Source organism: Cyanistes caeruleus, chromosome 4, assembly GCF_971803275.1.
Source record: "Cyanistes caeruleus chromosome 4, bCyaCae1.hap1.1, whole genome shotgun sequence".
Classification (NCBI taxonomy): Eukaryota; Metazoa; Chordata; class Aves; order Passeriformes; family Paridae; genus Cyanistes; species Cyanistes caeruleus.
In genome coordinates, this window is record NC_141704.1 from 56,292,679 (window position 1) to 56,364,767 (window position 72,089).

The 72,089-nt window shown below is 38.5% G+C and overlaps 1 protein-coding gene across 1 annotated transcript; it reads right to left on the reverse strand.

Moving 5' to 3' along the window:
• Positions 1 to 5,944: 5,944 nt before the first annotated feature.
• On the reverse strand, positions 5,945 to 46,163 carry SYT10 (synaptotagmin 10). Its single transcript, XM_086884892.1, has 7 exons — positions 45,624 to 46,163; positions 33,409 to 33,766; positions 26,685 to 27,249; positions 15,193 to 15,313; positions 14,673 to 14,844; positions 13,053 to 13,182; positions 5,945 to 11,971 (listed from the first exon to the last, which is right to left on the reverse strand). Exons 1-7 carry the CDS (start codon positions 45,772 to 45,774, stop codon positions 11,900 to 11,902), a joined length of 1,569 nt encoding a protein of 522 aa, XP_086741018.1. The 5' UTR covers positions 45,775 to 46,163; the 3' UTR covers positions 5,945 to 11,899.
• Between the last annotated feature and the right edge of the window lie 25,926 nt (positions 46,164 to 72,089).

Below are 72,089 nucleotides of genomic sequence, written 5' to 3' on the forward strand. Positions count from 1 at the left end.
TCCAACTGATACTGAACACTTTAAGCTTAGTTTTCTTCTTTAAACAGTCCTTGTAAGTGCCAGCAAAGTTCTGACATGCTTGAACCTGTCTACCCTGGATCATCATTGCTTCATAAGGTGTTGTCATTGACACCAATTGGGTTTAAAGGTAAATCCTATTCTAGTCTGGTTATTCTTTTCCATTTAATGGTGGTAAAGTTCCTGTCTGTTTGATCTATGGGATTGTGCAACTAGAAACAAGGAATATGGAAACCAGTCTTGAGTCTCCAGTGAAATACTTCAATATTCTTAAATACTTTAATAATATTAAATTGAATAGTTAATCCATTATTTAAAACATGGTCTAATGACTTTGAAGATTACAGTAAACAATATCATAGCAGGAAATGGAAGATAATGTGAAAAGAATTACACAAAGTAATAATGGAGCAGCTTGATTTAATTGTTTTCACTCAAAGGCATTCCATCTTGAACCTTGCAAATCTGGTGGCAAAAATATCCTTTGCTTCTTCAGGGTGTAGAATTTTAAAGAACCAGTTTCATGAGAAGAAAACCCCTTGGGTATAGACAGGGCTGCTCAAGTTGGGGCCATTCTAATCTGCTGATCTTTATTTACCATTGAAAAGTTTGCTTTCGTAAGAATGACAGAAAAAAGTGAATAATTTTAATCACTTTATTTCTTGTTCAAAATACATATGAAACAATTAGAATAAAATTATTTCAAATGAATTCTTTTATTTTTCTTATCTTTTTTAAATATAAAATTATCACAAACTGTACACTTAATAACATCTTTTGAGGTTTCATTGTTACATATTTTTTTTCATAACTGACAAATAGATTCACACTTTCTAGAGAATACATTGTAAAAATACTGAAATGTGTTACAGCTCTCAAAGGCTAGTGCAAAAAAAAACATTTACTATCAGTAGTACAATTTATGTTGTCAAGTTTCACAAATGGCCATTTAGCGCATACAAAAAGCCAGTAACACAAGTTCAAAAGGTTTTGTTTTCTTGTCTCTGTAATGCAGAAGCCAAGGATATTGACTTGAACAATGTCTAGGTATCAAATCACAGACTTCATTTAAAAAGTCACATAATGAACACTGAATAAAGGGTACTAAAACAGTCAGGTATTTAATATTAGATCTTGGTCAGCCAACACCACATAGCAAGAAGAGACAAAATCTTAGAAGAACTCTGCAGTTCTTTGTAAGCTACATAGACTTGGCAACATTTCTGATCTAATCATAAAGATTATTTTAAAGGTAGGGAGTTCTGTTAGAGTTTGGGCCAGTTAGGGCCTAATCCAGAACTCTCACTGTCACAGCAGAGATGCTTATCCTGACAGGCATTGTGTTGGGTGATTTCTTTTAAGAGATCAAGATATTAAGTGCTTAAATATTAAGAGGGTTTTTTTAGCTGTCAATATTTCCTGTGGCCAGGAACTCCATTTTAACTTCCTACCTTTTGAAGCATCTGGAGAATGCCTTCCCCACAAACAAGCATATACTAGGAAAACATGATGTTCTGTGCTGAAGCAAAGATGTGGCTAAAGATTTCTCTTCCCCTCCTGCTTCAGTTTTCACGAGGAGTGCACTGAAGCCCGTCAGCTTGAATGCAGCATGGACCACAAGCTGATGGAAAGGAAGGAGAAGCTTTTTGGGACTCCCCTTGTGGTGGCTGGAGGAGCATCTGGGTGTTTCAGAGGAGCCAGTGCTGCTGTCCTGCTGCCCGAGGTGCTGGGCAGAGCAGGGCAAGGAGGAGATGCCTTCTGCCTTTGCCCCCTCCCATCCCAGCCAGCAGGGCTATAATGGCATGGAGGGAGCTGAGATTAACAAGCCATAGTTAGCACAATATTTCACACCGTTTGCTGAACAAACAGCCTCGTGATCTCCCCGAGAAGGTGGAGAAAGCACAAGTCAGAAGTGCATCTCCAAATCAGGATGCCAGTTTGCCAGCTTCTAGGATATAAAACTATATCCTGTCCTTAGACGTGTGCATTCAAGTCCAACATATCCTAAAAACCTAAACAGAGAGGCATAGAAAGTCCTACACTTGGAAGAAAGGGAAACAAGGAACAATACTAAATATATATCTATGCTTTTGCCTTCTATTGAGAAATAGTTTTCTATTTGTTTAACAAAATTAAATTTTGTTCAATATTTTTTCCATAGAAATATAGACTGAAAAGAAGTTCTTTATATCTGCATGTGCAACAGGCCTATCTAAAAACTTCATATGAAAGGTTTAGTCTATACACACGCCCACTGAGCTTCAAAACACAATGGCATTTTGTGGAAACCTGCAGGCCACCATTAAAAAGAAAAATCTGTAAAAATAAATCACCTCCATGTCTCACTACATGCACCAGACATTTTTATTTACCAAGTCAGGCAGCTGAGGCTTATCTTTCCTACCAGTACTAGTAAAATCAGCATTTGCAATAGTAGTTCATGCCCTAGAGATGAGCTGAAGACTTGTAATATAGTCTGAGCTGTCAGAAAGTGACAAAAATCCGTTGTGGATGTAAGGAAAATCATTCTACTTGCCTTGAGACTGGGCTGATTTCATAAGATGCTATGACACATCCTCACGTGTAACCTGATGCGGAGTGAACCAAAATCAATCGCAGCGGTCCTGATGGATTTCAAGGCTGGGCTGGCCAAGTAACGAGTGCTGTGCTTTCAGAGGAAATTATGTATTCAAAAGACCTACAGAGTGATTTTGCTGGATACATTTAATGGTCTATTGTAATAATATTAAGAAAATATTTTCATTTTAATTAATACAAGAACAATTATCGTATAAAATGATTGACCTAAAAGAAAGCTCCTTTTGAAAGCATGCTAGAATTCTTGTATATTTGAAATAAGGGGATGAATAGATTTTTTAGCAGTGCAAAATATATAAATAAATGTGTATTGTTAATACTTACACCTTAAGAGGCTGAATTGAATCAGTTTTATTGTGCTATGTTATTTCAATAACTATTAAAACTACATTAGATATATTTGCTGTTTTGTGTTTTTCTTGAGATTATCCCAAAAAGAGAATATTCTAATTCTATCCAGGAAAAGTCCCATAAAAAGCAAAATGTATTTTTGTCAGCATATTTATATTTTTCTGCCACATATATTTTATGCTGAAAGCCTTTCTTGCTATTTTTTTTGCATCAATATTATTTTCAGTGCATGAGTAGATTGGTACTTTAGTACCACTTTTTGTCCTGCTAGAGATTAAATTAGAAAATTCTGTCTTGAGAAAAAGTCAGCTTTTAACAACATTACATGGGAAAAAAAGGAAAAGCCTCTAAAAGCCATGTGGGTATTGTTTGAATGAAACCTCTTTTCTCAGCACAGGTTGCTCATCTTTAAGCCCTCTTTGGGTAGAACTGCTCTTTGACTTCATAGTCTGCCCTGGGCCTGGAGGGCAGGCAGAATCAGAGCCAGGATTTTGGGGTTAATCCTCAGAGCTTCTCTGAAACCTGGCTCTGACCTACAGTTGTTTGTCTGCTACTGGCAAGTAGCTAAAGTGCAATAGTGCCAGGCTCCCTTTCAGAGGAATACAGAAAAGGTCCAGCTGTGCAGATTTTGGCTGCTGGCTATGATAAAGCTATACTTTCTCATCACTGATTTAGATTCCCTAGCCCAAAGCTACCTTTGTGGACTAAGAACTGAAAAAGTTGTAGGTTTAAATAAATGAGTCAGTTTCTTGTGCTAGGAGGATAATTAAGATCATTAAACACTTATAATACATGAAGCTTGAAAGGAACAGATTAAGAGTGTGACATGCTCTTTGGAGAGTCCACAAAATCTCCTTTCTCATTTTCTGTGGTAGCCCAATCTCCATTTACATGAAGAGGAAAGATCCACCCATCCACACATACTCATTTGACAAAAAATAATTACAGCTGGCAATTCTCTGTCTTGTTCAGCTATGCAGTCATTTCCCTCATAACTATTATTACACAATTAAGCTTCAGAAAACCGTGGTGAGGGAATTAATGGTCCTCTATTGATCACTCTGGTTTTTAATAAGAGGCAGCCACTCCCAGGGTGAAACATTCACAGTACACCCACTACTATGTGACAATCTGGGACAAAGGAAGGAGAATTCATTATTCAGCTGAACCTCCATGAATAGGAAGAACAGAAGGAGCTGGGATTTGGCTGAAGCCTGTTCCAGGACCCTATTCATACACAAAGACCTGGGGGATATTAAGGGAGAAATACACCATAATTATGGCTGCAGATTTTTTGAGTCATCAGAGAATTAGCACCTGCAGCAGCCCAATGACAAGTCCACCATTTTGTGGTGTTGAGGCTTGACTTGAGAACAAAACCAGTCCCTGGCATACCACAGCAGCATTTCCAGAGGTGTTTCCTCTGGTAATTCAAGCACTCTTTGTCAGAATCTTTGATCATGTGAAGACGTGACATTATATAAAAATGTTTTTGCACCTATTGGAGATCTTCAAAGCTATGTCAGGTGCAAATAAAGAGGAGGCCACCACAGCATCTAGAGAGGAATGTGTCTGAGTACATGAGGGAAATGTCCTTTTTTTGCCTCATTTGTGCTGCAAGAAAAGGACTGGGGGATAGGATGTGACATAAGCAACTACTGGTGCTCTTTGCACTGTGAATCCTCTGAGAACAGGATCTGTGGGTCAGAGGGTTGTTTTTGTTTTAGGAACAGACTCAGGTTCTGACATTGGCTCCCACTGCTCTAGTGAGCTTGCAATGGCCATACAAGATATGCAGTAGAAGAATCATAACAAGAATCCCTTTCTATTTGGAAGCATTTGTTACTCATATGTTTTTTCCTATTGAAAAGACTATTCAATCCCTCTTTATATTTTCCACTTTTCCTTTTAACAGGGATTTATTTTATTTTATTTTATTTTATTTTATTTTATTTTATTTTATTTTATTTTATTTTATTTTATTTTATTTTATTTTATTTTATTTTATTTTATTTTATTTTATTTTATTTTATTTTATTTTTTTAAATTTTATTATTTTTATTTTCTAGAGGGCTCTTTTTATACTTTATAGGCCTTTCCCCTCCTTTCTCGTCTCCTGTTATGGCTCAGATGTCATGAGATATTTTAAATATCTTCTTTTTCAGTCCACTTCTGATCCTATTATCAGTCTCATCTCATAACATATTAAAAAAAAACTGGACTCTTTTCTCTCTCCTCTTGCAGACTACTTCTATGGAAATGTATCTGCTTCACAAAAACATCCAACAGCCTACAATTTCTCCTGAAATTAACCTAGAAAGTATCCCAAAAAACCAGATTCCTTTTTGTCAGTGCTATTCTTGAGTGCCTAAGATTCCTGTCTGTGATGCTGACAAGCATTTCTTGGAATATTTCTGATATTTGAAATCAGACAGGGCAGGCAACTAGGAATTCTATAGCTGCAGGAAAATATTGCTTCATAATCAGAAACACAGTTCTTCCTTTTTAAACTAAAGAGGTCCCAGGATATGAAGTCTTAAATCTATGCCATTATTCTACACAGGAAAACAACTTTAAGCAAGTTCTAGAGCTCTATTTATTGTACAGAAAGCTTTTACTTCCTGCTTTTGTCTAAATTTTATTTTATTTTCCTCATGAATGGATGTATGGATAGATTTACTTTGGGGTCTTGAATTTTTAAGGTATGAAAATATTGCACACTGTTTAAATGCAATCTCTCAAAAACACTTATATGCTTGTATTTTGAAGGAGAGGAAAATTGTATAAAAGGTAGGTTGCTTCCATGGAAACATGTTTCTGGCACTCTTTTCTAATCAATGACTTTGTGAACCCTGAAGTTATGATGAAATAGCTCTGCCCTCATCCTTTCCTTGGTCTGCCTTCAGTTCTTTTTTTTGTGTCAGGCTTCCTGACTTCACCTCTCCAGGGTAGAGGCAGGATTTCACGATTCTTTAAATTTTGCTGGGCTTTGGGACACTGTGTCTGTAGTTACTGTGCCAACACAGGCAGTCTGAATGGATTTGCAACTTTTCTTTTAGGGAGTCTGAGAATACTCCACTTCATTAAAAATAGAATGGTATTTAAATATTTAATCATAAATAGGAAAACTTAAATATTTCAAATAAATGGAATTTAAAATAACACTCTACATGCATATTTGTCCTGCCTCAAGCTTTCCCATCCATTCATGGGAGAGCAACCAAACCCATTTTCTCTGAAAACTACAGAGCCTGCATCCCCAGCCTGCTCAGACATACATCTTGTCTGCTCTGAATCAGATCTCTTGATCTTTCCTCAGCCTTTTTTCCTGTGCCTGCTTGGGCTTTGCCGTTTTTGATGAGATGCATTTTTCAGACTGGCCATAGCATCAGCAGACTCTCCCAGGCCACCAAGATGGACATTAACATTTTATACAGCTCACCTGCTCCTGAGAGACACTCCCCTGTCAAACATTTTCTGACCATTTTTCCTTGAAGTAGATTTATTGAACTCACCTAGTTCTGGACCGATAGTCGACTCAACATGTTGTATTCATAAATTATTACAGAGCAGCTCCACTTTCATCACAGCAGCTCTGTGACTTCCTGCAGATCCAACTTCCCAAACATACTGCCTTGATTTATTTTTCAGGGAGTCATAATTTCTTTTGCACAGGAGGGAGCTTTGGTGTTCTGGCAACCTGTATGACCTGTATTTATATGTGTTAGATATATTTTGACAATGTTGGCACTGAGGATCTTCAGTAGCATCCATGTGGCTCAGCAACACAGGCTTAGCCACAGAGTGCTGTAAGAAATGTCCTCCCTTGGATCAGCAGGGCACAAAACTTGTCCTTAGTGCCAGCAAAACGAATAGTCCTTATGATGGCAGAGTGCCAAATCAGTTTTTCCTGTTCTGCAAACTAAATGTGCTTTCTGCCCTTCCAGGGGACTGAGCCCCATGTAACACAGGAATGGCAGTCTACACTAGGGTGGAAAAAAATTCACATGGCAATAGCAGAGGCATGGTTCTCTCTGAGCCTGTAAAGGTTTCCCAGCAACAGCAACATTGTAGAGGTGCTATCAGATAAAACATAAAATCACAGCCCTGAGCACTTGCTATCATCAAGCGTCACTTAGCACTCAGCACAAGACTGAAGGTGTTAGTTCCATTTTCCTGACCAGATTCCCTTGTGAAATTCAAATCCCACCTGCAGCTTCACTTTCTCTTAGATTTTTAGCTCCTGGTTTCATGCATGCTGTTAAAAAACTACCATTTTCTAGGGTTAAGGAAAAGCAAAATTGTGCAGGAGATATTTATTCATCCAGATGAGTAAACGAAAGACACTTTTAGAAGTTAAGGTATTATTTGCCTTGGAAAAGGCAAATGGCTGTAATCAGCACCCCAATTAACTCCTGTGCTTAATTCTGATGCTTCTTCAGGAACGTGCTTCTTTTGTCCTGTTTTACAGCAGAGAAAGAAAGGACAAGTGGTAAAACTATTGGAATTATTATCAGTTTCAGGAGGAAGGTTTCCATTTCACATCATTTGCCGTTGCAAGGAGAAGCCTTGTGTCTACTGCCACATTTTCCTTCATTTTCCCTAACTCTGTGGTCTGCTCTGTGCCATAATTTAGCTGTTTTCAGAGAGCTCAGTTTAGTCTGGCAAGCCTCAGAAGCTAAATGAATCTCCAGTTAAACCGAGTCTCTGGTGTGGTGTGAACGAGAGAGAAAATGTCCCATCAAAACATGCATTAATATTTCTGATATATATGGTATGTTTTATCCATATTTTTGGATGGTCTGACACATACTACATGAGCTTTTTCCAGAAGTCACCTCACTGTTTGATTAACATGTATGTCATATTTTAACATCTACCGAATTTTCAAGCATGTTCATTCATAGAAATAATATCATGTGAACTTTTCAGGTCAAGAAACTGTCACTCAGTACAGATTTGTCAAGTGTTTATGGTGAACTGAAACGTATTTCTGATTAGGTGTGGGTGTTCTGTTGTAACAGAAGTGCTAAATAATAGTGATTGTACATCCAGCAAGTGCAAGTTCTTGTATGTGCAAACCTAGGTTTTTGCATGCTTGAACAAGGTGATTTTCAAACTTGACAGGCACATTTATGGATTTCTGAAAAATTTTACATTTTCAGGAGAAGAACTCTATTACTGAGTTCTGAAATACCCTTCTTTTAAGTGTTTGCTCACTCAAAAAATACAGTCAAATGATTTTAGATGTATAAAGCCTGTTAAATTAATGGAGTATAATAAAAAGTTAGTACATATAAAAGTTTATAAAAAAGAGTAGCAAAATAATCTTGGAACTATACTATCATGTGTATGTTGTACATCATCATGTTAAAAAAAAATTAAAAGGATTGCATTGAATCCAATTAAAAAGCTGAGAAAGAGGAGAGAAGGATGGATCAAATGAGTCTTTTAACTAAACTTTTCCTTAATATTGCTCCAAAAATGCATCCACAGAAAGAAATTAGGTAAGTAATTGCTTTTTCCCTTGAAAAAAACCAACCCAAAGAAAACATTTATTGTTGGCTCAATAATTTCTTAAAAAATATTGGAAGTGGTGGTGATTCTTTAAGAAAAAATGTATAATTTTGTTACTTAAATATAAGAAGCCTAAAGAATTACATTTATTGAAGAAGAAATTTTGCAGAGGAAGTTGCTGGCCACTTTATCCCTTACCAATATTCATATTCCTAAGCCCAGCACAGACAAAAGATGGTGAGGAAAGAGAAGGTTTCTTGCTGGGAGGGTGAGGAGAAGGGCCATGTCTGCAGGACTGTAAAATGCTGTGATCCAAAGCTGGGGACATGGAATGCAGTACATGACTTAAATCTTAGTGAGCTTGTGCTCACCTGTGCAGTGTGAAAGTACAAAAAAAGCCAGGCCGTGCAAATACAGTTCTTATTAAGTACTGGTGCTGTTTCCAGCAAACAGCTTCAATAAAAATATTCAAAAATAACTCAGGCCTTTAGGAAAGGAGGCTTTTCTAACTGTTGTATAAGTAATACAGTATATTTTAAACCAGCCTTTTGCCACATTTGATTTTTCCCAAATTAGGGTAATGCATGAGATGTGGATAAGCAGAAAAAAAAATCAGGATGGGAGCAAGGAACTTGCAACTTCTCCAAATTTCCAAACCAAAATATTTAAAAATAATAATTTAATAAAGATATACATTGAGCAACATATTCCGTGACTTAAACTGTGCTAACTTTTTCCTTGGTGCTTCTGTGATGCCACTGAGAGCAACTTGTGAACCAGGCTCTAAAGCCAATGGATGGGTTATACTAAGTACATATCCTGTCTTTTGAGATAGTTAAGGAAACAATGGGGAAAAAATAATCTTTTTCACTAATTCTATTAATCACTGCTAAGGGAGTAAATAGAATTTCTTAGGGCATGATTTTTAGAATTAGATGTCCAGATGATTTTGCAGCCTGATTTCTCCTAGATGCAGAGCACCTATCAGTCAAGTTTAGACACAGAAGTCATTCACTATTGTTATTAACAATACCAAAAATAACACAACAGGGGGGCACAAACCAAGCCTTTGGTATCTGACAACAATTAAAATTTAAGAAAATGAGTCTTGAAATACCTTACTACCTATGATGAGACATACAGGATACTCATAGAGAACAGTAAAATAGGTAAAAATACGTTGCTCATTGCTGAACACTTATGCTACATTTGATCATGAATTTGTTCACTTTTTGGATATTAGGTGCAAAAAAGTGCAAAGAATATTTAGTTAACTGTTACAGTACCACATTACAAAAATTATTTTCTAGGCCACAAAGGCCACTGTTGATATAATTCATATTAAGTAAATGCATACATAAAATATTTTTTCAATCTCCATATATATATATATATATGTATGTTTCTATATCAGCCTTGCAGAATAATGTTGAAAATGATCTAGGCCACAGAATTTTGTTAGGATAACAATGATGGGAGGGAAAAAAAGCCTCACAGAGGAGAGTTTGTTCTCCTATTAAAAAAATTATTCATCCAGAGCAAATGGAGGAATGAAATTCTGCAAGGCTGCTCTGTATTTGTGGTGATGAAAATACAATCTTAAGCAGGGAGGATCAGTGTTCAGCATTACCAATCCTCTCTGAGAGAAACCATTTCTGCCTCGAGGCCATGAATAACAACCTGAAACAGGCATTCAAACACTTGGGCTGGAACATTTTCTTTTTTCCCTTTTTTCTTTCTTTTTTTTTTTTCCTTCTTTATTTGTTAAGACTGTCTGAGAGATTGTTTTTTATATTTATTTGCTTGCTTGCTGTGTTCATAGGCACAGGAGGCAAGGTATAAAAGCTGCCTCCTTTTGTGACTTAGATACACCTGTAATGTTAAGACCAGTCCTGCTAGATTTTCTGGAGCAGTTAAGACACTGCAAGGTATTTTTGTCTGTCTTAGAGATTAGTCAGTGGCATGGAGGGACTGGATCCTCAGGAACATATTCTCTGTCAGCCAGGCTAAACCAACTCAAAATGGTTCTTCAGAAGTTTGCCAAAATGACCTTTTCCCTTCACATCCAGATTAATTCTCAACATTTCTGTCATTAATCATTAATCAATATTCCTTTGGTGCTTTTCTCCTGAATGATACTTCTGTAAAAATTCTGCTTTGGAAAACACTGTCTCCTCAGTTTTCTTTATATATATTGCAAAGCTACAAAAAGTGCCAACACCCAACTTCTTCCTAATTACAGTCCAGCTTTCAAAACCTCAGACCCAATCATGTCAAAAAGAAAGGAAAAAGGAAAAAAGAAAGTAACTATCTGATTTATCTGATTGAGGTAAACTGCAGTGCTTAGAGATAAATCCACAAAGTAATATGTAGTTCTCTTCTGGTTTTTAAAATATCTGACTACAGCCAATAGATTTTTGCATTTGTTGTCATTTTGTATTCTAATAAATGAGTTTACTTGCTTGTAAAACACATTTCAATTTCTTTCTCCATAGACTGACAGAAAACACATCTCAAATTCATATTTAGCATATATGTCTAGAGGCATCCAGCCAGCAACCAGAAACTAAATTTCATGTGTGCTGTGCACTCAGTCAAAATAACTTCAAAGAAATCTAAGTCTGTCACATTAAATCAAGAATCACAAAAACGTTGTGGGTAACTGAAATATCTGGTCAATTTTGTGAAGAGATAAATCACATTAAATCAATTCCTTTACTTCTGAGTATTCTGTCCTCTGCAGTTTGGCTGTTTGTAGAGATGCAGCTGTCATTGTGAGTGCTGGGGGGGTTATAGCTGCATAGATCCAGTTCTCATACCTGTTTCATAAGGGCTGGACTAAAACCCACTGAAGTCAGTAGATCCTCCTCTTTGGCTCCAGTGGGCCTTAAATCAGCCCTTCCTCCCTGCCCAAGGAATGAACTGATTTTCCAGATACTCAAAACATGACAACAGTTGGGTTTTTTAATGCAACATTAGTTTGAAGTGTGATCTTGCGAAGTCATAGAGGATTTAGTGCAATTTAGAAGGAATTTACTACATGAACTGTACCTAACTGTTTGCTCTTTTTCAAGAGAATTAGCTGCTAAAAGCTGCAGTAGTTTTGAATTGATTAAGGGATCTTTTTTCAGATTTGTTTGCCTATGAAAATGTACAGGCCCCATCAAAACACTGCTTGAATATGACACTGGACATATGCCAGAGGTAAAATAGATGAATGAATTTGCACGAGGAAGGGTTATATTTGACTCGAGTCAACTTCATTCACACATTAACAAATCTTAGAATAGGAAAGATGGATTTTGATAAAAAAATATGGATACAGTTCATCTGCAGAAGCCAAACCTTCTGTTCATGTAGATGTGAGTTACAAGGGAGCCTTGGGCACTGACCACGATGAATCCATTCTCACTCCCTAGGGCGTAAGCGGTGGTTTGGGTGAGGAGCAGGATCCCTGGCTATCGAAACTGGTCGCTCGGCCAGGTAGCTGCAAGAAAAGTGTTATTTTTACAGATGTCTTTGTATCTGGCTGTGCATCATTCTCATTTCAGAGGATGGGAGACTCTCTCAAAAAAGAATCCAGATCACATCTAGACCCTTTCTAATCTCTGGATCAAAGTTCTCTGGTGTCAAAGTCTCCAGCAGAACTAATAATGGAAAGAAAATTTCTGAAATGACTCTAAAAATGCCTCTGACTTTTTTCACAGCCGTGGGTTTATTTCACCAACAGGGGTGGTGCCTCTGTCTCCTAATGTACATGAACCACACAGAGCCATGAACCTCTAAAAGACACTTTTCTGCTGCCTTGACTCAGTTTCCTTGCTCCCACACTCTTCTTGGTGTTTTACTGGAACCTTGATATTATGCTTTTGCTACCTGCCACAGGACATGTAGTACAGCGATATGCTATACAGAGTGGGGAAATCAAATGGCCTCAGGCAGAAACTAATTTTTCTACAGAGATTGCTTTTGTGTTGGGCTAAACTGTGCCCCTGCTGCTTCCTAAGGCTTCAATATGTGTCTTTCTGAGTCCAGAGCCGCGAGGATTTTGTGTACAGAACACCAGCAATGTGTGACCACAGCAGATCGCAGAGGGAGTCCAAGCCCAGGGACTTGTAGACATAATCACCCCCTACATTTGAAAAAGCTTCCAGTAAGCATCTGTTGAATAACTCTGGAGGGAGCTGCTGGTATGTTGCCACAATTTAGCCTAATTTGCAGGCCAGTTCCAGATTAATGTTTTAGCAACAGCAGCTTGTGCTAAAGATTTTTGAATAGGAAATAATTGCTTTTGAAATTTTTGCAAATGATCTCCTCTAAGTAGCTGTAAGCTCTTTATCTTAACCTCTGGAAATTTTAAATGTCTAAATGTAATCTTACAATGCCTTCAGAGTGTCATGGAAACTGTTGGAAAGGGTCTTTTAAGTGTATGCAAATAGATTTAGGCTGTGCTAATGATTTTCTAACTGATCTATAGGTACTGCACCGATTTTCATGATTCTCAGAAGTCCGTAAATGTGAGGGACAAAAACATTCAGTATCAAAGAGAAAATTTTGCTACTTTTTACCTCTACTAATGGGTGCCAGTGAGTTATTGGTTTACGTGGGTAAGCCAACATTTCATTCCAATGATCTCTTCCAAGGCCTTCGGCATCAATTCCTGTCCGGCATACTCCAATGACCTCATTGTGCCCTACTCTGAGAATTGTAGAAAGGGAAAGAATTGATTTTTAATAAAAAATTGTTTTAATAACATCTGGTATACAATTCTGTTTACTGGTTTGGTGTGGCACAGAATACAGGACCCAAGTTTTCACATCATTTATTATAGATATTAGTTTTGATGGTAGTATAGTAATATTAAACTCTGTAATGGTAACATCAAAAACCTCCAGCTACTACCAGAGTGCTTCTAGCAGCTATAAAAAAAGCAATGAAAACATAATCCTTGCCATTAAAAGGTTACAACCCAAAAGCCACAAGGACAGAAAAGGATCTTAATACACAAATTTATCTGAAGGAAAACATGTTTGAATTTTGTGGGAGAGGAAGGTGAAGAAAAATGGTGGGGAATACATTTCCTGCTGCAAATGCTTCAGACATAATTTCATAAACTATTTCTCAGCTCTAGCTGCTGTGATCTTTGGAAGTTCAGTAAAAAATGTGAAAGGCAAGAGTCTTAGCTGTAATAGGCCATACCTTAATATTTTGTGCTCCTCACAGTGCCATAAACTGGTTGAGGAACACCAGAAAGTGTATTTTTCTGTACCTTGACTCTGTGTACCTTAGAATAATGCTTTCCAATTTCCCCTTAGCAAGTGTTGGGAAAGGAGGAGCTCAGGGGGGACTGAAAGTGTGCAAGCTGCTGTGCTCCTTCCCTGCTAATGGCACTGTGCTGCCACTCTCACGTCTGACCGAGAATGTCTTCCTGGCAGAACTTGGAGAACAACCAGAAATCTGATGGCAAGGGAAAACAGTCTGAAGGGTGATGTTACTAAATTGGACTTTCGCTGTTTATTTGTCCAGCGATCTCAAGAGCTCATCACTAATAGCACTTGAATGAAGCAGACTTGGCTCAGGCAGGATTCTGTCAGTCACTGTCTTGATCAACCTGCAGTCCTTGAGCCACTCTTAGCAAGAGTCTCTTCCTGTCAATTCTCAGTGATGCTGTAGATAATTAGCATTGGACATGTTATCAGTGAGGGCTGAACCCAAAGGTTACATATTGAAAGGTTATTTTACTGAATCAACCCAAGAACTAATTATGACTTAATTCAGTAATGTAATTAGCATTTAATTCCTTTTTAGTGATTGAAATTTTCTTTAGTTTCAAATATCTGCTATTTAAATAAAAATTAGAGGTGTGAGGGACTTTTTTAAGCTAGAAGACATACCTGATTTATAAAGTTTGTACACAGTCCAGCCCGCAGAAATGGACAGGAATGTGTATCAGGGCTAGTGGCCTGAAAGAAAATTGAGCCATATTTCTTCCTCATCTCAGTTATTTATGATACAGATAAAATGCCATGTGCTCTAAAAGGTGTGGAAGCCTCAAACCTCTTCAGGACAAGGCTCCAAGGCTTTATCTTTTGTGATGCTGAAGTTGCTTGTAAGCTCAAGGAGGCAGAAAGCAGTGGCTTGCAGTGATCAGGAATTGTCTCAGTGGTCAGCAAGTGAACTGTGCTTACCTGTCATAATCCATCACTGCAATGGAGAGGCTGACCTGGTCCACGTTCTCTGGAGGGATATCAAAGATGATGGCCTCGTTATAAATGGGATTCAGCGTGTTCTTCTTTGTGGTTGTTTTCCGCTTTTTCAGTCTCCGTCCCTCGCACATCAGTGACACTTTGACATAAGGATCTGAGTAACAGATATTCAGTTCATGCATTAGGACCCAAAGCCCTTCAAATGTGCAGCACAGAAACATTGTTTGTGGTAGGAATGTTATATTGCTAAGGTAAAAAGTTGCAAAGATTTGAGTGACCCTGGCAAACACTGCTTTCATCATGTTGTAAATGCAAAGGAAAGGTACGGGTTCTCCAGACAGCCTGGCTGCCAGACCATAGATAGGCAGTCCTTTTAAATGGGTCTGTAGCCATTCTCCTGCTACTTCCATCCCACAGCCATGTTAGACACACAAATCCCAAGATGTTAATCATCCCCTTCCTGAACAGACTCTGCCTTGTTGTTTAAAAAAAGTAGATTCACCTGATGCACCAGTTATATCCATTGCTTTGAGATTTCGACATTTGATGACTGTCAAAGTCATTCTCCCAGCAGTAGGCAAATAACAAAGGGAAAACATGATCTCACCCAAATCTATGCTTTCCTGAAAAAGAAAAGCAATTATTAGAAACCTGATCATACTACCAAAATTCAGTTCAGATGATGCAAAACTTATATTTTTTCCAAAATGGAAAGAGGCTTCCTTTGCAGCCCCAGATGCTTCTGAAGAGGTCACAAGCAATTTTCAAAAATTATTTTCATAAAGTACAGGAGGAGTAACAACAAAACTACATTTTAGGGAAAAGATCTTCAATAACTAAACCGAGAAATTAAAACAAAACCAGAGACAAAGCTATCTGGATTCCTTGTCTTTTTGTGTTGAATTCACACAAACAAAAAGGTGCTGAAAGTAGAATGTCAAGCTCTGCTCTTGAAAAAACTCATGCTCCATCAGCCCCAATAGAAAAATATCTGATGATTTCTTCTGATCTGAAGAAATATAATGAGATCAGTCACATTTACATGATCTTTAGACATTGGAATTTATGTAGGAGAATAACTTCTTCACAGGTATGTGTATAAAAAGTTAATCCTGTCTAAGTGCTTCAAAAAGAAGAACATGCTTGTGGAAGTTGCTCTCTTTACTGCTCGCAATGTGCTTTGAGACATTGCTCTGTTTCAGAAGAAAAGCAAAGTAAAGGAATAGAACATACAGCTTTCCTGGCTCAACAACAATATTTTGGAGGATAATATACTCAAAATGATAGATAGGTTCTACATGAATGTTAATAATCCTCACAAAGAGACAGGTTCTATATCGAGACCATGTGCTAAGTACTCATCCAATAGGATGTTTACATACAGTTTAGATGCTACAACACTTGAGAGATGTAACCTAAGAAAGTTTCTAACAGTTCTTATTTTTTTCTTTTCTCAGTTATACAATGATCTCAACATTGCAAAAGTTTAGGTTTTGAGATGTTTTTTATGTTCTAAAATGTTCCTGTTCTTAATTTTAAATACACCTTTGCTACCTCCCCACCCCCCCAAAAATTGAAGAACTTAGGATATGAGTTTATAAGGGGCATGTAAGGAAGACACTCTGTAAAGCAGCCACTCTCAAGCATGCTCATGTGATCTCAAAGGACTTTTTTTTTTTTTACTTATACTAAAAAACTTATTTTTGACATGTCAGCTTCAATATTCTATCTGTCAAACCTACAGTTAAGGTGAGAGTAAAAATTCACTTGAGAGCCACTGGATTTGTGGTACAGCTGTTCTAGTATTAGAAGGCAAGCATAATATATTTTTAAATGAAACATATTAAAATAATGATTGCCATGTAGATGATAAATACATTGTTTACAGTTAGACAAGACAGTGTTTCTTGTTCACATTCTTCAGTTGCTTATGTGAACAGTTTTATTGACTTCCTTCAGGCTAATACTCTGTCTAAATTGAAACAAGTATTTCACATCTTTCTTGAGTAAAGATGGACTTAATCACATGCTTTGGGGTGTGGGATTTTTTTGTATTTTGTCTTGTTATTGTTTTTTTTTTCTCCTTGCATTGCAGGCTAGATTGAAGAATACAGTTTTGCATTAGCTTTAAAGTCTCTGTTGCAGTGGTAATAAAATATTGACTTTTGTATAGGTTAGTCAATTCACATGTTCAGTCATTTTGGTGGGATTTTGTTTTGACAATTACTAGTTTGATTAGAATGTAAATGTGCACTGTGGGCAAATTTCATGCTTGTCAGAATTTCAGATTTCTCAGAATTTCAAAATGATTGAGCTCATTCAGTTCATACAGGACAATATAGAGCTATTTGACCTCTCCCTTTCTTTGCCACAAAGAGTGCAGAATTTTGTGCCACAAAGTAAATTACCAAACTCAATTTTCTATTTCAGAAAACAAATAAAAACTTTAACAAATGAATGGTAATTATCTCCACTAATTTGTTACAGCAGTAAGTGACGTTTTATATTTTACAGTTCTGACATATCTGAACACTGTTTCAAGCAGAGCATCTCTTACTGGCATTACTCACTGAGTTAAGAGTCTGATGGTTATTTCTCATATCCATGTATCAAACAGATCTCACTCTTGTGTTTGAGAAGAAAACAGAGTTCCCTGAGTTTCAGTGCTTCAGAGTTACCTAAGGTACCTATGTTGAGAAAGGCAATGAAGATGGGTTGCATCATGAAACACCATGGGTAGCTCATAAAATGATCTCATTTTTTCTTCTTCAGAGAGATGGCTTGTGTAGGTGAATAGAGAAAAAATAATTTTTGAACATGGGAGCAAGAACTTGTGTGTTCTATTATTTCTCTTTGAAGAGAAATTGGGTATACACACAAAGGTTTGTGTGAGCTCAGCTGATAAAGCAGAATACAGACAGGACTATGTACTATGACTTAAACAGTTTAAAAGTAGCATTGCTCAAAATGCTTGCCAATCTCACTCTGTTGTTACTCTTCAGCACATTTTTGAGGGGCAGAGAAAAGCAGTTTCTTCTCTGAGTATCTGCCGAGATTGGTGATCTTCCTTCACACAAGTGTGAATGTGTGAAGTTCCGAACATTCTTTAGAAGAATTAAGATTAAAATTATACCTATATATTATAGTGTAAGAAACTATGTACTGCATAAAATGTCTGAGATATCTCCATTTTCAAACACATATTTTTTTGTTAATTTGAGCACTAGATATCCATAAATTTGGGGCTGAAAAAAAAGATTCAGACCTAGATTATAAATATAGTAACACTTTGTTTGGTTTGGTTTTTTTAAACTCATCATGACAGTCTTTGTTAATCACATTGAATAAGATGAGCAACATTTCTAAATTCCCTGGATCCTTAGACATTATCAATTTTAGTTGAGATTTAAATATAGGATTCAATTTAATTTAGAATCCCAGTGCTATGGAAAATTCATGTTTTTCTCACTTATAATACACTAGCTAATCAAGTTGACACAAATAATCTGACAGGAACTCTTCAGCAGAAGCAAACCTGAAGAAACCAAGGCAGAAACTGCCCCCAGCAATCACATCTGCACTACAGTGCACCTCAAACAAAACACAACTCACAAGACACAATCCTGTGGTTGTCATTTGTGCATATTTTTAAACAACCCTCAGATTGCCGTACATGAATCACATATTTTCCAAAAACTGCGCATGACTTAGATAACTCCCATGACACTTCATCTCTTTCATAGACCTATTTTGAGATTTTCTTCTTCTTCTTGAACTAAATTTGGGTTCCAATTAACAGCTAGCTTTATGGATGCTTGTAATGATTGCCTCCCACTGGCTTCCAATAACAGTTGCAGAAAAACCAGCATCGAGCACAGCTGCACTTATGCAAATGGAAGCATTTGTTGACACCTCATGTCTTTCCTTCACTTATTTCTCTTCTGTATCCACCAGCCATCACACAGAGCTAAGGACCTGAAACAGTGACCAGCACTTTCCCAGCTTCAGTTACTTCCATAGCTACCATTTTACCTCTATCCCATCCATTTTCTGGAATGGTGGGTCTAGAACAAAATAAAACAAAGAAAACAGTGGTCTCGTAGGCACATATCAGTTATTCTGATGAACTCTGTGGGTTTTGAGCTACAGAATGCAGATTTTTTTTACAATAGCATAATTCTCTTCCCACATTAGTAACCACGTGAATGAATGTGCTAATAATATTTTCACATTACTTCCATTAAGGATGGATCCATTAGGATCTGTTCACATTCTCTGCTTTGTGGGCTCTTGGGAAATTACTCCAGGAGTTGGCACAGTCAGAAATAAAAAGTTCCTTGTGCTGTTCTATTTGTTTCCATACCCAATGGACACCAGTGCTCTCATTTTCACACATATGCCTGTAAAAATTGCATCATTTCTACAGAGGCTGTGGAAAAAAAAGGGATGGGACACAAGGAGAAGTTTGGAGAACTTGTAGGGGAACATCAATAAAACTGATTGAGGTTTTTGAACTGCTATTGCTGGAAAAAGCTCTTCTGACACTTACTCCAACTAATTTTCTCAGTTGTTTCCACCAAACTTGTAACTAGAAACCTTCACAAGTTCAATGGGGAAGATCCTTCTAGATTCAGGGTGGTTTCTACTCACATATCAACCACCATAACTCTGAAACTGAACAGGAAAACTGTTTATTGCCTATACTAGTCTAGTAGTCTAATAACTTTCAAAGTCTCCCTCCTCTATGCCAACATCTTAACTGACTTCCTATGACAGCAGGAGTAAAGAGCTCATAGGAACCTGATATGTGAAAAAACCTGTCCTTTCTGAGTCACAAGTGAACTTTAGACCATTTTTTCACTGATGTTTGTTTCATTTTTTTTTCCACTGCTTTTCCAAGTTTTGAAATTAAAGCAAAATCTTTAAACAGCAACTTGCTATGTATCTTACAATGATCTATGTAAATGTTACTGGAACAGGAAAATGTACATGCTTTTATTGTTACTAGCCTTCATTCATTTCCATGGTTAAAATAATAAGTATCTTCATAATGAATAGTCCAGCAGAAATTAAATTCCCTCCAAAGTTATTTATTTATAGTTTATTTATCATTCAGATTATCATAATCCACAGTAACAATTTCAGTTCTTAATATCAATTTTAATATCTGGCACTACTTTCCTATTAATTGTAATTGGAATGACGTTCTAAGGACCGCATGTAGGAGTAGCATAACAAAAATACTAACAGCAGCATGAATTCCATTTGAACTTGATTTCTAAACAAATTATTTGCAATAATATGCAAATTCATATTTGCATATTTGATATATATATATATATCACTTTTCCTGATATATTTTTAGCAAGTGGCTGTAATAAATAATAATAATAATAATAATAATAATAATAATAATAATAATAATAATAATAATAATAATAATAATAATAATAATAATAGCTTTCTAGCTACCTAAGGAAATATTCAGGCATTTGCTTTTTTAGACTTTTAGCTGTTTCCTTTAGTAACACTGAAAACTGTTTTTCTATATAGTATGCAAATTTAAAGAAAAATGCGTTGGCAGAGCTAGACCTTTGGATTACTTGAATATTTCAGGAAGATAATTCCCCCACAGCACAGATTTTCTCTGTTTAGAAACATATTATATATATTTCTCCTTTCCAATAAAAACTACTGACATTACGCTTCAAGAATCAGGGATAAAATATAACAATGGGTGTTGGGAGTTGGATGGAGAGAGAAAGAAAATCTATTCCCTGAGAAAATTAGTTAAGAATGTATTAAGGTATTTCTGGTTTTGAGGCACATATCAAGACTTAAAAGAGTGATGGTAAAGAACAGGACAGAAATCTACCAGTCTGTTTTCTCATTTATGCATTTAGAATCCAATGGTACCCTTGCTATCACAGAAATTATTAAAAGTTCCGTGAGGCTCAAACTGGAGAGCTAATTCTACCACCTCCCGAGGGGATTTTCCTTTGGAAACCTTGTCCCCACCGCTAATATTTATTTTTGTCTTCTGTTATTCTTTGCATATCAAACCCAGCTCTTTCCTTCCTCTCAGCACCGGTTCCTGATTGAGCTGTTGCCCTGGGAAATGAATCAATTAAGTTTGTGTTTGTTCTTGCCTCTGTGGAAGACAGTATGGAAGCGATGGGGCCTGGTGCTCTATAATGACTTTGACTTCTGCTTGCAGAAGGCTAATGCCTGTCTGAGCCTGTCACCCTGATTGCTCTGGGTAAGCTCTGCTGCAGATTGCAGCCCTGGTGGCAGAGGGAGGGCTCCTTGAGACTGCAGAATGCCCTCAGTTGTGCCCTGGAATGCTCCTGGGTGCTCCTTGTGCTGCTCCCTCCGTACAGAACCACCTGTCTTGTGAACCAGGGGGTTGTTACATCTTGCCAGGCAGCAAGGAAGCCCTTTCCTGCCTCAGAACAGCTGAGAACAGAGGTGCTTCTGTGAACCGACTGTGACAGGAGAATGAACCAAAGTGTATATGGCCTCCCAGAGAAAGATGCTTTTCTGAAGCTGCAGTGCAATGTCTGCAAAGAGACTGCAGTGAGAAAGTCAGAGAGCTCTCAGGGCACAGCAGGTCAGACAAGTCATGCACCTGCAGCTGCCACAGCACTGTCTGGATGCAGAGGTATTAAAATCCCTTGAGGAAACCATGCCCTTCATTCACCTAATACTTATTACTTTTAGGGTAGAGTGAAAGTAGCAGTTTGCCTCTAGAAAATCAAAAAATTCAAATAATTTTTTGTTTCAAATGAAGAGAAACATTAAATAATAATGTTAATGTTAATGTTAATGTTAATGTTAATGTTAATGTTAATGTTAATGTTAATGATAGTGATAGTAATAATAATAATAATAATAATAATAATAATAATAGTAGTAGAAAACTTTCCTGCTTTCAGTAACTGGACAGAAATTCACCCTTTCTCCCTTGTCTTTTCTAGTTATCAAACGGACCTAAAGCAGTTCCAAACATAAATTGTCCAAGATGTTTCCTCTAAAGAATGATGATGCAGAGTATTCTCTCACCTGCTCAGCAGGAGCACTGGTCACATGGATCCCTTTTATCACTGGCCCTGAGCAGAAATGACAAGTGCCAGCAGTTCTTGGCTTAGGAGGGGCTGTTCCCATTACAGAGATGATAAATGTTCCTACACTGACAAGCCCTGAGTCTTTCACACTTGTTTAAATTTCTGTTGAACCTTTCAGGTGCATTTCCAGAAACTTTCATAAATCTCAGTGCATTCTGATGAAGATGGGTAGCTGTAGGGCTTAGCCCACTACATTGCTGATGATAAAACTTTTCCTCACAGTGCTGCTCTTTGAACACTCAGAGAAACAGGACAATCCTTAAAATGTGGCCTCAGGGCTGGGCTACAAAAGACATCTCTGTCAGCTCTCTGCCACAGTTGCCTTACTGAGGGAGAGGTCTAAGGCTTTGTCCACCTACAAAACAGGGGAACTGGAGAAAACAAAGCAAACATGGGTGAAATTCAGAGGTGGGTTCATTCTTGTTTGATGAGGAAATTGGAAGAATCTATTTCTATAACAGAGGCCAGCAGGCAGCAGAATTACCTGTTATTTCCTACTCTGGCAAGTGTTTGATATAAATGAACTGAGACAAATGTTACTGTCCTACTTATTTTAAATAGATATATTTAAGCACTTCTGTCTTTCCCAGTGACACTATTAATTGTATTCCAATTGCCATCATGCACCACAGACATAGCATGAAGACTACATCCTTACAAAATCTGCTTTTGCATTCCACTTCACAAATGAGCAAACTGCAGCACTGAAAGGCCTCGTGTTGGGGAGCTAAATAATAATCAAGTTCCATCTGTCTACATGAGATAATTCTAGAGGCTACAAGTACATGACAGTTTGATGACTAAGATCCCCAAGAGACTACCACTGTTGGAAATGGAAATGGCTTTCCTCTAAATTCTGAGCTTTAATTTTTTTCCCCCCAGTTGCATAGTTTCCTATAATTGGTTACTCTAACAGACTTCACAGGATACCTTCAGAAAAAAAAATAAAAAAAAAAAATCTCTGACAGTCACTTGCCAATTTTTGTAGGCAGCAACATTAGAGGAAGTTTCCAAAGCAGGTGATAACTTTTAAAATACTTTTAAAAGTATTATAGGAACTTAATAAATGTTTACATGCAGAAATTGTGGGATCACCAGCAGTGGACTTCTTGAGTAGAAAATTTTAACACACTGAATATTAGAAGTGCTTGTTAGCAATTAAAAAAAAAAAGAGATTTTTTTTTTTAAAGTATGCAGTGTATTTTGATAGTAACAAAACCTAGAAATATATGAAAAACTTACAAGCACTTGACAGAAACAGAAATCTCATGTGTTGATTAAACAATCCATTTGATATTATTTGTTTGCCTTTAATGTTATGAATTAATTTTCTCAAGTGTAGTGAAAATTACAGTGTTCCAATATACTGAACAACCTTCACAGGTAGTCTAAAGCTGCCTCTTGATTTTTTTCTTTTATTGTTCATTTAATTAATCAGGTGAACAGAAGCAAATGATGGATTATTAATTGAAAATTCAATCACTTGTACAAGCAAAATTCGGGAATATATCAGATATGTAAGATACTTTTCCTACACTACTGATTTTGCTCTAAATTTACGTTAATAGTCTAACATTAAGAAATGAATATACTTTAGCACTTAAAACACGTACATCTTACATGTTATAAAACATGGTATGTTTTCAACATCATATATAACAGAGAGACAATGGCATGAATGCAAAAATAGAGGTAAAAATACAAATTAAAAATGTGAATAAATATCTTCATCTGAAAACAATGAGAATAAAAATGAGAGTGTGTGTGTGTGTGCCAATCCTGCACTTCCATAGAATAATTTCAAATGATTAGTAGGAGCAAAGAAAGTGTATTAAAACTGTAGATTCACACAGAGTTGTTTGGTTTAGAGCCAAAAGGGCTCAGTGCAACAATCCAATCTGATTTTCCCAGACTATATTTCCTGTACCAAATAAAAATTCTATATGCAAGCAACTATTTTAAAATTTTAATTATATTTGTGCAAGCAAATATTTTAAAAGTTATGTTAACTGCTGACAAAGAGTTGTTGCATAACAAAGATTGTCCTGATCTCCTGTGGCAATTTCCTTCACAGGCAAAAACTGCAATCCATTTTCTTGGTAAATCTCTCTAGTGATGTTTAAGACTGCAAAGTTTGGTGCCACAAGAATAGATTCTTTTCACTCTGGTAATAGGAATTGTTTTTACCCTCCTTTTAACTTCTGAGTAGAAAATTCTTGACTGTGGAAGAGGTAAAAGATTCACAGCTGAGGAGAGGCTGCTTCCACTGTTTCAAGTTTTGGACTAATTCTTTGATCTATCACTTCTACCGTTTTCCACATTTGTCATTTAACAACAACCCAAGCAGACCATTGGGTGTAGGAACCATGTCTGAGCAGAGATAAAAAAACTTCCCAGAGCATACAGCAAAATAGAGAGAAGGTGAAGAAGTAAAAAGCATGAGAGAAATGTATTTGCAGAATAGCATCTTGGCTCCTGGGCTCTACTGGGTGGGTAGGGCCTTTTCCACTCACACAGCCTGCCTGATTTACAAAGATTCTTTACCAACACCAAAGCATTCTTACTCTGATTAGAATTATTTTCCACCAATTCTAGAACCAGCTGGATCTTTAATTTTCAAGGCTTATCCAAGTTCAGTTGACTCTGGCCAACATTAGTCATTTAAATGCGAGTTAGTGTCTTTGGTAGATTTTATATATAAAATATATAAAATATAATATATTTTATAATAATATAATATATAAAATATATCTGTATATTTTATATCTGTTTAAGACAGTATGTCCTCACTGATTGACATCTCACACAGTGTTTATTCCTGTGGAGGTCTGGCTCTCTCAATTTACAGTTTCTGAAATGACAGAACTAGAAGCCTGTATTACTACTGCATAAAATAGTTTAAGTAAAACATAAGGCAGCACACTGCACATATAGTTACTGGACATCTTCTAGGAAGGCTTCATTTTTCCAGGAAAAAAAATCAATTGCCAGTTTCTTACATAATTTTCTGAGAACAGGGTAAGGCTTGTGAAAGCTGATGAGGTTACCCAGCACTAGAAGACATCTCAATTTTATGTGGCTATTGTTATTGATGGTTGAAGTGGAGACAACCTTTTCATACACATGCAGTACTTTAAGCTATACTGACTGAAAGGCTGAAATCCAAAAACCTCATGCTTTCTCTTCAGCTTGACACAGATGAAAACACCAGCAGAGTGAGTTAGGCACAAAAACTGCATGCACTAACCCTTAGTGAGGAAGAAACTTGAACTGAGATCCAATACCAAGATTAGCAACCATTTTCATCCATATGTGTATTAGTATCAACTCCAAATGCATAATCTGGTACGACATTTCAATCTGCTCAAAACCGGTGATGAACAGTCCAGATATTCTTATTTGTTGAAACTGTTCTAGTTATCAGTTAAAGATCTCATAGATACACCTGCTCCAAGTGACCAGTGAGCTTTTAAGTAATTACTAAAGTATTAAACACAATATCAAAGCTAGAAGAAATTTTTAAAAATTGTTATTTGCACTATTATCCAAAGACCTTAAACAAAGGTTCAAATTTAAGCTTGAGAACACAATTCCTAAATTTACCTGAAATATAAGCTTGAACAAACTAAGCATACACAGATTAAGATTTCTGGAGGTGTGCTGAAGTCTGTTAGGAGCAGTTTTGTAGGCCCAGCAAAATAAATAAAATAAATAGCTGCTGTTGTGAATTCACATTTGAAAACTGCCTCCACTACTCTACACTCTGGTATTTCTCCTTTCTCAGGGATCACAGTGCTTATGCTCAAATCGGTGAGGCCATATCGGTGCTCCTTGTGCTTCTAACCATGCAGACCTAGACCTGTCTGTCCAGCAGGTATGAGCATCATTAAAGCATTTGATGAAAAAGGCATGGGAAGTCTCTGGCTGCAGAGCAGGGATGGTGAGAAGCTTCTGTCACTTATGTGTAGTACCGGTCTGTCCTCTGTTCATCCCCATGTGGAAATCCGGCCTTTGCTGAAACCCTGGGATGAGTCACACTGTTTGGGTACACCCACAGAACCAGGGATGGGAAAACTTCTATATAAATAGCATGTTAGTCAAAAAGAAACTGAAACCAAATCCAAAACCAAAACAAACACCCTACACCTCACTATTTTAACTGGTTTTTTTTTCCCCTTTCAAATCCCAGCCAGGGAGGATGAGTTTGGAAGTCAAGGCTAATAAAGCAATATCTGGAGACTGCTGTTCTCTGGTAGCCTGCCATTCATCCTGTCAGCCATGCACAGACCTCCTCTTCTTGCTTGCAACAATAAACTCATTAATTTCTATTGCCTAATTCTTCTTGCTTGTGCCTCTTGAGTTTTTGTGGCAACCTGCAGCAATGCACATACAGCTTTTGGGGGCCCTAAGCACAATGCAGTCAGCAAAGAACATTTTACACTTCAAGCAATTTTAGCCTCCTTTCCTTACCAAGATTTCTAACCTATGAATATTTCCTAACAAGAGCAGGATAGGATTGGCGCTTTTTCTTAATAGGTGGTCATTTTGCAGGACAAAGTATTTTGCTAACAGGAAAATGTTATTAGTTCTGGCTAAGCAATGACTTTCATGATGTAGCATTTAATTAATAAATGTAATTTATATACACACAGTGAGCCATAAAGATGACAGTATGCTCCCAGAAGATTTTTTGGTAATTAAATTTTATATCTTCCCAAGTATTATTCTCTGTGCTCAAAGGAAAATATTGACATCTCCTCTTTTTATGTATTTTTTATTTTGGACTCTGCTGATAAACAGGGTACACTGCCAAAAACTACAAAAGAGAAATGAAAATATGATGTTAATACTTTTGTAACACATTACTTACTGTGGTGGCACAGTGGATGTCTTTCCATACATTGGCTTCCCTGGAGAGATCTGAGACTTCAAAAAGGTTATCAAGAATAACTTCCCCAATCATGTCATGTCTAGAAAATCGGTCAAAATCATAAACACTGAAATGCAATTTCCTGTTGCTGAGTTGATCATAGGCTACAGGAAACTGAAAGGTTTCATCAAAGACAGGATTTAATGTCTTTCTGTGAACTCGTGTCTGAAACTTCTTTTTCCTATCTGGAAGCAGATAAATCTTAACGTAGGGGTCGGATGTTCCTGTGAAATCTTTAGCAGGCAGATCTAAGGCTTTGACAATTGTGACAGCCAGAAGTTCATTCTCATAATCATACCGGAGAGTGAAGTTAAGTTTTCCACATGTTTTCACATCTTCTTGCTGCCCATCAGAATCCACAGACTTCTGTTTGTAGAGTTCTGGTTTTATTCTCCCAATGCTGGTTGTGGTCTCTCCCCTTTGCAAAACTGGGTCTGTCCCCATGTTAAAATCAACACTGGACACTTGCATCTGTCTTGGCAAATGCCTCCTGAAAGAATTGTGCCTGCACACACACACACACACACAGACACATAGAGACACACAGAGACACATAAAACAAGCCATGGTTATCTCTGGGAAAAGACCATGTCTCAAAAGAAAACATAAGAAAAAATTAGTGAGGGCTCCTGTCTTTAAAAGAATTAAAAAATAATTATCTCCACACCCCCTTCAGTGTTTTGCAAGTCTTAAAGCACCCTTGAGAGGAAATGACAATTCAGAATTAATCTCTTGGCCTAGGGGACACCTACTGTACCAAAAATAAATATATTTATAACTTAGCTTTCAGACTATGCTGCTGAAACTGAATTCATGTTCTTTCACAGAACAAGTTGACAGTTCCAACCTCGCATGATTCCACTTTGCTAGGGCTGGAGTAAAGTATGGTTAAACAGAAAAAAAAAAAAAAAGCACTTGCAGAATTTTCATCAGTACTCTCCAGTTTTTGGAGGCATTCCATGGTGGTTTTCCAATTAATAATTTACCAGCCTTCACATTGATGACAGTGAAAGGCGCCTGAAAGAGAAATGCAGAGTTGTGCCTGGAGGTTTTTAGCATAGAGCTTTGCCATCCTACCACATTTTATATACACCTGCCTGGTAGCTGCTACACTGAGGCAGGCTGCCTTCTCCAAGAGCACTGGGAATATTTTGTTGTGCCTGCAATGGGTTTCAGAGTTTTGCCAACCATTTTGTGCCATTGCTTCATTGCTTTTTTTCCCCCTCCTTTTGTTCTCATGGTCTCCTGTGCTGTGTATTAGAAAGCTGATTCCTGTGCCACTAGCAAGAAACAGTATGTTAAATTCCTTGCAATTCTGAATAATACAATGTTGCATAAACATATATATTTATGGGCTTATCTTGGCTCATGAATCCAAATGGCAATTTAGTGCCATTCTTACTAAGAGTGAAATCAAACCCCTGGAGTGCCATACAACCTTAGTGTTGTAAAAAAAAATAAAATAAAGCTTCACAGCATTTATCAGCAGCAGATGCCATTATAACTACACTATCCAGTTTATTTTTTAGGCATTTTTACATTTCCTTGGTACTTCCCTACCCCAACAATCTGTGCTGCAGAAGCTCACCACCTCCTCCTGTGAGCACACTTAGTTACCATTAAAGAACAATGCAATTGTCAGAATTTCCTCTGCTTTTTGCAATCAATTGCTTATTAATGCCACACGTAGTCTTGCCTTATTGCTTGGTTTCCCTGTGGTGTTGTGTTCTGAAAACAAGAGGTGTCACAGCTGTGTGTTTCTTTCTTTAAAACAGAAATTCAAACTGTCCATTTGAAAGCAACCAGGACTCATTTCATAGATATTATTTGTATTTTTGCTGTAAGTGAAGAGGTTGCAGAAGGCACGAAGCACAAAACTGCCACAGTTCAGCTGAGCAGAGATGCAAGAGGATAATCTGCAGCTATTCAATAATAGACAAGAATGTTACCCCTTTCAGCTCTTTCAGTCCTGCTAGGTGCAGGGAGCAGTCCTAGCTCAACACAAAAACAGGGCAGGGAGAGCTTCATAGCCCAGACTTGAAGTAACTGAAAAAAATCCAGGTGTTTGGATCTCAAATTTAGATAACAATACGTCCCTCTTGTAACATATGTATTAATTAATACGGTAATATATGTAATAACACATCACTTTGCCTCTTTTTCTCTACAGATGGGCAAGTTGAAAGATTTTCTTCCCTCTTAAACATCAAAACTCCCTGAATTCATAGTGTCTAATGTCCACATTGGAATGGAGTGAGGAATGAAAAGGCCCTGACTGGTCAGAAAAGTAGAATATTGTCCGTGGGGAGTTTCACAGCTGTTCTGGTGCTTTTGCCTTCCGAGAAGCACAACCTCATGGCCATGCCAGAACATGGGGAAGGAGCTGAACTCCACCCAAAATGTAGCACATTCCTGGACAGACAGCAGTTTAAGGACTATCTTTTTAGTATCTTTGACTCAAAATGAGGTCCAGGAAGACCTGTGTTACTGCTACTTCGGTCAGTGCTAAGGAAACCTGTGCAGGGAGGCCTTCCTGGGTGCCCCTCACACCTGCAGCTGCGCTATTGAGGTGATCACAGAGTCATAGAATAGTCTGAGTTGGAAAGGACCTGGAAGATCACCCAGTTCCAGTCCCTCTGCCATGGGGGTATCGTGTTCAAACCCTGTTGTACATAAGCAGTAGCTAAAACTGCCTTTGCAGGAGGAACAGTGAAGCTGGTTGTATGACATCAGTTTGAGCAGATACAGGTGCATGGCAAATTCTCTTTTCTTCAACTTCCCTTGCGTTTATGACAATCTGAGTTAATGCATGCAAAAGCAATATTGAAGACCCCAAATCTATGATTTCTAAGGTACCAGCTTTGAAATTTTCAGACTTCATGCATTTCAGATCCTCTGCTGAATTGTTGTGAGATGTCACAAAGTAAAAGAATGCATTTGTATGGTTGTTCCCTGTGGGAATCAGCAGCACTTTTGCTCTAGTAAGCCAAAGTCCTAATTACACAGTGCCTAGTATCTGTTCTGAGTCACAGCATTTCACCAAGACAGCTAATTGGTCTGTTAATTATTAAGGTGTTTCATTGTTGTCATGGCAACATATTTATCTTTGTTCTGCAGTAACAAAGAGATTAATGACTGTGATAATGAAATACAAGGATGTAAGAAAACCAGGTTGTTAAAATGTGGCAGAGCTACCAACATGTGCAAATCCATGTACTTCAGCCTCCACTGACTCTTACATGACATGCTCCACTCCTATAGTAGACCTGCCTTCTGTAACAGAGCAAATGCATTTTGAGTGATAGCAAATCTGTATGTAAATCTAATATAAAACTGTATTTTCAGGGGCATAATGACACTATGAAGCTGATTTCAAACTCAGTAAGACAGACACATCTGTGACAAAAGGGAGGGATAGGATGCTGATTCATGAAATGACTTGAGATTTATGAGAGGTGACTCAGGTCTAGCTTTCCTAGATAGCATTAGAGCAATCTTTTGGTCCAAATCCAGAAAAGGGCATGATCACTGGTGGTATTTAGACAGAACTTCTCTCTTCTCTTTGCAAACACTAAAATCAACAGATATATTTGTTCTTCTTTAACCTTAACCAACCCAAGCACTTCTTTTGCCTTTGTGTCCCTTGGGAACTGACTGGCTCAACATGTTCCGCTCCAGCTGATGCTAAAGAGCAAAAAGCATGTTCTTGGAAAATACAGGTGAGTGTTTGAAGACTGGATTTTCATAGAAGCAATGAACTATATTGCAAAATATTATCACAGAGTATGGGAAAGGATGGTTCTCAATAACACAGCAAAAAATATTTGCAAATGAGCACTACTGCTGCAGTTCTGCTGTAGTGTACTGGTTAATTGATGTCAAGGACTAAAGAGCTTTTAACAAATGGGTCTTTTCATATTATCAGGGACTATGAAAAATATGTAGTTATAACTAAACAGAAGAGTATCATTTCCCCAGACTAACATGTCTCAGTGTTAAATGTACAGTCTAAAAAATGTGATCAGGCACATTTGAATGTTGCTCTGATTGGCTTATTAAAATCCTCATGCTTCAATTACAATGACTTAATATGATTTAACTTATTTTATTAAGAGCTGATAGCTTTATGAACCCATTGTAGAACTGGTTACAACCCTTAAATTGCCCCAGCTCAGGTGAGAGCAGCGTACAGGAAACAATCCAGACAGCAAGCATTTCTCTCAGATCCTTTGTCAAAGGAATCCTTTTAGAAGAGGGTTCATCTGCATCCCTCAGGACTCCTGAGGGCAACAAAGCAGTGCTGCATTGAAGATGGTGGAAGAGAAGTTACACTTCCTCTGCATCTGCCATTGGCTGCTTTTTACTTAGGGTCCCCAATCAAGGGCACCAGAGTCAGGTTTTAGTCATTTTGCTGGTACATTGTTGCCAGCTGGGGCAACACACAGTAAGGAATAATTCAGAAAATTGGTTTAAATGTTGTCATACATGATATTCTTGGCAGCAGCAACTAATATGGGCTGTTCAGTTAAGACTCCCTTAAGGAAGGCAGGATGTAGATAAAATGTGTTTACAAACAGAAAGATCACCATTTCTGGGTAATTTTTAAGGCACATGTCATTCTAAACATGTTTTGTTAAAGGATGCAGAATTTTTCACTCAACTCTAAAAGAAAGTGATGTTTCCAAACACCCTGCTACTCAATGAGTATGTATATAATGCATATATATATATATATATATATATGTATATATATGCATATATAAATATGCTGAGAGAAGTGACAGACTGTTGCTGTAGTGGGACTGTGAGTTACTCAAAGCACAGGAACTATCCCTTTCAGAGGAGATTTAACCCTGATAATCTTGAGAAGATAAAAAGAAACCTCCTTTACGAGGTTGCACAAAGACTGGTATTGGTAGGCGGTTTTTCTTTTGTAAAACTGTCCTTGGCTTAACAAATATTTTGTATTAATTTAGATCCCAGTCCAAATCACTCTAGAGACCTGTGAGAATATTTTCACTGCCTGAAGTAGATCTGGAGCATATCCCTGGAACTTCTTTCTTCCCCTATAGTACCACTGGGGCTATTCAAGTCCATTTGCCAGCCAGCCATTTCTTCTGTCTGTTCAGGAGGTCAGACAGTCTGAATACTTGGATTTGATGGGTAAAACTCTTTCAGTTAATATCTTTTTAGGTAGCAGTGAGCTGGGTAATGGGTTTGTCATGCTAAACTGTACCAATATTTGCTCCCCTGTGTTTAGTTTGAACAGTTACAAGTTCAGAATTATCTAAGCTTTGTGGCAATGTTGCTCAGTGTGGTTTGGATGCTGTGCTCCTGTTCTGAGCAGATGGATACAGTAGCAGGAACCAGGCAGAGCCAGGGTAATGTGGCTTAAAGCCAGCTGGACAGCCTCATAATTCAGGAGATGCTTCGGCTGCTCAAGTCAGTCAGACCTCCTCTGGCTGGAGTGCTCTCATTTTGTGAGCTTCCTGTGGCTTCCTGTTGGCTGTTTCATGAGGTTGGAATAGCTGAGCAAAAGCACTTGAGCACTCACTGCCACAACGAGTGCATTGAGCTGGCCAAACATTGTCTTTAGGGCTCCCAGGAGGCCAGCAAGGTATGTGCCTGCTCAGTGTAAAGCATGTGTCTTCTCCTTCTTTTGTCTCTGATTATTGCAAATGTGACCCTTTTTGTTTGTTTGTTTGTTTCTTTGGGTTTAGTGGGTTTTTTAATTTGGTTGGTTTGGGGATTTTATTTTTTTTGGTGGTATGTGTTTCCTTAGCAAATGGCATTTTGACAAAAACCTACATCCTACACAGTATCTGTACTGTAATTTATGGCATTACACAATACGTCAGGTGCCTCTTTTAACCTTAATTTTCCCAATCTTTGCTTATAAAACAATCTCCTTTTTATCTTAGGATTTGATCTTTGCAGTTCATTGTTTGTTCCTATGCATTAAATTTGCTGACAGTGTTTGAAGAAAATCCCATTTGAATCTATAGGTATCTGCATGTCTTCACAGCTTTACAATATAAAGTGGCATCTAATGCAAAATTAAAGTTTGTGTCCTCCACTTTAATACTAAAGAAACCACTAAGGAATGCTGCATGCTTGTCATTTATTTGTAGACCTATATGGAATCTGTACAGCTTTAAGATCAGTCCACAAGGATCTGTATTTTTAGACTGGAATTTTAATTCCTTCGTAATCAGCAAACCATGCCTTAGAGAAATGTGCCATCGACAATGAACCTATCATTTATTTGGTTGAGAGGGAAACTTTCATCTGCAAAAACAACTGATATATCTATAAAAAACATCTCTGTGAAAATCTAGACTTGCAGTTCTTCAAAAAAAACCACTGAACTATGTTTTCTTGTAATCAAAAACCAAAAAGGAAAAGCTTAAAGTAGCAACATCTATCTTTTCAAAGTAGTAGAAGATGTAGATTTCCCTTCCATATGTTAAAATGGTTATGTAACTGAAATGTTTTAGAATATTCTGTCCAAAGAACAACGTGGCTTCACACTCACAAGACTGATGTTTCACCCATAACTGCTAAGAAACCTGTGAATAATCCAGGATCCTGGAAATTTTCAGCAGCATTCCTGCTCTACTTGTTCCTGGGAGAGGTGCCACAAGTGTGAGTGCCTTTGACTTACCGTGATGAGGATGTGGGCTCAGTGATCTGCCTCTGCATCCGAGCATGTCTGATCAGGTGCTCTTTCAGTGCATTCTGGACCTCTGCTGGTATGTCAGGTGAAGTGTGGCTGATTTTCATAGCAGCTTCAAGTACCTTGGTGGTAGCTTTCCCATCTTCTTTCACTTCCTTTTTCTCGCTGTTCTCCAAAACCTCCGTAGGAGCGCTGGAGTTGCTCTGCGGGACATTACTGGCGCTGGAGGTGAGAGGTTTGCTCCTCCAGCAGGGCCAACAGAGCTTCCAAAAGACAAAAAGTGAGACCACCAGCAAGGCGAGCCCGCAGAAGCTGACGACAACTGCCAAGAGACTGACTGAGACGTCTGCAAGGAATTAGAAACAAAAATCATCATGACAGACAAACATGTAGAGAAAAAAAATAATTAAAATTGGCAAGGAGATAGAAGCATTTTTATTATTATGTTTGTGTGTAGAGCCTTAAAATCCTATTTAAAGTTCTGAGTTTTTTCTTCTTTTTTCTTCTTTTTGATAGCTAATCCTGTATCTTTAAGATGTTATTATTTTCTAATATCTGCTTCACAAACATTCCTTTAATTATTCAGACCAAGGGCCAGTATGTATACCACATACTCAGACATCCTTCTCAGGAAATTTCCTTCTCAGGAAGTAAGGAAACAATCCCCAAGAAATCCCAGCCACTGTTGGCTGAGGGCTTTGAGGTCAGTAGGTGAAAGAAATATTGACCTACTTTGCTAAAGCAAAGTTATTTTAATCAAACAACAAATATCCTCCCAGAGACTTAAAGCAAAAACATGAGAATTCTGTTCCCAAATCTAGATTTCCAATTTTGAAAACAAGCACCTATATTGACAGCCTTCTCCTTACTGGTAATGTACACATCCCTTTACTTACTGACTTCAGGTGGAGGATGCAGCTCTGAAAACATCAACAACTTTAATTTCAGTCAAAGGTTGTTGATGCTTTGTTCTTTAGAACACATATTTAGAATATCAAGAACACATCGATGAAGAAGTTAAGCCACAGTCAACACTTTCTATCAGTACACATGAAGACAGATTAGATCTAAACTGCTAGGCTGATGCACAAATTTCTTCAAGATTTGCCAAATTCCTGACTCTGTGTGCCAGCTGCTTCAGAAACATTTTAAAACCTAACTTTCAGGCGTAAATAGGAACAAGATAAAGTCTGTCATAAATAAGAGATTTCTGTGGTTAAATTGTCAGCTCTGCACCAAGACTGTGTCAGACTAAGATAGCACAGATATAACAGTATCTAAAATTCTGCTGTGAAAATGCAGCTGGCTTCAGAGAGCACAGTGAAATGCCCTGAGCTGTACGGAGATCATGCTGTACGCTGAGCTACTCCTGCTGCCCTGTATTTGACTTTTGCTGCCAAAACTGCTTAGAATATCCAATAGCCTGGCCAAAGATAGGAGAACAGATTTTATACCAACAAAATTCCGTGGACACACTTGTCTTTTAGGAGATGGTGGATCACCAGGACTGCCAGTTGATTCCTAATTAGGAGTTTTATTCTATGTGACATGCTTCCATTTGATTTTTCCAGTATCCTGCAATATTATAGCCAAAAAAATCCCTTTCCTTTTCAAAACAGCCTTTTATGTGTCTTAAAATTATTCACAAAACCCTGCTTAAATATCCCTCAAGCCATGGCTGCTGCTCTTTGTTACAACAAGTCTTGACAGTTTAACAGCTAATACTTTGTATCCATAACTCCAGGCTACAAGCTACTTAACTGAATCATTGGAAAAGTGCAAAGAGAGTTTGAGCATATTTTTATAGATTTTCACATGAGCAAAAAGGTATGGATTAGCTCCATGAAACAGTATGTACCTCACCAACCCTTATGAGATTTGAAGATAGAAAGATGAAGCAGAATGCTGAAGATAGAAAGCTGAAGATGAAAATTTGGGATTTTTTTCTTTATTTATATATAATATCCAGGTGCATTTCTCAGTAACAAACTTACAGACCACTCCTCATGAAAATACATGCAAAAGGCAAAAACATATAGAAAACATTGGAGTCTGGAGATCATGCCCTCCCAGTCAATTCCTAGCCTAGTCTAATTCCTATGATCAGGAATTAGAACAGGAAAATTATCATTCTTAGTGGGTGGTTTGGATGTGACCCTTCTGTTTCAGCAGATGACAGACATTAATAGCAAGGAGAGAGGCTCTTGCATGACCTCAGTGCCAGGGAATGGTCTCTAGTTGTTTGATTGACAGATGCCAGAGGCCCATCAAAGCTGCTCTGTCAGTCCCCTCCTCAGATGGACAGGAGAAAAAATATAACAAAAAAGCTTGTGGGTCAAGATAAGGACAGGGAGAAATCACTCAGCAATTACTGTCATTGGCAAAACAGACTTAACTTGAGGAAATGAATTTATTACCAGTCAAATCAATGGTGACTAACAAAACCAAACCATGGAACACTTTGCCCCACTCCTCCCTTCTTCTGGGGCTCAGCTTCACTCCTGCTTTCTCTGCCTCCCCTCTCCAGCAGCACGGGGGGACAGAGGCTGCATCAGTTCATCGCACACTGTCTCTTCTGCTCCCTCCTCTTCCTCACACCCTTGCCCCACTGCTCTCCCCCGGTGTGCGGTCCCTGCCACAGGAAACAGTCCTGCCCAATCTCCAGTGTGAGTCCTTCTCACGTGCTGCTCCAGCGGGTCCCTTCTGCTGGGAGCAGGCTTTTGGGAGCAGGCCTTCGGGATCAGGCCTTTGGGATCAGGCCTTTGGGATCAGGCCTTTGGGATCAGGCCTTAGGGATCAGACCTTTGGGATCAGGCCTTTGGGATCAGGCCTTTGGGATCAGGCTTTTGGGATCAGGCCTTTGGGATCAGGCCTTTGGGATCAGACCTTTGGGATCAGGCCTTAGGGATCAGACCTTCGGGATCAGGCCTTTGGGATCAGGCCTTCGGGATCAGGCCTTTGGGATCAGGCCTTTGGGAGCAGGCCTTTGGGATCAGGCCTTTGGGAGCAGGCCTTTGGGATCAGGCCTTAGGGAGCCGACTGCTCCAACACACACCCACTAGAGGCCCGTGAGTCCTGCCAGCAAACCTGCCCCAGTGAGGGATCCTCTCTCTTTCCACGAGTCCACAGATCCTGCCAGGAGCCTTCTGCAGGGTGAGCTCCCCACAGGGTCACGGCTTCCTTTGGGAATTTGGGACTCGGATGCTCCACGGGCTGTGGCGGTGAAGACCTGCAGTGGGAGGCAACTCACTGTCACACCTGGAGCTCCTCTTCCCCTCCTTCTTCACAGATCTTGGTGTCTGCAGAGTTGTTCCTCACAAATTCTGACTCCCCTCTTCTAGCTGCTGATGCACAGATTTTTTTCCCTCTCCTTAGAAATGTTTTCCTGCAACCCCTCAGTGCTTGGCCTAGGCCATCCCAGAGCCAGCTGGCCTTGGCTCTGTTGGGCATGGGAGAAGCTTCCAGCAGTTTCTCACAGAAACCCCCATCCTGCTACCAAAACCTGGCCAGGTTAACCCGACACACAGTCAAAAGCAAATTTAATATATTCATACAGAGGTAGGCCTCACTGAAGAACCTCCTTTGCTGGACTGAACCAGACAAATGGTCAGGCAACCTGACCAAATTTTTTTTCTGTTCTCAAAGTGTGACAAAAAATAGAACTCTTGAAAACGTTGATGGTCTGCCAGAAATAAATAAAAATTAAGAAACAAAAGAAGAAAACAAAAATAAATTCAATTTTGGGTGATTTGCAATATTTCCAGCTCAGTTCAGGGACAGTTGGAATAATTAGGTTATATTTTGAGAGGAAGACTTTTAGACTGAAAATTGTAGGGTTTTTTTCCATTTGGAAAATGTTGGAGGAGGATGTTTTAACAACTTTGAAACTGCTGGAAACATTTCAAAACCAGAAATATGAAAATTGATCCCTTCCAGCAGAGCTTCAATATGATGAATAGATACTATCAGCTGAAAAACATTGCATCAAAGCATTTCTAGCCAATTCTAATTTAAGTTTTTCACCGCAAGACATTTTTCAAGCCTTCAAATAACTTGTTGTCTCCTTTCAACACCTACTCCCGTACTTCAACTTTCTCTAAGCGGTTTTTCTCTATTTCCATTAAACTACTTCACAGTTAAAAAAGCTCCCAAAATCTTTACAGAAAATATATGTTTTATATCTGTAAAATAATCCCATGAAACATCTAAAGTCTCACAAGCACAGATAAGGAGCTGATTCTATGAACAGTCGTAGTCTCAATTTTTGCTATTTTATTAATGAATTAAAGAAGCTCACATATTGAATTTCACAGTGCAACAAATATAGGAAATATTTGAATTGCAAGAAAATGGACCAGAAAATAGTTCAGTATGAAAAACTACTTAATTACATTTATTGCCACAAGTGCTAAAAAGCAATCACTATGCTATAAAATAAAAATTGACATAAAAAGCATACTGTCTCATGTCCTTCCTTCTGTCAGTCACTCAGCTGAGCAATTACGTGAGATTTATGCGAAGACTGAAATAATCAGAAGAGCAGATGTGTGTGTTAAGCTGGATATGTCTCTTATACTAAGTTTTTATAGGATGTTTGGTTGAAGAATGTAAAACATTAAGAGAAAGTTCCACAGATTTGGAGCGTCTTCACATCCCTGACAAGGAATCCTGGTTGGGAAGAAAAATGGGTACTGAAGGATAGATTTGTCACCAGAGCAGGGTTGCACTTCACATACATAAGTATTATTTAAAGACAGAGAACTGGTGATAAATTCAAAGACTGCCTAAGTTTTTAAGGGCAGAAGGAGATATAGACACTGCTGGGATAGCATTAATTGTCAACATTGTGAATAATGCCCTCACTGGTCTCTGGTCTAAAAGAAAACACAAACCATCTGGAACAACTCTTTCTGAACTGATAATTGCAGCTTGTCTGCAATGATTTAGATTTGCACAGAACAGGATATCCCTCTGAAAATGCAAAATTATTTTTACAGAATTATGCATTTCCTGTTCTTGTTCTCATGCTTGGTATACACAGGAATGTCAAGAAGGTCTTTTTTATCATACCATCCCCTTCAGGTAAGTGGGAGACCTTCCAATGACTTCATTTCACTTCTGGTGAACTTTCTTTACTGACATCTCTTCTAAATGTCATATTTCTAGTCTTGATAAAATTTAATAACTGAAAGCATCCTGTTTCCTCATGCTTTTTAAATTAAATACTACTCTTTCAAGACATGGAATTTTGGACAATTTTATATTTCTCATTTAAGAAAGGCATGTCTATTGAGAAGCCTCAAAAATTCTCTGTATTTTTATAAATATCCTCTGATACATTTCTACCATAAAATTTTCCTTGATAGCCAGGCTTTTGTATCAGGCAAGTACTTCAGAAATGTCCCCATGTGATGCTATTTTTTTTTTTTAAACTTTGTGGATGCGAGGTAATGTCTTGAGCTTTGAGTTAGGTAGTACAGATTCCAAAAAGTTTTTGTTTGGAACTTGCCTCAGAAAAGGTCTGTTCATGGATCAGTTTGCAAACATGCACATCGGCAGACTTCCATTTGAAAATCAAATTAAGGTTTCTTACATTTTAGGCAATGTACAATTTATGAGGCTGCATGTGGAAAAACATACCCCAGAAATCCATGATCCTGACTGGAGACAGAAACACCACACAGATGCCCAGGAGTATGAGGGTCAGGCACATCTGATGTGAACCACACTTTGTCTGTATCTGATCTTGGTTCTCTTAAATATTTAAAGTGCAATGTCTGTAACCTGTGTTCAAATGTATTTTACTTTGAATTTGTTCTCCTGTTCATCAAGCCATAAGGAACTTTACCCTTTCCATAATAAAGGAACACTTGTGTATGTAATAGCAGGAGTCAGCTCAATCAGAAAAATTAATGTCTACGGTTTTCTAGGATTTGAAGCAAAGCAGGGCCCTTATAAATTATAAAAGGTTGGGGGGCAATAAATCTTCGCTATCCCCATGTAGATGAACTAGAAAACCCACCATTTCTGATGTTTGGTTTTCCTTGGGAAAATTTTAAGCACATAAAAAACTTGCTGGTATTAATTTTCTCTTTGCATTAGCAGATCTTTCACAATTACCTCTGTCTTATCCAAATCCCTTCAGATGGGGACATGATGCTCTAGCTTGCCTCAGAATGTGACAGGTGCAGAGTCTTGTATTTTCTCTCTCAGTCTGAACCTGTCAAAACACCTGATGTAGATACCAAATGGCAAAAAAAGCCTTTCACTTAAAAGAGTGGGTGTTACCTCCTCTCCTGTTCTCATGGAGAAGCATCCTTAGAAGATCTTCCTCAAACTTTTGCTCTGGCCTTATTGTGAATGTGTTCCCTCCCTGTTAATTCATTCTGGTGTCTGAATTTGTCCCACACAGCCACCACCATTTTCTGGCTGGTAGATCACTTCTTAATCATAGCAGAACTCTTTGATAGCTTTTTTTTCCTGACAGGAAGGAAACCAAATGAATTCAGGGATCACTGTGAGTTACTACATGATCACCGCATGCAGAATTATTAATCTCTTGTCAAAATCAATTTATCTAAGCTGTATTATAGATGATGGTTCTCACTTTTGCCTAGCTGGGTCTATGAATTGTTGGTCTTCACTCTCAAGGCTTTTCCTGGCCTGCATGCTTTTCTGCTTGTTGACTCTCACTTAACAGGAAGGACTCTCTGCTAGACCCACACCTGCCCATTTAGCTTTCCATTAAATGAAAAAAAACCCAGTCTTAGGCTTGGTCCCATGCAGTTCTCAGACTTTTGAGATCCTCTTTGTGTCTACAAGAAGCCCTCACTGTCCTCTTTCAGATGAGACAAGTAAATTAGAACACACCATAAGCTCACTGGACTGCTGTTCACCACAAGCAAACCATAAGCTGTAAGGAGGTTCATGCAGCTCAAGTGTCATCTTTGAATTGAATTGTCATGTTTATTCTTACCCAGCATTATGTAACAAATATCTCACACATATGACAGGACCCAGGAAAACACTGTCTCTTCATCTTTGCAGATTTGTCCTCCAGATGGTGCAAATCTTTCTGTATTTTCCCCCCGTATTTCTTTACAAAATGTGTATAGAGGAAGATTCTTTTGTAAACCTCTTTTTTTAAACTATGTATTGCTGTTGTCTGCATTGTTGTGACTGCCTTCACATTGCTGTAAATAAATCTGATCTCAATGGTACATTGACTCCCCTCCTCCCCACCGTTTTGCCTTTACACTGCTGAATTCAATACATTTCTGGTTTTCACAGATTGTTAACACTGATTTTGTAAGTCATGTTTTTCAGTAACCCTGCACTTTTTTCCCACCAAGCCTTATTTCTCTGATAGTAACATTGATCTAACCAGGTGAGGAACTGTACAATAAGTCATTTGGTCAGTCTCTTAACTGTTAGAATGTTTGTTGCTTGATTTTCTCAAGTTCCCCTGTAGCAGAGACACTGTTTCATTTCTCTGTAACAGAATGCTCACTTGTTTCACACAACAGTTACTTTATCACAAAGAAAAATGCTCCTCTCTTGTATGACAGCCCTACCCTGATCTCAGTAGCCTTCACATTTGTCCAAGCCATTTCTCGTCCCCTTCACGCTTGCTTTGGCACAACTGAGAAGAATTTACAAGCACTCTGTGGGGTACATCTGCTCTTCCCCCTCTCGTAAATACAGCCAGGCAGTGCAAGCATAGCTACAGCTCACGCTGTTTGTGGATGTGCGCGCATTGTGTGCGTGAACGCAGCGTGTCCAAAGGAAGCAGGACTAAATGTAAACCATCAGCTGCCATCCAGCAGGTTGAGAGCTGCCAGAGAAGCTTCTGACAGCCAACAGGAGGCACGTGCCACTGCAGCAGGAAGACACAAGACACTGCTCTTCATGGAAGAGTGAGTCTGTATTACAGACTGGCCATGTGCAGGATGCCCTAGTACTTTCTTACTTCCTCTGTACTTTTTTAGTAGACTGTCAATCAAGGGTAGGGTTAAAAACTTGGTAGGTTAAACTGTTAACAGAATAACTGTCAGTAGAATATTTACATGAATAACAAATTATCCCCTAGAAGCGGATGCTCTTTGCATGGTCAACTTTCAAAAATCAATTGTTTGACAAGCAAAGGAGCAGGAGTGAACATCACTCTCAAGATATTCACTGCCCACTCTAGTGGGTTAAAATATGTCCTCAATGTTTATAACAGAGCTGGTTTTCCAGCTCTGTAATAAACATTGCTCACCCGTGGGAACCGATAATGAGAGAATAAAGTTTTGCATGACCAGCAGGCCTAAAAAAAGGCAAAGAGCACAAAGCACCCACCATTTGCAGAGGACATAAAATGAATTTTAAACATGTGTCCCTAGAGCAGAATGTCCAAACTCCTCTCATTATGCTGTGTGCAACTGGCTTAATCTTCAGAAATGCTCACAACTGGGACCTTTGATGTGCTTAGTTCCATTGAAAATGAGGAGGGATGCTTAGCTGGAAAGAATTAATTAGACCTCTTTATTAATGAGATAACCTGAGCCAGGATACCAGTATAACCACACTGCATATGAGTTTGGGACAGTTAAAGAAAATTAATAATTTACTATGTTTAGAGATAAATTTTATTATGTGAAATCCTGCACATCCAGCTCCCATTTATTTTCCACCTTAACTCTTATAATTGACATCTTAATTATTTTGCCTAAATGTACTGATGATATAAAATTAAAACAAAACAGCTGCACATCTAATTGAGCATTTTGCCAGAAATGCTATAACTTTCAGAAGAAAATTCACAGTCATCTAATCATAAAAAGGTACCATATACCTAAGCAGCTTCCTAATTTTTTCACTTGAGCATTCCCCTGAGATGAGCTAATTAATAGTTCTTGTAATTACTGGGGCAGAAAATATAACAACAGATGTTTATATTCACTTGACTAAAGTTCTTAGAAATTTACAAAATTTTCTGTCTCATGAAGATTATTTGCTGTAAGTTCTGTAGATTGATTGCTCTTTACACTAAATAAGATCACCCCTTCTTGACCCAAGTAGTGAGCAGTAATTGAGGGTCCTAAGGTGTTGGTCTCTGGCACTGAGAGGAAAAAAACCTGTTGAATAATCAGTAATTTCTTTTATGTAATCCTGTCTGTTCCCTTATTGGCAGGAAACCTGAATATCCCCTTTCTGCTTTGTTACTTCATTTTGCTAAACTCAGCCTCCCCAGACTCATACTCACCATTTCTTCTTCTGACTGTGTCTCCAGCTTTCTTTTCTTTGTTTTTTTTTCTGTTGTCTTTTTTATGCTTCTTTCTCCCATCTAGGCATATGCACTATCAAAAGAAATCACTGCCCAGAATCTCTGCTTCCCTCTAAAATTTCTTGGGTCATGGAGCCAATACTGCCTCATATTTTGCTTTGAGCCTGTGATTGGGTGATGCATCTTCTGCCTAAAGTAGCTGATTCCTCTGAGAAGCTTGGCTGCTTTCCATGGTCTAGCTGAGCAGAAAGCTGTCACCACGCTCACTAATGTAACCATATCAATGCAGTTCTAGTTGCATTTCACAGTGTTTTCAATTTCCAGAGCATGTTTTTTTCCCTTGTATTAAACAGAAAGGGTTGACTTTCCTTTTTACCATCTACTCTTCCTGAAAGGTTGCTTGCACTGTTCTTTCCAAATATTTGTCTCATGGTTTACAGAATCATGGAATATTCTGAGTTGGAAGGGACCTACAAGGATCACCTAGACCAGCTCCTGGCGCTGCACAGGACCATCCCCAAGAATTGCACCATGTGCCTGGAAGCATTGTCCAAATGCTTCTTGAGCTCTGCCAGGCTAGGTACTGTTTAGACTTCTCTCTCATCAGTGAATTTTTCCTATTCTACCTTTGTGACACTTTTAGGTATCTTTTTGAGACAAGGAAAATGGAATCAACTTTACATTTCCACCTTTAATGAAGAGAATCTATGGTTGTTCAATGCTCTGGACAGCATTTGCTTTATCCGTAGAGGTGACAAGGAACTCTACGTGCATTTCAAGAGAAGAAGATGGCATGGCTCACCTTTCAATGACACCATTTCCCTCAGCTTAAACTGGTTTTAGAGTATTTTTGCTCATAATGTTGGTGCAAGTTATATTTATATCTTGTCTACCCAAGTGTTTACATATTAAAATATTGTCAATTATCAACAATGACAGTGTGTCTGTTCCTCCTCTGGAGACAGAGTATTAATATATGTTCATTAGTAGTGTTGTTAATCATATAATGCTCAATACACTGTGCATCTCAATAAAGTTGACACCCATCATCTAATATTGGTCTCCTTTTAAGGGGGAAAAAGTGAGATTCAGGAATTCAGCTGACATGTGGCACCCAGTGGTTCCAGCTCCTGATCTATTAACTGTATTTTTTTCCCTAATGCAACAATTGTAGGGTAATCAGGGTTTACAAATGGAAACCCAAGAAGATCGTTGACTTTCAAGAGATGTTTAAAAAGAAGCTCCTCTTATTATACACAGTGCAATACTGAACCAAATGTTGAAGATTCACATTCTCTAAACAGCAGATCTTGGTTTACCTCGTGGAATGTTTTGTGTCCTTCATATCCCACCTGTTTATACACCAACTTTGCAGAGCCCAGTTTCCAGGCTCCATAGGGTAATGCTATTTTCATTCAACCTACTATCATTTTGACCATGAAGATTATCACAGAGCATGATCAGAATATTCATGATACGTGCTGGGGGAGAGGCTGCAGCCCCCTTGCCTCTTCTCGCCTTGCTGCCCTGCCTGGCAGCTGGGTCGGGCTGGGCTGAGTAGGGCAGGGTCAGACACCAGTAATTTTGATCTGAGATACTACAAATAACCCAGGATTTGTGGTAAAATCTATGAGTATTCAAAGAAAAGAAAACAACAACAAAAAGCCCATCAGCTGCCGTGGCAGCGACAGTGCAGCTGGGGCACACGCTGAGAACCTGCTGCTTTACATGACCCAGTGTTAATTAATTTAATTTGCACTATTACACTTGGCATTTGCTGGCCATAATGCAAGCTGTTCATTTGCATTTATGGACAGACAGTAGAGGTTATCAAACTCTTCTAGCAGAAATTAAGCACAGAACTCAGTGCAATTTTTCAAGCCCTGTCCTAAAAATGAGTGCCAAGGAAAACAAGGTGTCCAGAGAGCACCACACAGGATAATGGAAAGGTGCAGAGTCAGTTCCAAAAGGTGTAGAAAACCCAGCTATCAGGGACTAAAGACACCGCTTTCAGAACTCAAAATCTTAGTTTCATTATGACATTTTTTCTGAATTTGGAATTTTTATACTAACCCTGATTTTCTCCTTCCACCCTACCCAAAATTTCCTGGGCAAGTCTCCTGTGCCGGACCGAAGTTCTGCCCTGACTCCACAGGTTCCCACTGCCTGTCAGACGGCTCTCCTGCCTCCCCCAGCGATGAGCGGAGAGGATGCAAATCACTCCAGCCCCACTGAGGAAGGGGAGACCGGCAGGCGGGACGTGCCGAGCCGCTCCCCGAGCCCCGAGCGCTGCCCGCACTCCCCGCAGCCCAACCTGTTGCCCGGGCCCCCAGCGTCACACGCGGAGGGACGGCCGGGGACAGGAGAGGGCGAGCGGGTGCAGCCCAGAGAGCCCGAGAGCCCAGAGAGCCCAGAGAGCCCAGAGAGCCCGAGAGCCCAGAGAGCCCGAGAGCACGGAACGCAGCCCCTGCCCCGCTCCCCGCTCCCCGCTCCCCTCACGCACGGCCCCGCAAACACATGCGGCAGCAGCCCGGGGCCGGGCTTTCCATACAGACAAACTCCCGTGGCGGGGAAAACCTCTCCGAAGCGGAGCTGCGGGCGGCAAACGAGAGAGCTGCGAGGCTACGGGGCCGTCTCCGGCGGCGACTGCTGTCCCCTCGGCACCCGGCCCTGCTCCCCGGCCCCGCACCCGCTGCCCCCGCGTTTGCCCCGCAGCGCCGGTCCCGGCGCTCCCCTCAGCGCTCCTCGGCGGCCTCGGAGGGCTGCGAGAGGGAGCGGATTTTAAAGCGGGCTGCGTGCCTGCCCCCCACCCCTTCCGCCCCCTCCGCACGCAGGGAAAGCAAAGGAAAAAGTTGCGCTCTCCGGCCGCCCCCGCCTCGCCGTCCGCCCCGCGGCGGCGGCAGGACGAGCCCGGCGGCGGGGCAGGTGTCGGTACCTGTGCCGCCGATGCCCTGCCGGGCGCTCTCCAGGGGGAAGATGCCGGCGCACTTCTCCCGCTCCACCTGCCCGCCCAGGCACAGCTCCGAGATGATCTGCAGCGCCTTGTGGCAGAGGCTGCCCACGCCGTCCTCGGCCGGGAAACTCATCTTGTGCCCCGGCCGCCGCCGCTAGGCCATGGCCGGCGCGGGACGGCTCCGCGCCCGAGCCGCGCTGCCTCCCGCGGGGAGCGGAGCGGCGGCGGCGGGAGCGGCGCGAGTGAACCGAAGAAGTAGTGAAGGAGCGGGGGGAGGCAAAAAAAAAAAAAAAGGGGGGGGGGGGGGGAGGGAAAAAAAAAAATAAAAAGAGGGAGAAAAAAATAAACATCCACTTAGCAACGCCTTTTGTGTGGCTCGGTGCTCCGGCAGGCGGCTCGGCCAATGGCAGCCCGGCGCGGGGGGCGGGGGGCCCTCGCATCCCCCGGGAAACTTTTCCTTCCCCCGCCCCGCGGCCCCGCTCGGGCGCGGCGCGGTGCGGTGGGCGGTGCGGGGAGCGGCGGGCGGAGCGCCGGCCCCTCCCGGCCGCGGGAGCCGCGGGGCAGCGGGGGCAGCCGGCGCTCCGGCCGCACATCGCGCCACAAGGAAGAAGCGGAGCTGGCTCCCCATCGCTCCCCTCCTTCTTCCCCCAGCGTTTATTGCGAGGTGACCTCGGGAGGGGCATCTTCAGCGCGGGCTACCGAGCCGCGTCGAATAACTTCATTGACCGAATCATCATCTCCGCTCCGCTTCTCCGCAGCGGAGGGAGGGGGACGGTGGATTTTGTCTATTTCTTTAACTTCTTAAGGAGTTAGAGGAACCGTACGGTTGTCTGGTCTGTTTTCTCAACAAAATCTGTAAAGTTTGGTTATTTTATAGATAAAAAAGTTGGAGGTACGGCATGTGTTTGAATATACTTCTAAAAATCAGCACAGCATATACCGCTAGTGGTTGTTTCAGTTATTGGCTGTGGAGCTGAGCAAGACTTCATCTGTTAATTTGCTCATTTACTTACTGAAATTCTGACACAATTTTGTGTTTGTGAGGGACAATCCCTCTAGTTCGATGGCATACATATGTCTTGCAATGCTTAATTCTAGCTAGGCATAGCAGGAAGGACGTCTGCTAGTGGTTCACTAAGCAGCACTGCCTGCAGTCTGCTGTTTGGCTGTCTTGGTTTCATGGGCACGAGAAGTTAACTTCTGTGCTGCTGTGCTTTCTTTTCCCTCTGGATTTAGAATTTTTTTATCTGTTACATGTAAATAAATATCTCTAGCAACCTGTCAAGTTTAACAGTCGCAAACTTTATAACCATCCTTCGATAGCTGAATTATGGAATAACAAAATGAATTATTATGCCAATATTAATTCTGAAATTCTATGCTATATATAGCATTGATACTAGTTAAAAACGCAAGAAGATACTTCTAAACCCCAGCCCCTTTTGGTGTTTTGAAGGAGCCTGCATTTATACAGATGAATTCATACACATACAATTTTTAAAATCTTAGGAAAGCAATAGACTGGGTTGTACACAAACTGTAACATCAACACAAAATCTGTTCCACAAAGGGTTTTTTTGCAGATATAACACATATTTCAAAAATATCAGATGCTACTAAAGAAATTGTTCTCCATTCAACGCCTTTCCTAAGACTAGCATTGTCAAAACCCTGTGTTAATGCTGCAAAATGTTCTGTCAAATCTTAGAATGTTTAGACTGTGACTAGTCAGGGCACAGAACTGTGGGGGGTCTATTTGAAGACTCCTTTCACCCTCATAGGGACCTAAATCTGTGTAATTATTAAAATAGTCTGGCTAGCAATAAAAATGCATGCAGATATTTTCATTACAGTGAAGGCAACTGCTGCCTACCTCCAAACTTCAAAATATGAACATATTTACTGTCTGTGTGACATTTACAGTCCTGCTCCCAAAATTCTGTCATGCATCACCAGCTAAGAATTAAGCAGTCTGTTTATCTTTGAGACATACCCAGAACTCTAGCAAAAGCTAACAGGAGATGCATATACATAGAACATAGAAAGGGTCTTAATCAGAAACTGGTTTTAATGGAAGCAAGGACTGCATTTAAAGGCTGGGACCTAAGCTCCTCCACTTCTGAGCTTTTCTACAGACTGTGCCCATAGATGTATCACACAGTCCATGAATGGAATTTTCTGTCTCTGAAGTGAATGGCAGCTTTGCCATTGATTATAATAAAGTTCCACACATAGATCAGTTTGCTATCCTGCTTGTTTATTTACGTAGTGAGACTTAGGTGTATTTCTGTATTGCGTGACTTTGCACACAGAAATTTCATTTCAGTGAAAATCACACCACCTCGGTTTTATTGATATTATTGATAAATATATAGATGCATAAAAGGACAAATGGGTGAATTCTACAGTAAATTAAAACAAACAAACAAATAAAAACCACAAAAAACTTCCCCTGCTTTTGAAGATTTTCAGGTAGTTACTGGAAGTGGACACCCAACTCATCCCTGTTAGATGTCTTAAATAGTTTTAAAAAATGCTTTTAGGTATGCAGCAAGCGCCAGCTACACTAACTAGTATTATTATACCTTTATCAGAGGCATCTAAAGTATCTAAATCCTGTTCTTCAGTAAGTAGCATGGATATAAACTTAAATGAATCAATAGAATAGTCTTTCTCAGTCTAAGTACTATGAGATTAATTTCAATAGCAGATTAATGATTCTTCTGGTGAGATATACTGACTAACTTCTCCTAAACCAGTTCCAGAAACAACTTTTATTGTTGGAGTCAATTTATTGATGAAGAAGATGCTACACTTTTCTACTGAAGATTTTAGACTTAAATGTAAATTCAGATTACCAATCATGGCATTTTTCTCCAATATGTTCTTTCAGTGGAAAGCTACTTTTTTCTGCATATGGAAGGACATAACAGCTTGTTTTTGAGCTACAACTCCCACTGCTTTGATTTTCAATAGCATGGCAATTTTTAAATTAATATGCAGCTGCATCATGTGCCCAGGTATCCACAGACCATGAATTTTCCCTTTGGGAGTCCCACATCAGACCAGACCATACCAACTCTTGCTGTACTGCCTGCTGGTCATTACCAGGTTCATACTGGCTTGACAGATTCCTGTTGACTTAGGGAGAAATTTTCACTTTATTCAAATTAATTGCACATATTCTCATCTTCATGTTGTCCATGAAGTATCCAACCAGAGGTAAGGGTTCTATGCTCTGGACAGGAAAAACATGGCAAAAATGCTCGGTTTTGTAAGAAGTATCCTTTAGTGAGGACTGTGTTGGGGCTTTTGAAGCTTAGGCAATATAGGGTAGCCTATATACAAAGGCAGATAAAAGTTTTGGCCTTGGTCTCTTGAGTTGGAATCCAGTAAGAATGCTGAAAAAAAAGCATTTGGGCTCAGGGAAAAGAGACATTTCAACATGCAGCTTTTAAGAAGCTATGAGTAGAAGATCAAAACCATAGGTTACAAACATGCTTTGCTTTTGCAAGAGTTACAAATACACTTTTTCCCCCAATAACATCTCCATAAATTCCTTGTAAACAGCAAAATAAACCCTGAAACATTAAAGTTAAACATTGCTTTACTCTACCTACTTATTTTTAAACCTCTACTTCTGAGTAAGAAGTGAAGAAAAAAAAAGGCATACAACAGTCCAGGAGACAGTCAAAGATGAATGTTCCTGTCCTGTGAATTAGAAAGGAAGACTGCCATGAGTAAATAAGAACAGGGACTCTACCTTAGTTTAAGCAGTAATAAAAAAAAATAAAAATAAAAAACACCTTATTTTCTTTTTTTCCCTACCATTCTTATCAGCTTTTCCTTCTTGCTTCCACACTTCCATATCTGGTACTACAGAGTCCTCCTCTGGGTTGCTTTTTCCAACTTCTAATTCGCTGTGAATAAAACTCATAAAGAGCTCCCCATATTTTGTCCAAACAGATGTTTCTTCAGTTTTCAGAAATTCTGAGCAACTGTTACTTTATTTTTTTTCCACTTGATTTGGTGCAGTTGGTACTTATGTCTACAAGTCTGAGCAAAGACAGTCCTTCAGGACCTGCACAAACAGATGAAGCCACTTCTGAGAGCCAGCAGCTAACAATGTTGGCAGTTTTGCAAAAACATTTTTAAAAGATGTATGGCATGGAATAATTTATGAAGATTTAAGATAAATCCTGCAAAACAGATAGTCAGGGACAGAGGACAAAGTGATTACTACTCTATTTTATTTCAGATTGTGCTTTGTAAGTGATACGTGGTTTTGACAAATTTTTGGTGTCTTGGAGCCCTGCATCCACTGCAAATTGTTGTTTGGTTTTTAGCTACTGGCTACATAAAATCCTTTTTTTTTCACTGCAGAATCCTAAGCATGGGTTATGGTGGTTTTTATGGTTTTTTGAGCAGGAGGAATGGCAGAGCAATCAACTGGGAAGCCAGAAGATTCCTAGAGCTCATCCTGGCCGATGGGGAGAATGGACATGGTTGGTCCTCACTTGGTGTGTCCAACACACAGACTGTTGGAAGAGGTAAGAGGAGCAGATTTAAGACAGTTTACTCCTCTGATAGTTGTTTTTCTTTAAATTTTTTAATTTTTTTTTATTTCTAGATGAAGTATTTTTGGGTTAAATCAACCTTTTATATCTGCCATTTCTCAGTTGAGAGCTTCCTTGTCTCCTCTTTGTGGCCTGTATCCACACAGCCTCTCATTTTTATAATTTTCACCTCATTTCTGAAGCAGAAGAAAAGCAAGGTCTCAGAGAAGCAGCATGTCTGAGCATGTATGTGTGACATGGCCCCTTAAAAGGACATTATTCTATTGAATCTTAGCATGTTAACAATCTTTGTTGCCAGTTTTCTTCTTATTACTTTCCCTTCTTTCTCTTAGTTGCATTTACTGATGGATGAGGTTGTGGCTAGCATTAGCAAGCTTTCTTCAGCTTCAGGACAAGATATAATGCTGAAATAATTTCATGATTTCAAAGTTGGTTGGTTTAAAGAATCCATAGAATAATAGACAAAAAAAAATATTTTTCTTCTCTCAGCATACTTTTCAAAGTTTTTCCTGAAAGCTGACTTTCTTAAAATACTCTCTGGTAATACAAACCAACCCCAAGCTTTGGTGAAATAAGGTATTTTTTGCTACTAGGATTGTTCAATGCAGCCAGGTTTTGCTGATTAATTTGGGCTATTCCTCTGCACCTAATGAATTTCTGTCTCTGTGTGCCTTCTGGTGAGATGGCTGTGAGTATGCTCCTTAATGATTTTCAAGCTCTATTATCAACCTAAACACAGACACAGGGAGTTTGTTCAGTGAATATAATTTTTGTTCTGGTTTTGTTCCTCTGCACTTGATTTTCATGGTAGAGTGCCTCCTATAACAGCTCCAATTTATTCTGCTTAAAAAAATATTTAATTAAAAATCCTGATAAATAAAGGATATTGTGGCCCATTTGGTTGTATCCTGCTCTCACAGCAACACTATTTAGTGAATGTATGATTAGGTCCTAATGGAACAGCACAAAACTCACTGAAATAATTTGTGGTAGTGCAGATACAGCAAAAACATTTGCTTTGAAAGGCAACACTTTTTCTGCAATACATTCAATTCATATCCTAAGATAATTAGAATAAAATAGATCAACTATTATGAAATAAACACCTGTTCACCTACACTATCAATAGCCACTGCAGAGATGTACATGTAGATAATAAAATTATTTCATCTATATAAATCACTAAGCTCCACATAAAAGAAACAAATAATTACTACTTGGCATTGTCAAAAGAGTAAAGCTCCATGCTTTTAGAAGATGGCAGCTCTGCCTCAACATTCATTCATGATAAATGAGCCTCATTTCTGCATTTGTTGAGCTCAGGAGACCTTTATCCTGTGACATTGTTCTATTCCACTCTCATTATTTCTTAATTAGCTCTGTCATCACTAGTTTGGGGCTTGGTATACGTTACTGGACAAATTCAGCTTTGACTTAAGTGGGTACAGTGTCATTTACTCACAATAGAAATTATGTTCATTTGTGTCAGGATTTTGCTTAATTCTTAATTCTTAACCAGCGCCTCATGGTTCACTTTCCTTGTTCACAACAGGTGCTGGAAAATAGGCACAGAAAACTAACTTTTAGAATGAGAAGATGCCATTCACACATCTGTGGATGAGTCTCACCCTGCTTCCTCCCTGCTGTCCTTGTCACCTGCCCCACGTCCTGCTGGGGACGGGCAGAGCTGCCCCAGGGGTGTCTGACATGTCCTGCAAGCCAGGTCTGCTGCCTGCACAGTGAGAGGTGTTCTTGGGAGGTCTGAGAGCAGAGCAAGAGCACGGTACTCCCTGACCATCCTCAGCCAGAGCACTCCTCTTAGGCAACTGGGAACTGATCACCTTCTCCCTGCCGTGCCTTTTGCACTTTTAACTCCTGCTGCACAATATTTTGGCTGGGTCACGGAACCTCAGCAATGTGCCCAGTCATAAAGTGGTATCTCATGTTCAGGTTCTCAGAGAGCTGGTTTCCCACCTGGATTATGGTAAATAAATTCTGTTAGGCTTAAGATGACATTTTCCATTCTCTAATAATTTGTAATTTTATTTTTTCTTTTCAGTGAGAGAAAGGGACTAATCCCTGGTAATTCTAATTAACACAACTCTGATTATGCATAATCATTCAGTTCAGGGATTTCTTCCTAGCCCTGAATCGCTGCTCTCGCTTTTGTTTACAGTCAAGGGAATAAGTCAGACACAATACCCAAAGACAATGTATTAGTACCATGCAGAGAACTGTTTATGGGGTCTTCCATCAGCAGAGTGTGGTTGCTGGAGTCTCTGGAAGGGGTGGGGGCTGGCAGTGTGCAAAGCTTCCCAGTAGGGATGGGAAGGGAGCACACAGGGCCATGGCATCAGGGTTTTTTCCAGCACAGGCTGACAAAGTGGGCCAGTCTGCCTCACTGGAAAAACTGTGCTGCAAATTTTTGCTCTCAGCCTCAAGGAAGTGAGATTTCCTCGTGGAGACCCAGGGAGACCCACAACTGTGGCTTTGCAAATGGCACAAATGAATGGTAGGAATGCTGATGCCTTCCACCCCACCTCCAAGTCTGGTTACCCATCTTGAGTTAGTAATCATATCACAAAGTACAATATTTACAAATTTCTTTGTAATCTGGTGTGTGTGAGCACTGGGGGATGGACAGCAGCAGAACCTGCCTGAAGGTCACATTGATAAATAACTGTGAAGGTTGTATTAGGGCTATTTTATCTTACACACATTTTTGTTTTTAATGTTTATTGAAAGAAAATATCTTTTTCAGCTTGTTTAAATATGCTGTCAGATTGCCCCACCACACTGGTCGGAGTCCTGGGATGCATATGTGGATGTTGGAAAGGATAAGGATATAGGGAAGCATATCCACAGGAACAACCAAAAAATGTAAAAATCATGTCTCAAATGTGGCTGAATCATGAAAGAATTCATGATTCATAGTTTGTCATATAATCATGGTGTGTATATATGTACAGTATTTAAATAAATAAATTCTGGTGGGGCACAAAGTGAAAGGGGTGGAAGCAGTTTCAATCATTTTTTGTTGGACATCTGAGTCTTTAAAATACACAATTCACTAACTTTCATGGGAAGCTTCTCCTGGTATCTGGTGTCTGTGTCCTTACAGGGAGGTGTTGTAGTGTTTGTTTTTTTTTTAATTCCATAAATAACTATCTGAGAAGGAACATGATAGCACTGTAGAGGATGCTTTACCATTTCAGAAGGAAATCTATACCTGCAAAACGGCATTGCTATATTTGCTTTTCAGAATTAGTTCTCACAAGTGCTTTTTCTATTAAAAATGTTTTTCCCAAATGGTTTGTAATGCACATAGTCAAAGGCAGCAAATATAATGATAAAATAATATAATGATGCTTTGAATCAGTCATATATTACCTGACTGAGAGCAAAGTTCTCAAGTACTGCAATTACAGTGTCTTCCATTTACTGTAAAATTCAGAAATCATGGTAGATTTAGGGGAGAATCACTGCCAAATAACTATGAACATGGAGTGTTTCATATTCCTAACTGTGAATGATGCACTTAGGGAGAAAACTGAGAGATGTACTTTAAAAATGCAGGTTTTAAAGCAAAAGTGGAAAAAAAAAATAAAAGCAAGTGTTTTTTTGGAAACTTGAAAGCTTTTGCATAAATTCTGAGTCAGGCACTGTAGACAGCAGTTTCTTCTGCCCAAATAGGATAAATATATGTCTGCACTCTTCTCCATATCAAATTGTCATTTGATTGAATGGAAAGAAGCTCACAAAGAAGCCACTTGTAGGTCTGGCTGTGAGACTGGGACTATATTCATGTTTTGAAGAAGGTTTGATATTTTGCTGTATTTCAGAGCAGCCTAAAAGTTTTTCTTTTATTTTTTTAATTTTTTTTTCCCACTAATAGATAGTGAATCCACTGTGTCTGTCCATCAGCTTAAAATCAGCTAGAAATCAGAGCTCTTGAGTTCTGAAGGCCTTGGCCTATAAGAGATGAGTGCAGAGGAATTTATTTGTCTTACCTGCATTTAGCTATCTACAGTGTAGATGTGTTATCTGTCATCTGTTCCTAGCTTATGGACACAAGTGGGTACCGTACTCTGAATTATCTCAGCCCTTTTACTTGTTACTTTAAGATGAGATAAATGTTTCTTTTAGCATACCTATTCTTCATTGACTGTGGCCAGCTCAAACATGAATTGCAGTGCAGGACAATAAATCCAACTCTGAGATTGAGAATTTTGGTCTTCTAAGACAATGGCACCCATAGAAAGCATCAAGACAATGCAAGAAATTCATGCAATTATCCATGAGACTGGGGAAGTAAGAGGTTCTGGGGAAAGTGATTTCCCTTTCACCAGCCTTTCAGCTCTCACACAGACTGATCTCATGGGAGTTTTTGGATTTTTTTTTCCATGATAAACCTCATCTGTGATGGAAGTCCATAGTCCAAAATACTTTTGGATCCTCCTTGTAGAGCCTTCTCCTTCAGCTACTCGTCTTCTGGGAAGCCAAAACCCTTGCACTGATCTCCTACATGAGAATAAAGCTCACAAAACATCCATGGATCCAGCTGATGTTGCTATGTGAGTATGTGGAATTACTTACAATGAATACAGGTGTGCCCTCTATGAAGTGGTAAATCTGTTCAAAAAAATGAACTCAAATAGACTGGACTGGAACTTAATTCTGTTCTTAATGAAAGAAGAAAGTAAATGTCTGTGGCAAATACACTTGTATATGTGTTATACACATTCTGAATGAAGAACAAACCTAAATAAAAACTGTATTTGTAGCAAATTTTCTACATCATCAACAAGATAATATTCAATAATTTCTAAATCTGAAGTCAATCTGAGCTCATTAGAGAGAACAGCAAGGCTGGGAGCTAGTAAACCTGTCATTTTATATAAATATTTTTTATGGTAGTGATGGTGAAAGCTGTTTTTGTGGAAGGAGGATCATGAGGTTGTAATGGAGACTGATATTTAAGTGACCCATTTAAAAAAAAATTAGAAAAAGTTGCATTGCATAATATTTATATGATATTTGATGAACAAATCTAAAAAAGATAGACTCTAAAACAGAAAAAAGACTGACCTGATACGAGTTGTAGTCAGATACTTGAGTGGTGAGAATTAACAAGAAATTCTTCAGAGGAACTAAGGAAACATATTGGAAAAGTTAAAATCAAAGAAAATGTAGATAAACTGGGGAAATAAAATATAAAGGAATGTTTAATGCTATGCCTGCTCTGACTAGCAAAAAATCCCCTCAAATAAGCAGAAAACTTTGCTTAAAAGGTAAGAGAGGGACAGAAAAAGAAAAGCAGGCTCACAGGAGGTGAGACTGACACCCAAATATTAGTGAACAGTGCATTGTGTCTGGAGAGAATTGGTGAAGGTGGCCAGTAAAGTTCAGAAGCTCTGAGCTGTGATTCAGGAGCAGGTCACACATCATTTTTATTACAGTGGGATGGAGAGAGCTCTGCTGGCAGGGGAGCTCTAGCTCAGACACTTGGGTTGGCAGTACCAGATAGCAATCCCTTACCCACTTTTACTAACCAATATGCCGAGGAAGAATCTTACTTTGCTGGTTTTATCAACCAGAAAATTACGCAAATTTCTTTTTTTTTTTTTTCTTCAAGCAAAAAATCTGTATCTCCTTTAGCTGGGAATAATCAAAGATTATTTGTTTCTTAAAAAATGTATGTCAATATGCTATAAAAACTAAAAAAAGTATAATAATGCAGCACTCTAAAGTATGAGTTTTATCTTATCTCTATTGAGCAAAACCATGATGGTTCATAGTGAATGGGAAGCTTGTTGAACAGTAGGGGTTCAATTAACATTCAAGGTGAACATTTTATTTTAGCTGTTTAGAAAGACAGAAATTTGCACATTTGTATGTATGTGTATGCATAAAATACATATATGCATCTAAAGCTGATTTCTTTGTGTCCAAATTTCATCCACCTGCTGCTTTTGTTTCCTCTAATTTATTATTGTCCTACAGTAGCAGAACAGCCCTGAATTTGTGTGTGTTACTGATTAATATTATACAATACCTACTCAGGGCAAATCCAGAGCCACTTGAACTAGTGAGCAGATTCTTGTTAAGTTCCAGGGGTTTTGGGGCAAACTCTCAAGAGTTACTCAACAAATGCACTGGATTTCTGCTGTTATCTTAGATAACAATAAAAAATGTGTTCAGACAGCTGGAAGCAGAAGCCACAAATACACCATATTTTAATATACCTATAAACACATTCACATAATGAATTTATCTCTGAAGCAGTAAATTTGCTCTAAAGCCTTTCATGTATCAATACATAAGTCTTTTAAGAATGTACAACTCTCCACCGTTTTTTGTAAGCATTATATCCTTGGGTACTAAATAATTAATCACTTCATCTTACTTTTCAGTAGAGGGCACTCAGAACAAATCGTAGATCAAAATAATGTATAAAAGACACTAAACATAATGCAAAGTATTCATTAAAAACTCTCCTGTCTCTTAAATAAGGCTACTATATATTTACAACTATTTCATATGATAAGCAGCTCTATGAAAAGATAAAACTTTTCAAAATTTGAGCTGTCTCTTGTGCACATTCTGATGTGTTTCACAGCGTGATGTAAGCAAGCTATTAAACTTTGAGAAAAAGAAGTTTGTTCCATTTAATGGATTAACTAGCCAGGGTCTAATAAAAAATTTAACAACTTTGTAATGAACTAAGCCTGTCCTCTCTTTCCAGATATAATGAATAGTGTGTACAGGTCTTGGCAATAGACATCAGTCCCTTTTTTGGTACAGATAATTTAAAATATGCAAAGTTGAAAACATGCAGGTTGTTTTTTTCCAGCAGAAACTGATCTGTATATGAGAGGAAAAGGGTCCTGATTCCTCACTAGCTTTATCTAGTTTTTATACCAGTATAACCCTAATGAATGCAGCTATCACACCATTATAAAAAGGGCAGTGCTGTGTAAATCTGGATAAAACAATTTCATTATGCTGACCTTCATAAAGAAAAATGCAGATGCAAATTATATTTATTTTAAATAAAATTTAGGAAAAGAATCAACCTGTGTCATGAAGAAGACTTTTACAAGGCCGTGCAACAAGTAACAAGTAAATGTAACAAATTTAGAGCATGAAAACGTTTGATATTTTTCTTTGTTATATAAGAGCTCCATTTTGCTCAATAAATAGAAAGAAAACCTATATTTCTTGGGTTTGGGGTTGGTGGTTTTTTTCCACAAAAGTATCTAAACATAGTTTGTGTATCTGTAGTTCATAAAATGTGTGTTTTTTTGAGTTAATACCTAGTAACATGAGCCCACAACTCTTTTACACACACAAGTGTTCCATGAACACCCAGTTTTTGTTCATGAAGGGCTTCTATGCTTACATGGAAATGTGTGTCTATCATCTATTATGTCAGGATTCAACCCAGAAGATGGAGGTGTGTTCATGTTTATCTTCCTTGAAAGAAACATCAGTCACAGAATTTTACTTATTTCTTCCAAAGATAATTTTATACCTTTTTATACATTTTTTTAATTATTTTTTTTTAATCCTCATGAAATGCTAAAACTGCTGATTATCTATGGTTTATATACACCAAGACAGGAAATTTTCTTACAGCTTTCCCAGTGGGTAAATCAAATTTGATCTGCTGGAGAAGAAGGAAATTCCATCTGTACACCAATTATTCACTGGGCATAACTCATTGAAAACTGGCCATGCTGAGGTTAATCTCCACTATTTTTGAGACCAAGGGACAAGGAGCACTGATATTTGGTGTGTCATTAATGTGGCACTCCCCCTGCTATGATAGTGATATGTTTCTATTAAACTAGCACTGGCAATCATCCAGAACCAGGCACCAATTCTTTGGGACTAACCACTGGGTATAAGCAGGAAAACTGCAAACTCATTTTATTTCTAAGCTAAGTTGTCACCAGGATGTGAGGCTGCTTCTGTAGAGGTGAAAAGCTAGAAAACTAATTTACCATATTGCTAACTCAAGATTTAGCCAGTCCTGTCACACTGTGGGACATAATTTGAGGCTTTTATTGTTTCAAATATATAGCCCTGGTGATTTAGGTATTGACTTTAAAGATCATCATAGAAGAAGATTTATTATATTATCACTCTTCCATGTCAGAAAAGTACATACTGTGAAATTAAAGTAACACATCATTTCTCATAAAAGGAAGCTAGTCTGTGCTCTGGATTGACTGGGGAGGAAAAAAAAAAATCTTTATCACAAAGTAATTTAAATGTGTTTCATAAAATAATGTGTTATGTTTGAAGACTGTGACCCAAAAAGGAATGCATACACATGGTTATGCTCTTTGACACATCCATGTGTGTATAGAGCTTTATGTTTATGTGCAAGCATTTTAGACTCCTACAATAATACTTAGGACTGCTTCAGAAATAGAAATGCTGAGTAGAAACACTGAGTGATTTTTTCCATATTGCAGACCTTGCACAAACACTGACAACAAGCACTGGACACACAAGACACACCTGCAGCCTTGGTTGTGTTCCAGATCACATATGTAATTCCAGCTTTTTCCATGCTTTACTTTGCATCTTGGGGTGCTCTCAGAGTTAGTTAGGAACTGGATTCTACTGTAAGGGAGAGAACCTTGAAGATGAGATCCAGGAATGTGCTTAACATTCTATATCCACCACTGATTATTCATCATTCATTCATTCATTCATTCATACATTCATTCATCAGGGGAGCACCTTGAACTTCATTAAAAATGTGATACTGGGGCATTGGGCTCTCAGCACCAGTGGTTTCATCCTGCACAACTCTTCTTTTGTGCTCTGCTACTTGTAACAGTCAGTGCCAAAACAAAATCTATATACTTTAGATATCTCAACAATTTTCATTAGTACTTCTTGATCCATAAACCATGCATAGGCAGTTTATTATGAGCATTCAAAAGCCAAAATCTTCACTGTGTTGGTTGATTTAAAATGTGTATTCATATCAGATGGGAATCTTCTGATTACCAGAGGATGGGAATGGAATATTTATGTTTATAAATCCAGTTTTCTTTCCACAAATATTCTCCAGTGGTCACTTAAAGTTCAGTGTTTTACATATTTCTGCCAAAAGAATGTTTGCTGTAAAAATCAAGCACAAAAAGGTTCATGATTATAAGCATTAGGAGAGCAAATTAATCTTAGAAATGGTTTTACACTCTTTACCCAGGACTAATTTGGTCTGCATTTCTTTCAACAGCAGACAACATAGTTTTTGATTGTTTTAATACACATTTATAATGTTAAAATATTAATAACTACAAGGAACTTAATTATTTTCACTTGAGAAAGAAAATGTTAATGATGGCTGGAGGAATAATTTTTGTTTTGCATAATAGCATCTACTGTAGCCACACAATAAAATACCAAAAGAGAAGACTTTTATCTATTTTTCACCAGCACAGCACATTTTACATTACTGAAAACATGGTTTTCCAGAATGTCTGCTCCTACTTACATATATATGTCACTGCCCTCATCCATACACAGCTCTAAATGCTCTTATGTGGATTTTTATACCAAGATGCCACACCAGCTTAGATAAACTAATAAAAGTTGGAATGCATAAGAAACTGGAACTGCCAGATAAATTAAAATAAGTTTCTGAATGTGCACAAGCTTTGATAGATGTCCCAACAGCATGGGCTTTTTAGGCTTCCCAAGGAATTACAGAACTTGCAAACAACACTCATTATAAGGTTAAATTTTATTTTAATCTTAATTCTTAAACAAAATATGTTAGCGAAAGAGGAAGAATTTTACCCTGCAAATTTTTCTATGTGAGCTCTGTTGCTGGGTCTCTGTGTAGGTACAGAAGATCATCAGCAGATCTGCAGAACTGTGGTCTTTGCACTGCTTTATCCAATCTGTATTCAGGAGATTTAGAGATTTAATGGCTCAGTTTTTGTGGTAAGCATAAAACAGAACAATCACCAAGCTGTGGCAAATTAGCCATATGCTGTTTGGCATCTTTTATTTCCCCATGTTGAGATAGAACTTTTGTAACATCAACTTTGTGCTCATATTTACCTCAAGAAAATACATGCCTTAAGTTCTTGAGCAATGAATGAGCATGTTCATTGCTCATACACTTATTTTTTTAAAAATCTCATCTTTTATAGTTCTATTTAGAGCTTACCTTGAAATAACAGTTTATGGAAGAAAGATTTTTAGGACATTTTCAATGTCAGAAACATTAGATTTCAAATCAGATGTATCCAAATAAGCACTTTATTTTCATTTTTATCTGACAGTTATATGGGAAACTAGTTGTCTTGTTTCCTAGTTTCTAGAACAGAAATAAAATAACATTGGTCCTAGAAAAGCTTATGCTTTTTCCTGGCTCTGAGAAGAGAGAATGAGTTTGCTACTGTGAGGATGGTGAGGCATTGGAACAGGTTGCCCAGAGAGGTTTGGATGCTCCATCCCTGGAAGTGTTCAAGGCCAGGTTGGATGGAGCTCTGACCAACCTGGTCTAGTGGTAGGTGTCCCTGCCCATGGCTGGAGGGTTGGAACCAGGTGACCTTTAAGGCCCCTTCCAACCTGAACCTTTAATGATTCAATGGATTTGAGCCCACTGAGGATTTCTATGCCTCCAGAGGAGCTATTTGGCATTTGTAATCTTTGCTGTGTCTGAATTATGTTTGACTATGGTGTGAGACCGAATGTCTTTACTGCCGGAGATCCTCGCAAATATTTCAGCAGGAGAAAGGCCCTAAGCCCCACATTCTTCTGTACATATTCCTATTAGCCCAATGATGCCAACACAGGCGTAATAAGGATAACAAGAGTGCAGTCATTGTGCTGACAAACTGGTTAATGCCAGTGTCCATCCAGCTCCTTATCTGCTTTCAGACAGTGGCCGGTATTTGGTGCTTTTGGAAAGAGTGCAAGAAACATGGAGAGTTCTTTGCACTTCAGAAAAAGACATGCAAGATCCCTCTCCATCCACCAGCTTCTAAAAATCTTCCTGATTTACAGCCAATTAATTGTGTTAATAGCTGCCAGAAGACCCCTCTCCTGAATTTTTCTCTCGTGATCCAGTCAGGATTCTACATACCTCTAATTAAAAAAAAAAATTAAAAAAAAATAGTATCTTTTTCTCCAGAAGCTCATATTTTAGGCTCAGAATCAGAATCTGTAATATACATGTGTTTTTAACCCACCCCCTAAATAAAACTTTAAATCACAGCACCAAGGCAATGTGATGCAGCCTTTTACTGGTGCAGAGCAAGGTCACCCAGCTCTTGTGTGCTCACAGCCTGACCCCTTTGTTTCCCAGCCTGGTGGCACAGTGCAAACCCACCCTCAGTGCTGATGCTAAACAATGGAAAACTGGAAGAAAATGAATCATGGCCAGCCCCCTGCCATTTCTGCTGGAGGGCTAGAAAGCAGTAACTTAAAGGGAAGAGATTGAATGACATATTTAAGCATTGTCGTGCCTCAAACTAGTGCAGCTCGTCCTTCCAAAGCTCGCCTGTCCTTTCTGCTACTAAGAATTGTGGTCAAATTCCTGCTACTGGCTCTGGTGAGGCAGTAAAAAACAAGATTATTATGCACACAGGCAAGATAGAACGAGTTTTTCCTTTTACAGGAAATAGCGAGATTTTTTTATATATGAGTTCCAGAATTCATTATTCTATTTGATACAGGAACAAAGTACTATGCTTAAAAGAATGAGAAATGAAATGTGCCCTTCTAGGTGAGGTACTTGTTATTCCTAATGATCAGGTGGATGCCACCCTGATCAGGCTGCAGCAAGAAAGAGAGAAGAATGGTGTGCACCTGCATGGGTAAAACCATGCTGTAGATGCAAGAGCACATTTCTGAGCCAGGCAGTGCTCACAGGAGGTTAATTTTTCCCAAAGTCAGGATAATGAAGCTTTCAAGGCTTCTGCTCTTGAAACTTGTTTTTACTTTATCTAGAGTCTTCCAGCTCTATTAATATTGCATTCCTCCAATACCTGCAAAAGCGTGGACATATACAGGAGTCTAATTCTGAAATGTAAAGAAAGCAAAACTCTCCTAGAAATGCAGCACCTAAAAGTTTAAATTTCTTTTAGTTCCTATTTTTTCACAGCAAATCTACATCACAAAAAGGAAAATTAAGCTTTTCCTTACAATCATTATAAAGGAATCATCTGTATAATTTAAATATGAGTTATTTCAGTAGATTCCCTTTTTTTTTGTTAAAGTGGAACCCAGGGACATAAGTGAATTGTTGATCCTTCACTGTAGGCCAAGTCCCAAAATACTGAGAGCATTGGTGTACTGAGCCTTGAAATGATCAGGATTCTTTGTATATCTGTCTCCATTTGCAAAGTGTTATTGAAAAGGAGAGGACGATGAGTAAAAAAGCAAATGAGCGGCTTTCAAGGGCTTCTTAACCTCCAGTCAAACCAATTTCTTCACTCTGGTGTGGAAAATTATTTCCTTGCCCATTTTTGGCACAACAAGGAAGTCATGTAAGGGATTTTGCAGCTGGAATAAATACCAGAGGACACTGGCAACACGGTGGTTTCATGGCTTCTCTGGCTACTTACCTTAACATCAGTTTATCAACACAATTGAACCACCAGTCACTGGTGGCTAGAAAAGAGAACATTGTTACAATAATTCAGTCAGGGAACAGAGAGGAGTGTACTGAAGTGAATAAATCCTTATAAATATATAATACCCATCAGCTGTCATTGCATTTTTAAAGGTAGCTGAGTGTGCTAATGCCAGGACCAGGGACTGCAATTGGCTTTGAGACCAGCTCCAAGGAGCCCAGCAGGACCTTGATGCCCTGTAACTTCTGATTTGGGACTAGGACTGCCTATCCCAGGACAGTGATATAAATTCTTGGACAAACTTTATACATATGTACAAATTTTGCCCCAAACTTAGGTCCATCCAATTGCAATGTCTGCTAAATAACACTACAAAATCCATCCATCTATGAATCCATGAAACAGCATCAGCTTTCCACTGCTAACCTTCCACACCAGTGTTTTGCTCCAGACTGAAGGAATGATTGCTCCATTCTGCAGGACTCCTACAGAGGCTGTTTCTGGTTACTTGTATGAAGCACCACATCCTGTAGCCCCTTAAGTACAGATTTGGCAATGAGGAAGTAGATGTGGCCATTTTAAGAGTAATGACCTGTTCTAGTGAAAATGAGGTTGCCAGAATCTGCCAACACTGGCAGCATTTGGCAGGAAATTACAGGACAACATACACTGAACAAATGGGAGAAAATGCAGGGTAAACTTGGATATTTCTATCCTGTGTCCTGAGCAGAGGAAGGGAAGAGATAGAGCAGCTCTGGTGGGCAACTGGTACCCAGTCAGGGTCAGCCCATCACACCATGTTATGTATCAATTTGCTTGTGACCAGCAGTGGGAATAGGAACTAATACAGATAGGACATGGTGGGGGGTTGAGAGCTTCCATAGGAAGTATTTGGAAACAAAAGTAAAATTGGCAAAAATGGATTTAACCTAATTATATAATTTCTGTATGAAGACACAGTATGGTTGCATTCTTCTTCAGACATTTTGGCAACTGCAGGATGCAATTGCTTATCTGGGCTTAATCCTTTTAAATAGAAATAGCAAATAATTCTACTCAGTCCATGCATGATGACAGGAAAAAGATGAGTTTGGAACTTTTCTGCATCTAAGGCTTTCTACAATTGATGGGTGGTCAGCACAGATTTGCCCAAAATCCCAGCTGTAGGTATTAGATAATCTGTTATATGAAATCACTTGATTTGAAGTTGCTGTGATATTGCTGAGGAAAAGATTATACATAAATGGTCATTCATAATGTCTGTCACAATCAACTGAAACAAAAAAAATATTCTCTGTGTTGCTATAGATTCTGTAAAATGATTAACAAAGTGACAGCTTTAAAAAATGTTCCTGTTAGATTTGTAATGAAAGAACTGCAGTGTAATCTGTATTTTGCTGTATAGGAAAGAATAGCAAATAATGGATTATCAGAGATGGGAAAAGAGAGACCTGAGAGCTTGTGTAGGGCATTAAACATAAGAATTAAATGAGTTTTGGTTGGTGTTAAGCCTTCCTAACAGTCCAGAACAGGCATAGCATGTCAGACTGACTTTTAATAAGGAAGTGATTCATCTACCATTTAATTTATTCAAAGCTGGAAAATTTTAAATATTAAAATATAAATAGATTTTATAAACAAGCAAATAATTTTCATTGAATTAAAAGAGTAATTTCTAAACATTTCGGAAAAAATAGTGAAGAAGCAAGATCTGAACACAAAAACCACAGAAAGCATTGTTAGGTGGTTAGGGACCTGATCTTTGACTTCACTGTGAATGATTGTGGTGAAACAAAGAACCTGGAATGTCAGGATAACTGATCTGGAGAGTTCCCAGAAGAGACCTAAATGCTGGAGATTTAAAAGTTCATCACAGCAAGGTGATCTTTGTGGCAGAAAAATTGCTCACACTGAGACAATCTGCAGGATCCAAAGGAGAGTCCTTACCTTCTGCACTGTCTGCAAGCAAGAGCAGTCAAGTATTTCTAAAACCAGGAAGGCACATTAACCACATTAACCTCTGAAGTGCAGCCCAGCAAGCAAGAACACTTCTTCAGGGTCTTGATTGGCCTTGAGAGCCTTCTACAGAGAACCAAAAAAATTCTCTGGAAGGTTTGTCATGTAGTTAGTGTCTTTCCAATCAATGCTGAGTGACACAGAAGGTCAGGATCATCATCTTGGAAAGCTGGTTACCACTCTAACCAGTACAGGAAGAGCAGTGCTTTGCAGACTTTGTTTTATGTGTCTATACATAAAACTCTTCCCCTGACAGTTCCAAGTTGAAGAAAGGAAGGCATCTTTAGGCTGCCATTTGCTCTTGTGTGATTTCTTTTCCTGAGAACCACAGGCATGGTTTATGTGTCACACTTAGCAGAAGAGTTCACATCGACCTGCTACTGCTTTTTATGTATGGTGGTATATAGATGATGGCCCAAAATTCAGATAATGTACAATGGGTTATATGTGCTTGGAAATATAAGCTACAAAAGGTTGCTAAAACAGAGTTAAATTTTCAATTTAGAAATTACTATTTTCAAAATTATATTTAATTTCATTGATGTATTTCCTGGCCTTCAGAGTCTAGCTGCTTCCCTAGATCTGTTGACTACCATGCCCTATTTTTGCTGCACTGGGATTTGTTTATACTTTTTAGCTCCTTTTGTTCACAGAGGACTTTAATTTCATGTTTTTTTCATTTGAAGCAATGATGTTGTCAGTGTGTAGTGGTCTTTTTTTATGTTCTGGGCAGTTCAGCACTTTTAAAATAGTTTTTTGATAAAGGTTGCTTTCATTTTGTTTCTGGATCAGTTACCTATTAATTTTTCTTTTCTTCAAGAAGGTCCACAGGTCTCTGTAGTTTATTGTGTGCTCATGAGGATGCAGCGCTGAATTTTATGTTCCGTTACCTTTGTTGTACTTGGTCAGAATTTTATTTTGTGTCTTTATAAATTTGAAATGATTCCTTTGACTCAATATTTTGGTTTATGACACTTTTAGTGAGATAAGAATTTGAGCAACTGCATCTTCCATGATTAGGATTTAGAGCCATTTGAATAAAGGAGAGGACTAAAGAAGCAGTCACATCATTAATAATAAATAGCCTTGATCACAGTGAGGACTATTCCATTAAGGAACTCCATAGAAATGAGAATCCTAGAGTAGCCAAGGAAATAATAAAAGCTTGGAGCATGTCCTGGTTAGGTATGAACAGTGGCCCTTGCACCTCTTTCCACCATGAGTGGTTATTAATAATAAAGTGTGTTTTTTTTTTAGATTTCCTGATTCCCTGTTGAATAGTTGAATAGGCCATGAATGAGTTAAGGCTCAGTCAATTTGATTCAATGCACATCTTTCCATTAACACTATGTAAGTGTAAAGGTTTAACTCTTGTCTCTTAGGAAATTAATGTTTTCTCCCCTTCTGTAATGAATATGGAAGGGTTCACATGCACCTGCACTACCATGCACGGCTTCACAGACAACTGTCCCAGCTGAAGGAGCTGTCAGCATTTTCCTTTTCATTCTTTACTTGTCCATTACAAGCTCAGCAGCATCACACTGAATTTCTAACCAGAAGGATCAAAGCACAGCATTCAGGAATTTGGTGACAGATTTGTTTGGCATAACCAAAGAGTGAGACCATTCTGGAGGGTGAATGCTCTGAAAACTGTTGAGTTGGACCTTTGATTTGTGTTCCATGTTCTGTCCTGGCACATTATTTGGGGAACTGCTTTTGTGCTGTTTTCCTAGCACAATGGAAAACAGTTTAAAATCTCATCAATGATAGAATCTAAATTATGTCTGGGTTTTGGCTAGATTCCTCTAGATACCCTGCTACAAACCAAGCCTTTGCAATCCTGTGGTGAGCATTTGGGTATTCAAGGTTATAATTCACCAGGTTCAGCAAATAGCTTGCAATCTCAGAAATAACTGGCACTTTAGAAGTAAAGACAGGAAAACTTCACTCCTCCAATCTTCTTGCCTTTTATCCACTGAATACCATTTTAGAGATGTGTTTTTCAGAATTCAAGCAGACAGAAGTTTAAATAAGGTGAACTTGTTCAGCTCTCCCCTAAAATCCTAGCAACACTTTACACTGCTAGATGCACAAAGAAGGGCCTTATTATTCCCTTGACAGGTAATTTTCATGCAGAGAAATAGAAATTATGAGTTTGAACTAATGATGGCTTATCTTGCTACTCCATTGGAGAATTTTCATCCTATAAAATAGGCTAAGAATTCAGCATTCTCTAGACACAAAATAGTTGTGATCTGATCTTGAGAGGTCAAGGTCATGAGCAAAGAATAAGGTCCCATTCAAACTGCAACCCACCTCCACTTCTTTATTTATTTGATATCTTTCGTGGTGGCTGCAGTAATGCTATTCCTAAAGGCCACTCCATAAAAAGATGGAGAGGGAAAAATGGGAGGGATGTTCCATTCTACTACACAGAAAAGGTGACGGAATCTCTAAAGCACATAACTCCCTAAAACTCCCTAAAATGCTTAGGAAATTCCTTCCACCTGCTCAGGCAAGTGGAGCTGCAGCTCCTTCCTGAAGATGTGGGTACTTTAGGAGTTTACATCAGGACTGCTCTTTCCTTAGCTTCATCAGTGGGCTGGGACATTGCATCAACCTACTTCTCCTCATGGTCACCCTGTGTGTTTTTATTGCCTGAAATAAAATGAAATATTTAGATACTATTTATATCATGGTTGGTCTGCAGAGACTCTTCTTCGACAAAAGGACGTTTAAGATGGGTGTGTGGGCTGCAGATACATCTGAGTTATCATTTGTGTTTTCACATTTACACTAATTTTTCACGAGCTGCTTCTTCAATTGCAAATGTCAGACTGTCAAGTAGGAATGATACTGTAGATGTGTACGTTAGGATTTTATCAAATATAAAGAAAATATTAATTCTCTAATGCTGATATTTAGACTGTGCTTTTCAATTCATCATGCCTCAAGGGGAAGCAATGTGTTACACTTAACTTCAATATACAATTAGCCAATGTTTAAATTCCTTAAATCATGCACTTTTTAAAAATTACTCAGAGTGAGTATGTTATTTCTCAACAGGCATGCTAAATAAATTAAGCACTCGAGGAATATTTATAAACTCTTAAGACCTTTCCTGAAAATGCTGCTGAGGAAAACATGTTTTGCAAAATTCTCTCATCTTATAGTTACACTTTAGACATTTGTGGAAGTACAATTCCAATTGCATAATTGTGGAAAGACAAGGATTAAAAAAACTTTACAGACAGATATATCAGCAACTGGGGCAAAGGAGCTGTTGAAGATCTGGCCTTGGCATTGACTGCATTCACTATAAATTCTGACTTAACCTATCTGGAAACTGAATCTGACAGCAAACAGAACATAAACTGCTGCTCACAGTCCCACAGTTTATCTAAAGGAATATTTAACCTTCCCTAACATCTGTGAGAAACTTGAATGTTGCGTTAAAACAGCTGCCTTTGCCCTAAAATAGTTTAAATACTTCTTTCCTTTCAGAAACGGTAACAATTTAATTCACTTGAAAACAATAAATGCTCCTAAAATTGACATAACTTTTTGGTTAGGTGTTCTGCTCTTTCCATGAGTGTGCACAGGTTCCAGAGCATTACCAGCAGCCTGGGCTACAAAATACCAGAAACTGTCTCTCTAAACAGTCATTTCTCCTACTGTCTTGCCATCAGTTTTCTGGAGGCAATGCAGGCTCATTAAACACTGAGAATGAAACAAGTAAATAAATAAGTAAAAGTGTAATACAGCAACACTCCTTTGACAGCAACCCTACAGGTACAGTGCTAAAACCCAAACGGAATCAATCATTAATTACAAGTCTTGCTGGACTTAATGGAATCTGGAAACAATCTAAAGTGCACAGGGCATGGTAGGTAGTGATGGATGTCAGGATAATGGGAAAAATTTAGCTTTCAGACATATTTACTGCACATTAAATCTGATTTCTCTCTAGATCAAACAAAGAGGACAATTTCAGGGGCTACAGGATATGCCCGAGTCACATTAATCAATATACTGCCTATTGAGCTATTGGAGCATTGCTGATATAGATAAAGGGCAGATCTACTCCTGTATTATCTGTTCATCCTTAAGAGCAAAGTTTTGCTCTTTACTTAAAGATAGAGCTGAACCTAGAACTTTCTAAAAACACAAAATATATAAATTGGTTGATCAGGTCTTGAGGCTAGAATCATTCAATGCATTCACAGACCAGAAAGCTGTTCTGAAGGAGAATCTTGCAGGCTGAACTTATGTACATTTAATTTCTCGATAGAGATTAATATCATTGCATTTATATCATAAAGTCATAAATTACTTTTATTTCTGGGAGTATTAAAAAAAAATATCCAGCTGTCACTTTTCTAGTACAAATCCATTTGAAATGGTAATGGGAAGAATTGCTTGACTTAATGGCATTTTGGATCAAAAGGTAAGGAAAGATAAGGATACATACAAATTACTAATTGCTGGTATGCAGAATGGTGTTGTAAATAGTATTTTTAAAGGCAGAACCAGAGCATCATAGATTCATTTTTAGACTAACATGTTCATCATGATTTGTAATAGCTTCAAATACACTTCCTTTTAACCCATCATTGAATTTTACACCCTCAGAAGTTGCTACGATACTCCTATTTATGTTAATTAGAGAATGGAGTCAGTATTGTACAGTCATAGAGTTACAGAATGGTTTGGGCTGGAAGAGACCTTTAAAAGCCACCTAATCCAGCCCCTGCAATGAACAGGGACATCTTCAACTGGACTGGGTTGCTCAGAGCCCTGTTCAACCTTATCCTGAACATTAAAGACTTATTTATTCAGATCCTCACCCTCTTACATATGCTGGTGGAGAGATGCTCACCCACTTGTGGGATTTTACATTTCTAGGGGCAATAATGCCTTTTCAGCTCTATATGTTCTCAGGAGAGGAAAAAGCAAGATTGGGAAAGAAAGAGTAACAGTTTAATATTTTACAATTAAATCCTTGGTGTAATCACTTGGGAAAATATTAGTTTAAGCCAGGAGTGTTGAGGAGGTGTGTTATGCAAGAATCCTCATGGGTTATTCTCCCATTTCTTAAAAGCTTCACTGAAAAAAATTAAAAGCTTTCTTACCTCAGCACTTGTGAATGACAGAGAGATGCTATCAGGCATAGCTTCTTTCCTCATATAAATGGAGAGAGTAGAGATAAACCCTGATGTGATTTACCAATAATTCATTCAGGATTGGGGAGGCTAAAATTCATTTCTGTCTCAGTTGGGTTAAAGGCAAAGAAGGAATTCTGTATGGTGGTCTGTGGAATTGTATACTTGAAGGTCTGAAACACAGAGATATTCATGAATATGTATGAATATGTATGAATTCATTCAGTAATAGCAAATTTTGTGTACTGATTTCTGTTTGTTTAATCTGGAAAGCTCCACGATTCTATGTAGAAACCAATTTTCCAAACGAATATGAAACTTGAGTTGTTAGCCAGGTTCTGCATCACTGTGGAATTAATTTTGATGATACTTGTGAATGGACTTTTTAATTTTAGAAAAAAAACCCTTTAAAAAGTCACTTTAAATGAATGCAATTGCCTAAAAAGAAACTGTTCCTCATTTGCTCCTTAATGGAGGACAATATTGTTTAAAGCCCCCATAATTAACTAAAGGCTTGAGTACCTGTGCTATCTGTTAAAGAAAGATTAATTTCTGTAGAGCTTCTTAAAATTTGCTCTTTAGCAATTTATTATTTAGAAAGCCAAACAGAATTTTTATGCATTTAGAAGATTCTCACAGAGAACTGCTGCTCCTAACTTACTTTGTTTTTCTCTAGGTAAAGGTTTTTGTATTATTATTGGTTTCATCTCCCTTTGTCAGGGAAAGAAAATGTGTTTCCTAAATTTATAGCTACTTAAGCTGAATATTTCAATCTCTGTGTTCTGTGGTTCTCAGTTACAATTACAGGGAGCTGCTGAGAGGGAAAGCAATAAATATTTTAATGCTATTCTTATTTTCCCCATTGTCTAAGCTTAAGAATTAGAGAGTGACTCTGGCTGATGGCAGCTAACAAGGTCCCTGTTAGTGCCAGACTGCCTATCAACCTCCTCTGGATTGCCAGAGACTGGTTTACAGAGGTTGGATGGGGGAAGAGAGATGCAAAATCATGCATATATATTGCATGATTTTCCCAGCTGGTGTGAAGAACGCTGCTGCATTACGTTTTTTTCCCTCTTTTCCTCTTAAAAATGACACCACTTGATATTTAAAATCTGCATTTCAGGGAATTTAGAATAATGCTTAGGACTCATTACTTTATATTCCTCAAAGCTTAGTATTTTCTTCAGTTTGAAGAAAACTGAAGAAATGCCACCGAATGGGATATGAATGATATGCTGAACACCAGAAATATTGAGTTGTTTATGATGTGTCCTTGTTGCTTTCTTATGAGCTAGGTGAGGTGTTTCCCACCTGCTTTGAACTATGGCATTATGAGAACACATTAATTTCTGCACAAATGAGAGAAAATTTGCCATGTTACTGTGAAAAGTTTGTTTAAATACCTAATGTTCAGGTGGAACACAATTTCCTGACCGGTACAAATAGGTCTACAGTGGTTTATACAGAAACAAAAAGTTATAAATGTGAAAGACAGAAACAGCAGAAGAGAAAGAAAACTGATAGGGATTTCTCACTTGAGGTTTTTGTAACAGAAACCAAAAGTTAAAGGGAGATTCAAAACATTTACAAGGTACAGGGGAAAAGAAAGTTTTAACAAGAGAGTGAACTTTTACGTTACAGTAATTGACCAAATTCTAGCATAAATTAGAAAGAATAGTTTAGTGTCTTGTCCATTCTGGTGAAGAATCTGCTTTTGAAAAGACAGACTATTTGGTTAGACAGACCTCAGAACTACCCTGAGGACAAGTCTTACATTGTTAAGAATGTTCTTGAAATAAACAGATTAGGATGGGGCAAAAAAAAGGAAAAAAAAAAACCCAAACAAAACTGTGCAAAGAAATCAGATGTGGGAAAATCTACTTCTCTTTGCACTGAATTATTTTTATGTCAGTCTCAGAGAGTGGTAACTTTAACTTCATATACAAATTGCAAAGCCTCAAAGGAACCTTAACCTGCTGGCCAATGTGATCCTTGAGGTAGCTCTCTTTAAAAAAAAAAAATAAATTAATAAGTGCAGATAGAGACCATCAGGAAATCAGAACAATCTTCTGGCTTTAATAG

Bases quoted from the DNA above. Each gene is read 5' to 3' on its own strand.
- SYT10 (XM_086884892.1), bottom strand. From the start codon at position 45,774: ATGAGTTTCCCGGCCGAGGACGGCGTGGGCAGCCTCTGCCACAAGGCG. The intron at 27,250-33,408 runs GTAAGTCAAAGG...GTGTGTGTGCAG, and splicing joins GAGCCCACATCCTCATCACG to GCACAATTCTTTCAGGAGGC. The intron at 15,314-26,684 runs GTAAGTAATGTG...TTTCTTTTTCAG, and splicing joins ACATCCACTGTGCCACCACA to GAAAGCATAGATTTGGGTGA.